This window comes from Hippopotamus amphibius, chromosome 3 (genome assembly GCF_030028045.1).
Source record: "Hippopotamus amphibius kiboko isolate mHipAmp2 chromosome 3, mHipAmp2.hap2, whole genome shotgun sequence".
NCBI classification, from domain to species: domain Eukaryota; kingdom Metazoa; phylum Chordata; class Mammalia; order Artiodactyla; family Hippopotamidae; genus Hippopotamus; species Hippopotamus amphibius.
In genome coordinates, this window is record NC_080188.1 from 131,789,163 (window position 1) to 131,857,735 (window position 68,573).

Below are 68,573 nucleotides of genomic sequence, written 5' to 3' on the forward strand. Positions count from 1 at the left end.
ATGTGGGGGAGCAGAGGGGAGCATTTTGAGACCATGTGCTGTGACCTCCCTGGGGCGGGCTGTTTGTATGCAGCCCCCAGCCCCACGCCCAGGCAGAAGTGCAGCCCAGGCAGGGACAGCCTGTCCAACAGGAGGGTCTCCTGCTGCACCAGGCGCACCTCTGCAGGCTTGGCTGTGGGGAAGCCCAGATCTGGGTGAACTGCGGGCACTTTCCTCCTTTCCTTGTGCTTTAAACAAGGGAGAGCTGGGCAGCCAGAGGGACTGGAAGACTGACAAGGTGACCTGCAGGCCTCTCCACCGGACAGCCAGGGGAGGGGCAGGGGACCAGTGCCCTGGCTTCGGGGTGGGGGCGTGGATTTGTTTTAAAAGCAGTCATCTTAGGAACACCCTCTGCTTTCCCCCAGGGGCCAAAGAGTCACCTCTGAGCTTGAGGAAGAGGAGGTGGATTCCGGCTTCCAGCCCCAGAGCCCCACATCTCCTGCGGGTCAGCTCCCTCTCCAGGCTGCCCCTCAGCCGGGGCTGCAGCAGGCCAGAGCCGCCCAAGACCACAGCCCGGAGGTCAGCTGCTGTGGCCCGTGGCCCAGGTGATCCCCACCTGCCCAGAACTGAGGCCAGCGGTCAGCTCCAGCCCCGCAGAGGTGAGTGATACCAGACGCCCAGGGCAGGACTGGGCGTCCCCTGGTACAGATCTCTGTGCCGCAGGTTCCGACAGGTGCTCAGAGCCCCTCAGGCAGTTTTAGTTCCCATCCCCCCTTTTACAAGGAGGGGCTGGAGGTGTCTTCAGAGTCACACAGCTGGCATCTGGGATTCCAGTGGTTGGCTCCAGGTGCCTCTCTCCCTGGGGGGCTCGCATATGGGCAGAGTGGGCTCCCTGCAGTTTGGGCGGTGGTGGCGTGGTCCTCAGAGGGGGGCTCCTGGTAGAAGAAGGATGCGGGGGGAGCAGCCTAGGGGAGAAGCCAGGGAGGCAGTCGAGGGGAGGACAGAATTGGAGGAAGGCACAGGGGGAAAACTCGTAAGTTGGGGAGGAATCAAGGACCCCGGGAAAGCTGGGCTCAGCTGGGGCATGTGAGAGCTGGTCCCGCCTGCTCTGGGCGGCTGCTGGCTGTGGGTCCTCACACCCATGCTCTGACCTCTCTGTGTCCACATCTGTCAAAATGGGCGACAGTGCAGCCCTCCTGGCTGAAGAGACTTGTGAGGCACTAGTGAGGAAGGACCAGGGGCCGGGAGAAGCACTCTGAGAGCTGCTGTCATGATTCCATTGTGTTCAGGCCGGCGGGGCTTCCTGTGTGTGAGTGGGGGGCGGGGGGGGGGGGACTAGAAAGGCCCAGGGGCCAGAGCCTCCTCGGACACTTCTGGAGCCAGCTCCGTGGTGGTGGCTGCAGGGTTCACGGATCAGGTACTGGGGTGGGGGCCCCGGCGGAGCTGCCCCAAGGCAGGCTTGCTCCAGGGTCTTGGAGAGCTTCGGAGGTGGAGGTGGGTGGGTCTGTGTTCCTGCTCCTGATCCCAAAGTGACCAAGGTCACTCTTCAGGACCTGCAGTGGGAGACCTAGCAGGTGCCCCCTTGCAGGCCAGCTTGCCCATCCGAGAGAGAGACCAAGCACGTTTTTGAAAGGTGTCTTTAGTTCAGACACTACACAAAGTAGTACAATAGTGGCAGCGCCTGGGTCCTTCCTGAGCACCTCTGCTCAGCCCCCTCCCCTGGTGCCCCCCACACCCATATGTACTTCTGACTTTTGGTTTATTGATCAGTGGCTTGTGGCGCCTTGTGCCTCGGGTGGTTTGGTGCCGTCGGGTCCGGCGTTCTGGTTGGGGCCTGGGTACCCTGCTGCCAGCCAGGCTGACCAGAGCTGTGTGTCCTTCCCAGATAGGGTATGGGGTCCTGGCCCCTGCGGTGGGTGCCCTGCTGGGGGTGCAGGAGGGGCGCTCAGGGGATTCCCGGAGCACGGAGCCGGGTTTGTAAAATGCTGGGCTTGGTCCCAGGGACGGGGGAGCGGCCAGCTCAGAGCCAGAGCTGGGGGAGGAAACCGGGGAGTGGGAAAGGCCGGCTGCAGGGCGGCGGGAGCCAGGGAACCGGCAAAGCAGGAGCATCCGAGCCGCGGGCCTGGGTGCAGGGGCCGGGCTTGCGGGGTGAGTCCGAATCTTCGGGGGTGATTATTCTCTTTGGATTGTGGTTTGCAGATGGAGAGGGGAGGCCAGGGCGGCTGCAGGGTTGGAACGTGGCGGGGGTGGGGGGCGCTTTTAGGGGCGGTGGGGGGAATGGGGCTGAAGTTCCTGCCAACCAAGCCCTGTGCTGGGGAGACCCCAGCCCCACAACATGCTGGGCTGATGGCAGGTCCCTTCCTACTGTGGAGGGCCAGAAGTCGGGGTGACCTGGGCAGCTGGTCCTGGCAGGGTGCAGCCAGCACCCTTTTTGAGCCCCACGGTGACCCAGATCTGCCCCCAACAACCCTGCCCCTTTAGCCGCGCTCCTGGCTAAATAAGGCAAGGGTTCAGGGAGCAGCCCCACACAGGGAGGAAGTGCATCTGCGCCCCCCTCCTCCTTGCCCAATGGCCCAGCCCGGCACCCCAAGGTGGCCTCAGCCATCCTACCTCCAAGGTTCAGGCACGTATCTCCAAGCAGCAGCTTCTCCAGGGCTGGCGCCTGCTCAGGGCAGAAAGCAGGGGAGGGGCTCCCCAAAGGGCCACTGGCACATAACGCCCTGAAGCCCCACTGACACACATCCCACCCCAGCCTCCCTCCACCCCCAGCCTGGGAAGCAGGCCTGGAAGAGAGGTGGGGAGCCCAGAGCAGCTGAGGCCCTCATCCAGGGCCTGGAATCTGCTCTGGGATCCCAGGGAGCCAGGGTCCGAAGACGGACCCTGTAAAGATCCTCCTACCCCCAGGTTTCCAAGTTGCCACAGAACAGGAGCGGCACAGCCAGGCTTCCCTGCTGCTGGCTCCCCCCTCGCCCTCCCTCCTATAGGCACAGGCCTGAAAGCCAGGGACAGGCTGGGGGGACTGCAAAAGGCTGGTGGGGAGGGGAGAGGGGCAGTGATGGGTGGGGGGAGACAGGCCAGATGTTCTTGGAATGGACACGGGGGTGATTGATGCGGACTGGAATTTGAAGGGGGAACATTCCCCACGTGCCTTGGGCTCTGGGTGGAAAATGGGCTGTTTTTTTTCATGGGGGGGGGTGTCCTCCCAGTCGTGCCAAGCTGCTGTGAAAGGGCTGCCTCAGCCCTGCCCAGTCCCCACACCTGTCCAATGGCATTAACCCCTGCCTTCCCAGAGGGTCAGGCTTAGAGGTGCCCCCCTTCTAGCTGGGGTGCCTCTGTGGGGTGACAGTGGGGACAAGTGATGGCCGGTGTACTGGTCCTGGGGCCGGTCATTCCGCTGCCCCCAGCAGCACCCCCTCTCTGGCAGCGCCTCCAAGCCACAGACACCCCTGGGTGGCTGCCTCCCACCCCCAACATTGCCCAGTTCCCAGGGGGTGATCCGGCTCCTGCCTGTGCCTTGGGGCTGGGTAGGGTTCAGTGTCCGTCTTTAAGGAACTAGGCTTTCACGGCCCAGAGAGGGAGGCTATTTGCGAAAATTCTCTTTCCGAAAACGAAAGGAGACCCCTGACCCCCAGCCACCGTGCAGTCCTGGCCTCCATCTCTTCCTCCCCCCTTTCCCCTCCTCTTCCCCGGTCCTTCTGCTCTCCCGCATCACCGAGACAAAATTGGGCTCGCCCTCGGCTGGGGGGGGGGCGGGAGCTGGGGAAGGCGCGGGCGGCGCTCGCGGAGCGCGGGGTCGCGCGGGGGCGGCCGCCGGGGGTGCTGCCGGGCCCCCACACCGAGCCGGGGACGAGCCTGCCCGCGGCGGCGGCCCGGCCGCGGCTTCGCCTAGGCTCGCAGCGCGGGAGCGCGTGGGGTGCGGCGGCGGGGAGCCCGCAGGCCTCCTCCGGGGCGACCAAGCGGGGAGCCCGGAGGGCCGGGAGCGCCCTGGGGAGCCGCGCCCCGTCGCTCCCCCGCCGCCCGCGTGGCTCCCCTCGCCTCCCCGACGACGCCCGCCCGGCCGGGCTCCCGCACGGAAAGCGCTCTCCGGGGCCAGGAGGCGGCCGCCGCGGGAGGAGCGGGGAGGCGGCTCGGTGGGTTGGGACCCCGAGAGCCCCGCGCCCCCGCCCCGGAGCCGCCGTCGCCATGCAGCCCGCGCGCCCCGGGGAGGGCGCCGCTGCTCCGCGCGAGGCCCCGGCGGAGGCTCCCCAGCGGCGCGGGCTCCCCCGGCCCGCAGCCCTCCGCGCCCAGGGTCCCAACCCACCCAGCCGCCTCCCCGCTCCTCCGGATCCATCGCAGACGGTACAGTTTCCGAGCGCTTCCGCATCTAAGCCTTGCTCCCAGGTCCCCCCCCACCCCACCCAATACATTCAACATTTTTCCAGCTCACAGTTTTTATTTTTTTGGACATTAATTTCCAGGGATCTGAAAACACAGAAGCCCCCCGCTGGCTTTCCCAGGTTTACACTAGTGGCCTGGGTCCCCAAATTCACGGGGTGTTTTCTCCCAGGCTCTTAACAATTTTAAATATTTCCTCCCCCCCCCCCCCCCAGCCAGGTTCTACAGAGTTACACAATGCCAAAGGCTATTTAGGAAAATTTAAACATTAACCCCGGGTCCTGTGGTCAGGCTAACCAATTTGCCTGACTCCCCAGAAGGCGCACAGTGTTTTCCTGGCATTTAGGCAGCCTTCCCAAACAAGTGGAGCTCTTTTCCTGTGTCCCCATGATTTCGGACGACATGGGCTCCCAAGCCTGCTGCCCCTGTTCTGCGTCCCCCACCCTGAAGCCCTCTTCCCCTGGTTCACCAGCGTTTGGGACATTATCTGCTGAGTTCCACAGATTCATTGGCCCCAATCTGGCTTCCCTAAAATTTACACAGAGTCCCAGGTTCCCCCCCACCCCTCCAACACACTAAGCTATTTCCCCAGGACCCTCAGAGTTTAAACGGGGCTTCCTATGCCTCCACCAGAATGTAGGCATTACACCCAAAGCACGCCGGTCCCCTTTCTGAATCATAAAGTCTGCGCTCTGACTTCCTGAATTCCACAAAATCGAGGGGATGATTTCTGGTCGCCAAAACTTACTTAGCAAATTTTTTTTTGGTGGGCCACGAAGATACGGGGGGGCATTCATTTCTGGGGCGCTCCAAGCTTCCGTGCCTCTAATCAGGTTCCTTAAAATTTAGACACTGTTACCCAGGCCCCGAAAGCACACAGAGGACTTATCCAAGGTGTGCTCAATTGTGACCCCGGATGGGGCAGGCTCCCCCAAATCCCAGATCTCCCAGGTCCCCCCTGGGTCAAACCAAGCACAAAACAACCTCTTGCACAGAGACTGTATCTTGCTATACCAGGCTCTTTTGAGTGTCCCAGTAACCAAATATTCTGAATATTTTCTCCGCCTCATAACATTCTGAATATTAAAAAATTCCCTGGGCCCCATGAGCTTACTGACAAGAATCCGAGTTTTCTAAAATTCAGAACTGATCCCAAATCCCAGGCCAACCAGCCCTGGACCCTTTCCTCTCTTTGGACACACTGGTCTCTTAATATTAGGCATTGCCTTCAAACGTTCAATGTTACACTTCGGTCACAGAGAGGCACTGATTTCTTGGGCTCCAAAGCATCCCAGGCACCCACTGTCACCCCAAATGTAGTCAACATTTCTTGGGTCTCTCAGACACGGCAAACTCCCTGTAGACCACCAGATTCCGACACTGATTCTTCAGGCCCCACCACCTAGGAACCCGAATCCTTTCTGCCTAAAACTTAGATATTGATCCTCAGTTCTCCTGAGGACTTCGCAGAACTTCTCTGGATTCTCAGTTTCAAAAATTATTTTTCTGGGGCCTCCAGATTGAGAGAGATACTGCCTGCCAGCCCTCCGAAATGAACTGAGATTTTTTTTTCCCCTCTACAAGAGAATTGAACCTTTTTTTGAACACTGATTTATCAGTCCCCTGACTTTATGATCCTTGCCCTGACTCCCCCTAAATGTAGGCAATTTTCCACAGGCCTCCAAAAATGAGATTGCCCAGATACCAAAAAATATCCCCGGGTCCTGGAAATCCCAGGTATCACAGGCCGCGTCCTATAGGCTTCCTAGCTACTAACCAGGTTCCCTGAAGTCTAGACCTTGATCCCTATGGAACAATTTCCATGGCTCCCACAAACTTGGGCCATGTCTTACTAGGGCTCCCCAAATGCACAGTGTCCAGGAAAATATATTTTTTCCTGTTTACCAAAAATAAACGAACTGAAACCAATTTTAAAAATAAACTATAAACAGACATTGGTTTTCTGCATTCTCCAAATGTCCTGATCACACCCCAGGTTGCCCCGAATTTAGATCCTGTTTCTTGAGTCTCTAAAGGACATTGAGAATTTTCCAGGAAGCCATGAGTATGGAAGTTGCTTTCCTTGGGTGCTGCAAGCGTCCAGGCCACTACCTGAAATTTCTAAACTGTGGAAATTAATCTCCACTTTTCTCCACCGCAGTGAGGATTTGCCTAGATCCCCAAAATGTGTCCACTGTTTTCCTTTCCCCCAATTTTAGACAGTACACCTCTTGGGTTCTCCCAAGTTCCACGCTGAGAATTTTCCTTGGGTCATCCCCAAACCTACTTCCCCACAAAGTGGGATCCCCCGCGAGTTTGCGGACCCAGATGCTGGGGTCCCCACACTTTAGACGCGGCTCCCTTTGCCCCCACAAATTGCACGGAGCAATCTCCCTGGTCCTCAGACTCGGACTCTTTTTCTGGAATCTCGAATTGAGCCATTCAGCACAGTTCCCCACACCGACACAGCCTCCCTTGGGTCCCCACTTTGGGACACTCGTTCTCTCGCCCCCAAATCAGGCGGCTCTGACTTGCGTTCCCGGCCTTTGGGCATCGTTCCGGCCCCGCCGCGGTCTCTGCAGCTTCCCCAATCCCGCGCACCACGAGCACTGGTTCTGGGCCACTCTGGGCCGTCTCCGACGAAGTCCCCGGAGCTCCTCGGATTGGGGAAATTTCTCCTGTGTTCCCCAAACACACTTGGCCCGGCAGTGCGTCCACCAGGACGCAGGCAGTGCTTCTCCCGCGTCCAGGAAAACGACTGGGCATTGCCCCCAGTTTCCCCCAAATTTGGGCATTGTCCCCGGGTCTTCCAGCGGACTGGGCGTTGCCCCCGGACACTGGGGACTGCCCCCGGGGTCTCGCTCACCTTCAGCGCGTCCACCGCCCGCCGCAGAGCGCTCGCTCGCCGCCTCGGCTCCCAGCGCGCCCGCGGACGCAGCCTGCAGCCTCCGGCCTCCGGCCTCGCGGTGAGCTCCCCGCCGCCTCGTGTCCCGGCCCGGCTCCCACACCCACCCGCCGCCATCCCGCCGTCCCAAGCGGCTGCCGGGGACACCGGCGCGGGGCGCGGGAGCCGGCGGCGGGCGAGTCCCTCGGCGGCCGCGCTGGGTGCGTCGGGAGCCCTGAGCCCAGCGCCGCTTCCGTCTGCGAAACTTCGCCAGGATCACGGCGGCGGGGAAGGCGCCTGGGCGGCCCCCCGGCGGGGCAGGCAGGGCGCAGGGCGGGAAGGACGCGGAGGAGAGGCGCACCCCGCTCGGGCGGCGCGGCGCTTCCAGCCGCCGGGCGGAGGAGTCCGGGAGGCGCGCGCCGGGAGCGGGCGACTTGATTGATGGCGGAGCGAGGGGGCGAGCCGGGAGCCGGCTTCCGCCTCTGGCGGCCCCTTCCCCTCGGAGGGGCGAGGGCGGCCGGGGCTCCGGGGAGCAGGCGGGACGCGGGGGCTCGTGCGTGCTTTTTGACTGGGGAAACATCACAACGACTTCTTACGTGGTCCCAACTCTCCAGGAGATGGTTTCCCCAGACCCCCACATTATCCTGGTGACCCCCAGGGCTGAACCCGAGTCTACGCGAGTCCAACGCACTGAGGATGGGGGAACCATTATCCGGATATTTTGGGTGGGCCCCAAAGGCGAGCTGGTTAGATGCACCCCGGTGAGCTCGGTCACGCAGGTAGGACTGGAGCGACGCTGCCCGCCCTGCTCGCCTCTCTGCCGGCAGGCAGACAGGCGCGGCCCGGGCCGGCCCCGTGCCTGGCCCGGATTCGGTCCCGGCCCGGCCGGCCCTCCCCGGGCACCGCACCTGGCGGCCGCCGGGGCTGCACCCCGCTACCCGCGCGGCACCGGGGGGCGCTCGGACTCCGGCTGCGGCTCCAGGCGCTGCGCCTGCTCGGGCAGGTGGCGGCGGCGCGCCCCACCCGCGCCCGGGGGACTCCCCGCATCGCCCGCAGGTCCCGGCGGGATTCGGGGGCCCCAGACGCGGCGTGGAGCCACCTGCTCCCGTGTGCGGGGCACCCCCGCCGCGTAGCCCCCTCCCTCACGGCGGGCCGCCGGACCCGGCCGTCGCTAGGGCCTGGGACGCCGCCCACCCGGGTTTCCCCGCGTCCCGCGTGCACTGGTGCAGGGATCAGGGCACCCCGGCACCTTAGACGGGGCCCCCCCCGGACACTTTAGGATGGCCACTAGCGATTTCTTTCCGACCCTGCTGCTCCCTGCCCCCACCCCCCTCTCGGCCCCGCGCACCCCACGGCCCCCCCCGCCCCCCGGGACCCCAAGCCCGCCCCCCCCCGCGGCTCGAGTTGCGGGGGCGGTCCGGGGGCGGGGCGAGGGCCCCGCGGGCGCCCATTGGCGCGGGCGCACGGCCAGCGGGGCCCGAGCGGGCGCCGCGGCGCAGGGCGGCGCGGCTATAAGAGCCGGGCGTCGGCGCCCGGAGTTCGCCTGCTCTCCGGCGGAGCTGCGTGAGGCCAGGCCGGCCCCCGGCCCCCCCCTTCCGGCCGCCCCCGCCTCCCGGCCCACGCCCGCCCGCGCTCGGCCCGCCAGCGCCTCCACCCGGCCGGCGGCCCCGCGTCGACGCCGTCCGCCGCCACGCTGCTGACTCCCACCTCGGGCGCCGTCGGCGGGGCCGCGCTCCGCCGGCCTGCGGATCCCCCGCCGCCTCCTCCTCATCTACCTCAACGCCCGTCCCGCTTCACCCGAGGAGGCGGTCCCCCCCGCAGGCAGTCCGGCTCGCAGGCCGCCGGCGTTGTCATCCCCCGCGCTCTCCCTCCCGGCCCTCCCCGGCGCGCAGCCCGGCCGCTCCCCCTCCGCGCTGCGTCCCGAGCGGCCCCGGCCCCGCCGCCGCCGTCCCCCCCGCGCCCCCCCCCGAGGCCCGGGCTCGCGACGGCCGAGGGCTCCGTCGGCCCAAACCGAGCTGGGCGCCCGCGGCCCAGGGGACGCCTCCGCTCCGCCCCCCTCCGCACCGTCCCCGGCCCCCGACGTTGCGCCCTGCCCCGGCTTCTCTGCGCCCCCCGTCCCCGCTCCGGCCTCTAGGCCCCGGCCCCCTCTCTTCTCCCGCAGCCTGCCCTCGGCTCCCTCCCGCCCCCCCCGGCGCCCGGCCTCCAGCTCCCTCCCCTTCCACGCCCGCCCTCTCGCCTTCGCCGTCCCAAAGTGGATTAATTATACGCTTTCTGTTTCTCTCCGCGCTGCTCTCTCCCGCTGTGAGCCTGCCCGCCTCTCGCTGTCCCCTCTCCCTCTCGCCCTTTCTTCGGCCCCCCCCGTTCACGTTCACTCTGTCCCTCTCGCTATCTCTGCCCCTCTCTGTCCTTGGTACAACAGCTGACCTCATTTCCCGATACCCTCTCCCCCCCTAAAAAAGTACAACATCTGGCCCGCCCCAGCCCGCAGACAGCCCGTCCTCCCCGAACAATCAGACGAGTTTCCCACCCCCCCCAAAAAAAAGCCATCCCCCCGTTCTGCCCCGTCGCACATTCGGCCCCCGCGACTGGGCCAGAGCGGCGCTGGCAGAGGAGTGCCCGGCAGGAGGGCCAACGCCCGCTGTTCGGTTCGCAATACGCAGCAGGGAGGTGGGCGGCCCCTGCGCCGGCTTCCAGGTAAGCGGCGTGCGGGCCGGGCCGGGGTGGGGGGGCGGGGGGCTGGGGGCCTGGCGGGCGCATCCCCCCGGGGCGAGCCCCGCGCTCTCTCCTGCGTCGCGGAGAAGGGGGCGAGCGGTGGGTGGCGGGGGGCGCAGGGCTGCGGACTCGGGGAGCGCCGGGGGAGGTGTGAGCGGTCCGCAGGGCGACTTCCTGGTCGCTTTGCGGGCGCAGGGGGGGTGTTGCCGAAAGTCGGGGATGTGTGCCGTGCGGGGGCGGGGACGGGGGGCTGTGTCATGAGGAGGGGCGCAGATCTCAGAAACCCACCCTGGTATGTTGACTCCGTGCCAGCAAGACCGAGAGAGGAAAACGGGGTGGGCGGGGCCAGGATGGAGCGAGGGGGGCCGAGTTGGCGAAAGAGTCCTGCCGGACGCCGCGGTTGCGGCGCACCCCCCACGGCCTCCTTTCCCCTGTCCCCCACATTGCCAGCCGGGGGTCTGGGGAGAGGGCCTGGTCCAGGGCTCAGAAGGGCAGGAGCGGACGACCTAGAGGGGGTGACTGCCCCTGCCCAAGTGGGCAGATGGAAGTTTCCATACAAGGAGGTGAAAAGCAGCCCCCCCTCCCTGCACCCCCCTCCCCATTTCCCTGTCCCGAGATGGGCTGGGGGTGCAGGAGGAGCCCCCCCGGCCCCCCGCCCCCCTGGTACTTTGCTGAGAGCTGGTCGGGGCTAGCGGTTGGGGGTGCAGGAGAGATGGGAATGGCTGGAAGGAGGGAGGGGGCGGGAGCAAAGGGGGCGGGGGGAGTGGTCAGCAGGGAGAGGGGTGGGGGTAGGGTGGAGCCGGAGCTGGGAGGAGCCGGCTCAGACATAAAAGCTGAGGCACTGACCAGCCTGCAAACTGGACATTAGCTTCTCCTCTGAGGCAGCCCTCCAGCTTCCTCCTCCTCCTCCTCCTCCTCTTCCTCCTCCTCCTCCTCCAGCCCCAGCGAGCCTCCTGTCCAGCTGCAGGTAACCAGGGCTGCCGGGAGCCAGCGTCCTGCTGCCCTCCTGCTCGGGCCTGCCGGCCTCTGAGCGCCTCTGGCCTCAGCCCCTTGGCCCCTGCCTGCTGCCTCTCACTCAGCCCCTCCATCCCTCCTCGCTGCCTCTGCCCTCGCACGCCTGCCCTCCCTCCTCTGCCCGCTTGCTCACCTGGCCTGCACGGCCGCATGCCTCTCGTCCAGTCCTCTGCTCTCTGCTGGTGCCCTGGACTGGACCCCGCACTAAGGGGCTGGGCTTGCAGAAGGATGGAACTGCTGCTTGAACGGCACCGAATCCCTAGCTGGCCAGATGTGTTCTTAGAATCTGGACGGGGGCGGCCCTGGGGTGGCGGGAGACAGGCTGGGGTCTGGTCCACCCAGAAGGAGGTGAGCGAGGTGGCAGCTGAAGTCTTCCATGGAGCTGGCCCTGCTCCTCAGGAGCTTAAGCGAGACGGTCCTTTCTCTTCAGCCCCCTCATTTCCTACACCATTTATTGCATCAAAATTCCCTGGGGCCCAGCGTGCAGCAGCCTGGCTCCAGGCTGGGAAGGGGCATGCTGCTTGGTGCCTCTGTGCTCACTGGGTGAGCCTAAGAGGGACACACGTGGGCAGGCCACCCAGGCCCTTATTCGAGTAGCCTCAGGGTGCCACCGGGCTCAGGGCCACCGGGCCGTGACTGTCCCCCAAGAAGGGGCTCCTACCTGGGCCTGCAGAGGGCAGGCTGGGGCTGCCTGCCTGGGGGGCTTCCACCTTTTGGAGGGGCAGTGGTGGCATGTTGTGTCTAATGAGAAGTCGAGGTCCCTTTCAAGACCCTTGGCCCCTTAGGGGACCTGGTTAGCCCTTGCCCCAGGTCTGTAGCCGCACAGCCTTGCAAGGGGGTGTGTCCTGAGATGTCCCTCTCCTTCTAGGTGGATCCCTGAGGGACCTGGTGTCGAGCCTCCAGGTGGCCTGACCTGTTCTCTCCAGACCCTGGGATGGGTTTGGTACCCCAGATGGGGAGGGGGTCTGGTGGTTGTGGAGGAGCTCTGAGGTCCCCGGCCCTGGGTAGGGTGATGTGAGGCCTGGAAAGGAGGTCTTTGGCTTCTGTGTGTGTTTGCGGGTGCCCAAGGCAGACTGGAATCCAGGGACTAAGTGATGCAGGAGAGTGGGGCTCGTGGGAGCGTGGCTGGCACCGCTGTGCTGACCACTGGACTCTTGACCCAGGCTTTGCTCAGCAGCAGACTGAGAGGATGGGAAAGGCAGTAGGGGAAGGAGAGGGGTGAGACTGGCTCAACAGGACCCCCGTGTTGCTTTGGGACAGAGGCTGGTTCTCCTGGCACCCTTGCTCAGCTGGTCCTCTGGGATGCACATGTTCTGTGCTGGGGTGGGGCCGTCTGCCATCTTGCTCGGTGCTGGGAGGCCCGAGGAGTGGCCGCTGCCCTGTGCTGGCCCCGCCCCCATGACATCATAGGATGGAGGCCAGGTCCAGTGTCCAGCCCTGGGCCCTGCAGCTCGGGGTGTGGCCGAGCCCCCGCGGTAATAATGATGGTGGGGCCGGTGATCCCCATGTGAAATTACCGCCCAGCACTTGGTACCTCTCAGAGACGTGCCCGGTGCACAGCCCTTCACTCGGGGCGACTCTGCATCCCACCTGCCTCAGCGGTGAAGACGCCTGTTATTCTGTAATTAAAACAATTAAGATTAAGGAGAAAGCCCTGCATTGAAACTGTAACTGGACTTTACGTTAGGAGATGGCTGGGCTGAGTGTCCCCAAAGGGAGCAGGCCCCGTCCCCTTGCTGGGCCAGCCTCTTGGGATGCCCTGGCTGGGTGGGCAGAAGCTGGGTGGGCAGCGGGAGGCGCCTGGACCTGGACGTGGCAGGGCGGCGGGCTCACACCTCCTGTCTTCACCCCCAGACACCAATGGGGATCCCAGCGGGAAAGTCGATGTTGGCGCTGCTCGCCTTCTTGGCCTTTGCCTCGTGCTGCTATGCTGCTTACCGCCCCAGTGAGACTCTGTGCGGCGGGGAGCTGGTGGACACCCTCCAGTTTGTCTGCGGGGACCGCGGCTTCTACTTCAGTAAGTAGTTCAGCAGGGCAGGGGGGCGGGGGTAACTGGCAGGTGCTTGGACGTACTGGCGCCCTCCTTACCAACCCTCGGACACCTCTGCAGGTCCTCCAGGATACCTGGCGTGGGGGTCGGGCCCCCAGAGGCCCCTCGGAGGTGAATGACCCCAGGTCCTTGCTCTGAGACTTTGAAAGCACAGCGGCGCCTTTTGCAGTCCACATGTATTAGGCACCTGCTGTGTGCCTGGGTGGTGCCCACAGTCCCTGATGTCTTGCCACACGACTCAGAGTGGGAGGGAGAATGGACGGTGGTATCTATGGGGGGACCGGACCTTAAGTGGCGGGTGCGGGTGTGGGGCGCAGAGTGGGCTGGAGGGGGGTGGTGACCCAGGCCCCCGCAGGGAGGCAGCCCTGCCCCTCCTGCTTCTCCCTGACCTGCCCGCGGGCAGGGCTGCGGGCACAGGTTTCCCCACACGTTTTGGCCACATCTTGGCCACAGGCACGTATCCGTGGACTGTCAGATTTAAAATGGAATCAGATGGGTTGAAAACCAGTAAAAGCACGTGTTGCTGGTGGCGTGAGTGTACACGCCCCATGTGCTGGGGGGCCCTTGGCTCCATCCACAAGAGGGGACCGCTGCCCTCACGGGGTGGGACGAGTTGGGGGCCCCAGGGCTGGATGGGATCCACGCCCGAGGGGCGGGCCACAGTGCAGGGTGCCTGCTTGCCAGCCTGAGTGCTCTGGTGGTTCCTTGCCCATCTCTCTGACTCCTGACCCGGGGCGGCTGGCTGGGCGCACGGAGATCTCTGTGCTCTATGTAGCAGGGTGGGTCCCCCATTGGAGGCGGCTTCTCCTTTGGGGTGTGGGCTTTTGCCCTCACCTCCCAGCAGCCTGGGCCTCAGTTTCTTTAACTGTAGGATGGGTCGGGGGTTCTGGACTACGGGAGAACCCGGGGAGCAGTTTCTTGACTCTCAAGGAGGGAGTGTGTGCTCCCCCTGGGCTCAGCCGGATGCCGCTCAGGGCTGGGTGGGGGTGGGGACGTGGCTGGAGCAAGCAGGTGAGGGCCATAAGGCTCTTACCCAGCCCATCCCCGCCATGAGGCATCTTCCTCTGCAGTCTTTACTTAACCCACCCTCTGAAATGGGCCGAAAATGCCCGCCTTGGCATGTCAAAGCTTCTCTTTAAAAAGCACTCCTGCTTCTTGACACTTCTGAGGCCTCTACCTGCCCTGGCTTCTCCTGTGGCCTCTCTCTCCTGCCACGTTTGGGGGCAGGAAGTGGCACTGTAGGGCCTGGTGCCGGCTGGCCCTTGCCCAGGGAGTGGCCTCCTGGCACCAGGCTTCCCTGAAAAGGAGGGCTGGGCCAAGCCCCCAGCCCTTTCAACTCTGCAACTGGACCCCTTACTGGGGGCTCCTCTCCCTCCCCCGACCATGGTGGAAGGCAGGCGGGGACTTTTCCTTGCAGCTGAGTTTGGAGCCTGTGCGTGGAGGAGAGGGGGAGGACGGGAAGAAAGGAGGGCGTGGTTTTTGCAGGTCCTCACTCCTCTCCTCCCGTCTTCTCCTTCTGCCTCCCATTCCTACCTGTCTCGGCGGCCTTCGTCTCTAGGGCCGCGGGCGCCCAGGCTCCTGGTTGGTTTGGGGATGGCACTTGGGTCCCAGCCGGCCTTCGGGTCAGGACCCTGGGATGTGGGGCTGGGCCCTGCGCATTTTCCAAACAGCCCCTGGTGGTGGACCAGGAGGCCGTGCCCACTTTACTACGAGGAGGGAGGCACCAAGAGGCCAGGGGCTGGTCCTGGAGGCGCTCACCCCGCTGTCCCTTCTCTCCTTTCTGGGGTGCCCCCATGCCCCGCCTCTCGCTTCCTTCCTCCACTCCAGCCATGGCTGGCCATCCCTGCAAGGTGACCAGGCGCCCTGTCCCGAGGGCAGGGGCAGGGGGCTGGCCGGAGGACCACTGGGGCGCCCCCTCGGAGGAGCACTGGTGCTGACGTACCCTGTCCTTCCTCCTGTGGGACTTCCAGGCAGGCCGGCCAGCCGCGTGAACCGCCGCAGCCGTGGCATCGTGGAAGAGTGTTGCTTCCGCAGCTGCGACCTGGCCCTGCTGGAGACCTACTGTGCCACCCCCGCCAAGTCCGAGAGGGACGTGTCGACCCCTCCGACCGTGCTTCCGGTAAGATGGCCTTGCATGCAGGGCGACCCCCAGCTCTGGGCCTATGGCTGTGAGTGGAACAGGGGGTCTCCGGGACGCTCCCCTCTCTCTGGAGCCCCTCGGGGCTGTCACCTCGGAGCCAGGGGACCGGGGCACGGTGAGCTCCTTTGCTGGAAGTGTGGCTAGGGGGTCCTTTACACCTTTGCCATGCCTTCCCCCCGCACTGGGGGTGTTGGCCAGCAGCCGGGGGAGCTTTTGACCCATCACACGAGCTGTCACACGTCAGGCGTGATGGAAGGTTTAGGGACACCCCACAGCAGGTTGCTCAGATGTCCCCCCAGGGCCTGGGCAGCTTGGGGGCAGGGGCTGGTGGCCAGGCACCCCTTGACCAGCCCTTCCCCTCTCAGGACAACTTCCCCAGATACCCCGTGGGCAAATTCTTCCAATATGACACCTGGAAGCAGTCCGCCCAACGTCTGCGCAGGGGCCTGCCTGCCCTCCTGCGAGCCCGCCGGGGTCGCACGCTCGCCAAGGAGCTCGAGGCGTTCAGAGAGGCCAAGCATCGCCGTCCCCTGATCGCCCTGCCCACCCAGGACCCCGTCACCCACGGGGGTGCCTCTCCTGAGGCGTCCAGCCATCGGAAGTGAGCCAAATTGTCGTAATTCTGCAAAGTAGCACCATCCACTCATGACCTCCTCTTGACCGGGACCTTTCCACCCGGTCCCACCTCTGAAACCTCTGTACCGTCCTGTCTGCGGGCTCCCCTGACCCGGCCCCTGTGCCCCAACCTCCCCACGTCAGGCTAGTCTGTCCTCGGCCCCCTCCATCAGGCTGAGGGAATCACAACAACATCTTTAAAAATGTACGAAACCAATTGGCTTTAAATCTCTCCCCAAATTATCACCCCCAAGTTACCCCCAAATTACGCAACCAAAATTACAATCATGAACCCCTCAATCACACACACATCGGCCCTCTTGAAACGAAATGGCTTTTTAGCAACACCAGAAAAGCTAAGTAGCTTTCCAAAAAAATCTAAAAACCTAAAAAAAAAATCAATCAGCTAAAAAAAAATACTAAAAATAAATTGGCTTCAAAACAATTGGCACGTTAAACGAATTCGGCCCCCCCACCCCCAACCCCTTCCTTCTCGTTCCCTTCGGACCTGGACTTTGATTGGCCGTGAGCTGAGCATCCGCGAGAAAGGAAGGGACCAAATTTGCAGGTAGGCTAGTCACTGCTTGCCGGCCATCTCCCTCCTTTGCCAAACCCTCGCTGGGCTCTGGCAGTGTGACACTGAAGACCCAAACCTGTTCCTCTTCCTAGTTTCCATCACCGAGACAGCTACGGAGCAGTGGGGGGACCCAGTAAGACCAGAGGAGGGGAGCACGGAACAGAAAACCTGAATTTGCGCAGATAAAATTTAATTGGCACAAACACCCACAAACTCCGAAATCTTACATCTGAATCCTCACGTTCAAAGGCACACACACCCACACGTGACCCTGCAGACATACACACACACCCCCTCACACACGCATCCACACAAGCTCACACACATCCGCAGCTCTTACATACATACACACACACACACACACACACACACACACCCCCAGATATGTGGGATACCTGAACCCAGTATTGTGTAGATGAGACCGTGTTCCATCCCAAATTCTCCTCTGAGCTGCCCTGCGATGAGGTTTTCATGTCCCGTGCTCCCCTCTGGTCCCCTGGGATGCGCCCTAGGGTGGGAGGGTGTGTGTCCCGGGCTCAGGCGGGTGGTTCCATCTTTCTGAGATGAGGAAGATCCCCCCTCCTTCTCGGCACCTGTCCTGACCCCACGGCCCCTGCAGCGAGAGTCCTGATGCCCCCAGACCCCACTGGCATCCACGCACCTACTATCGTGCGGAGCGAGGAACGGGTTTGGCCAGACTGGAGATGGCTGTAGCCAAGCACGACATGCCCAACCACATGGCCTGACCCCCTAGGTGTGCTCCTGCAAGATCTGGGGAACCCCCCCCAGCACACCTAGGGGTCATCTTTGCCAACCTCCTGGGGAAGCCTCTCAGAAATGAGGGGCCCTCTGGAGGCTGGCAAAGATGATGGGGAGTGTGGGAAGTCTGGAGGTTGGTGGGGTGGGTGGGGGGCAGTGGGGGCTGGGTGGGGGGATGCTCTGGGGTAGGAAGTGGTCCAGCAAGGTTTTGGACAAAAAAGTCAGGAGGAAGGATTGACGAGGAGACTTGCAGAATTACAGATCAAATCAGGAACCCAAATTGACACTAATTGATCTATTTCCCCCTCTTTAATTGGTTTCTCCTGGGGCTTTTTTCCTTTTTTTTTTTTTTTTATTTTTTGTTTTTTTATCCCTCCTTAGCTTTTTATGCGCTCATATACCAAATTAAACTTACTCCCCGCCCCACGTAACAGGGGGGCAGTGACCAAGGACAAGGAACACATGAAGCCACCATCTGTCACCTGTGCGGCACCCGCCGTTGTCCTGCCCTCCGCCATTTATCACCCTGGTTTGATTTTTTTTTGTCTGTCCCTGTCGCTTGGGTTGAGTGGAGAGTGGAGCCTCTGTGGGGGTGCCGGCCACTGTGCCCCCCGGAGAAGTCAGAGGGGAATGGAGACGGCCGCTGCCCGGCCTGGCTCCCGGGGATGGTGGCTGGTCCCCGGGGGTCCTGAGGGGCGGAGGAGGGGGCGGGGAGGCGTCTCTTCAGGTGTCAGGAAGGTGCTCGGAGGCCACCAAGATGGGGCCCCCGGCTGGCCCAGCTGGCTGGGGGGGAAGGGGCTACAGATGCGTGAGCGAGGGGCTCCATCGGGCGGGAGCAGGTGGCCGCCTTCCGCACACTTGGGGAGCCCTCCCTGCACCCCTCGGTGACAGCTTGCCCGCCCCCTCAGCACCCCGTCTTGCCCCCAGGAAGCTCAGAGCTCCGCGGGGCTTCCTGGTGGCCAGGTGAGGTGATGTCAGGCAGTAGGAGAGGTCCGGAGGGCATGAGCCCTGCAGAGCAGGAGAGCCGCAGTGTCACCTGACAGCTGGGGTCGCTTGGGCCCCGAGGCCCTCGGGTCTGGTGGTACCGACCCAGCCACCATCTCGGCGCCTAGGGCTGTGGCAGGGACCTGGGCGGCTGGGAGGTTTACCTCACCCCCACCTCTGCCCCCAGTGCAGCCCCCCTGCACGGCAGCCTGACTAGCAATCTAGAGACCCGAAGCTTCTGGGCCCCGGCGACGGGGCTGGCACGACCCAGGGGGCGGTCCGTGCCAGCCCGCCCAAAGCACAGAGGGTCCTCCGGCCAGCGCCTGGGGAGTGGGCTATTCGGACCATTGGACAGAAGCCCAAAGAGCCAAATTGTCCCAATTGGAGAAACCAGACAGATTGGCCTGATACCCAAATTGTCCTCGAGGCGCCCCAAATTACCTGCCCACTCAGCCGGATGCCCCCCACCCAGGGTTCTGTTTGCCTCTATCGGGCGGGGGCTCCGGGGGCGGCGGCCGAGGCGCCTCTGTGTCCCCCAGTGAGCTGCTCTCAGTGGGTCACCACCATCGCGACCCGGGCCCCTTCCAACCTCCGTGCCTGTTGTGGCCCTTCATCGTGTCTCTTCCCCGAGTCCCCCCAAGCTGTCTTCAGCGGGACCCCCTCTTGGGTCTCTGCACCATCATCTGAGGACCCCCACGCGCGGAACACCGAGTGTCACCTTGCCTGCCGCCAGTCCACCCCGCGGCTGTGTTCGCCTCCGTTCGCCCCTAACATGCTGTTTCTGGCAGAATCCACAGCTTGGGTTTTGTCTTTAACCTGTAACGCTCGCATTCCCAATAAAGCATTTAAATGTATTTTGTTCTGAGTCCTCTGCTCTTTCACTCGCGTACCTGGTGGAGGGAGGGAGGAAGGGTCTGAGCCCTGGGGAGGGGGCTGGGGAGGTGGGAAGGGGGAGGCGGGAAGACCCTGGAAGAGGGGACACCTCCTCTGGGCCCCTGCAGGATTCAGTAGAGCGGTTCAACAGCAGACTAGATAAAGCAGAAGAAAAAAAAATCTGTGAAGAAAAAAAATCTGTGAATTCAAAGACAGGGCAGCAGAATTCATTCCATCAGAGGAGCAAGAGGAAAAGAAAATAGAGGCGAAGCATAGAGATGGTGTAAAGGACCCGAGAACAGTGCCGGGAGGCAGGGAGAACAGCTTAAAGGCCTGAGCTCTCAGCAGCGGTGCTGGCAGCTCTTGGGGACCGGGAAGCTCTGGGACTATCTCAGGGGCCAGATCCTCAAAGACAGGGCTCCAGGGGACAGGAGGGGCCCCAGGGGTCCTCTCCAGGAGCCCACTGAGGAGTAAACTGCCTTGGCTGTCTGTCAAGCCCAGGGGATTCTCCCAGCCTCGGGACAGGGGGAGGGAGCTGGGCCAGGTTCTGAAAGGTTCTGGAAACTGTAGCTGTTTTACAGATGGGGACTCAGGGCTACCCACACCTGGGGACTCCTGTTACCTGCGTGCCCACCCTCACACACAAATGGGCTCCCCCTGCCCCCAATATTGGGGCTGCATCAGAAGGCACTGGAAACCCCCTCCCCCACTCAGCCCCGTGCCACTGCCTGGACCACTCCAACCACCTACCGACATTTAAGGTGCCCGTGCTCCTCAGAAAGCAGTGAGGGTGGCGTCCAAGGTGCTCCAGGCCTGCCCTGGCCCTCCCCTCACCCCACCTACCCCCCAGCCGTCCGTGAGCAGGTGTGCCCGGTGGGGACAGGGCAGTGGGCTATGTCGGGGTGCTGGGCAGCCCTCAGTGGGCGCCCAGAGCTCTCAGCCCCTTTCTGAGTTGGGGGAGTTCTTGCACCTGAATCCACTTACTCCATCTCTGGGCCTTATCACCGGCCTGGTGCTGGGCTGTGGCGTCTGGGGTCTGGAGTGGCATCCCCAGGGGTGGCCACGCTGCACACGCTCACTGAGAGCTCATTGGGGGGTGGGGAGGGGCTGCCTGGGGGAGGCGGATCAAGAATGAGGAGGGCTGGGAGGGTGGAAAAGAGGGAGCTGGATGGGGGGCACTGTGCCCCCCTGGGCAGCCTGGGCCCTTCAGGGGAGGCTGGGGGCCAGGGCGGGGCAGATGGCCCACCCCCAGGGAGGCACTGAGACACTCCTGGGGGGGTAGGGTGCAGACCCAGCTCGGGACCCTCTGCCCAGCCCCCAGACCAGGTTGGAGTCTGTCTCCCACCAGCCCCGTGTAGGACCCGCCCCCGAAGGTCCACTGCATCCCTGCCCGGGGCCCCCTCCCAGGCCCCTTGGGATGCTGTGCCCAGGGTCTCCCTTCCTCCCAGCTCTGGCAGCCCCTGCCCTCTCCGGCTGCCCCCTCGCCCAGCCTGCCCACCCTCACGGCAGCCCCTTCCCCTGTGCCTCTGCCTGCATCCTGCTCTCCCCAAGACCCCCACGACCAGGCCACAGCCAGCCCTCCCCCAGCTCTCCCAAGGTAGCCCCGACCCTCCCCGATGGCCACCCGCTCTGCTTGGCCCAGCTGCGTGCCAGGTGCCCTGGGTCTGCCCGGGCTCTCTTCCTGCTCCGCAGAGGCTCGGTGTAGCCCTCCTCCAGTCACTCATTCACTCACACACGACGGCACCCCCATGCAGGGCGCCCCAGGCTCGGTGTCAGGGAGGGAAATATTGGGGTGCTTTTTCAAGTGGATGGACCTCATGGGGAAAGTGACTCAGGAGGGGAGGGCAGGAGTGGGGCCTCCCAGGAGGAGGGGTAAAGCAGGACCTGGGGAGTCTGGGGTGGGGATGGGGCTGCAGGGGGAGGGGGCCCGTGTGGGAGATGAGGTCGGAGGCCATTGTCGTTCATTCAGGGAATATTTATGGACACCCACGGGGGGTGGGCTGAATGCTGTCCTCCCCAAAAAGATGTGTCCACGTTCTAACCCCTGCGAACGTGCCCTGATTTGGAACGAGGGTCTTTGCAGATGTGACAAAGTGAAGGAAGAGACGGGGAAAGGACACAGAAGAGGGGCCGTGTGAGGATGGAGCAGAGGCTGGGGGACGCGGCCACAAGCCAGGAGCCCCCAGAAGCTGGACGAGGCAGAAAGGACCCTCGCCTGGAGCCTCTGGAGGGAGCCTGGCCCTGGACACCTTGATGAGACCTCTGGCCTCCAGGGCTGGGAGAGGATGAATCTCTACAGTTTTAAGCCACCTAGTGTGTGGTCACCAAGGAAATGACTTCCGTGAGGGTCCCTCTCCTCTGCCCAGTCCCTGTTCCAGAGAATGAGGGCACTGCTGTGAGCGGAGTGGGTGGCCGTGCCCCACATGCCCTGTCAGGAAGGTCCCTGCCCATCTCCACTCCTGACCTCCATGTGGAGTCCAGGTGGTCTTTTAAAACATCAGACCAGGTGCCGCCCCTGTTCTTGGCTTCTCCGGAGACAAGCAGTCCTCAGGATGAGTTGCGAGGCCGCCCTGGCCCACGCATTCCTGGGCTGGTTGAACACACATACACGTTCCTGCCTCAGGGCCTCTGCACGGGCTGCCTCTGCCTGGACCCCTTTCCCTGCAGGCATCGGTCTGGGTCCTGCCCTCGTCACTCTGTCTGAGTGGCACCCCTCAGGGAGGCCTGCCCTGAGCACCCTCTCAGGAGCACCCTGCGTGCTCCTGTCTCCTGACAGGAGGTGACGCCAGGGCTTGCCCCTGAGCCGTGGGGGGAGGCAGCGTTTGCTAAGCCGGAGGCCCTGGACTTGCTTCCCAGCTGCTGACCCCACTTGCGTCTCCACCTGCTGTTTTCACCTGAGCTGCGGCACGGCACCTGCTGGGGCCTGTTCGGCTGCCTTGATGTGCTGCAGACCCCCGAGCCGGCGCGCTCACAGCCACCACCCCACACCTGCTCCAGGGTCCTCTGCCCCCTCCCTCCACATTCAGTTGGTCGACGAGGCCCAGGGCCCCACCAGCCACTGGACGCTGCTGCTGTCCAGCCTCCAGTCTCCGCTCCAACCACTCACCACGTGCGCCTGGACGAGCTTGCTCTGCAGGCCCGTAGCCTGCTGCTCTCCCCACAGGACCCTCCATGGCTCCTGTGGGCCACTGGGTAGAGTGCAAACCCTGGGGTCTTAAGCAGCTGGCTCCCTCTGGTTTCTTGGTGGGTCGTGTCTCGGTCCCCACGCTCACACTCCTCCTCACCCCCCCAGGCTTCGCACAGACTGGAAGCTCTCTCTCCCGGGCCTCCTGGCGCCTGCTCTACCCTGGTGACCCCCGCACCCTCGCCATCGTTCTGTGCCGCCCTAGCTCTCTTCCTCTCCACTCCTGGGTCTCTGGTGTCGGGAGCCGCCCCTCCCATGTAGACAGCGGTCTGGCATCCAGCCCCTGCCTCTGCCCCCCAGACATGCCGTAACCACGGGTGCATCGTCACGCCTGCCATCGGGTCCTCCCAAGCTCTCCGGAGCTCTCGGTGGAGCCCCAGTGCAGAGCCGGCTGGAGAGAAGGCCCTGGAGGGTGTGGGGATGGACCCCATCATACCAACCCCTGGGGACCCCTTGCCACCCAGCCCCATCTGTTCTCCGCCTCCCTGGAGGCAGGCCTCCTTGCCGGCCCGCCCACGTGGCCCTGGTCCCCGGCCTCATCCCTAACAGCCCGTGTCCACCTGCCTGGCTGGTCCTAGCTCCCAGGGTCCCTGCTCCTCCCAGCTGCCTGGGTCTGGCACCTCGCTGGCACTCCTGCACAGGTGTGGCCAGGCCGGTAGGGGGCCATGGGCCAACAGGCCACCCCCGGAGGCCTGGCCCCTACCTGCCCAGCCCCCTCTGGCCTCGCTCGCGCAGCCTCCAGCCTCTCCCGCCCCAGCCCCAGCCAGCCCAGGCCTCAGCGGCCAGAAACCACAGAGAAAATGCCTGTTTGTGCCAGTTATGCCGAAAGCAAAACAGTTTGTGGTTTGTGACCCAAATTTTTTGCCTTTTTTTTCAGAACATAACAAAGCTCAAGACAACTCCCCCCGCCCCCACCCCCCAGGCAGACAGAAACGATCTGTTTACACTGGCCCTCGCCCCAGGCTGGGCCCTCCACACTGGGCGGCCTCACAGAAGGGGTGCAGGGCCTGGCTGAGGGGGCGTCCGCAGGCTGGGATGGGGGGAAGCTGCCTCCTCTGGGGTGTTGGTTTTGGGAAATGTGCCGGGGCTTGGGGTGCCCCCCCATCTAGCTGGAGTGGGACCCCACGCAGCCCTGCACAGAGGAGGAGGTGGGGAGATGTCGTCCCCACTGCTCCCCTCCAAGGAAGCCCCGACCTGAGCCTGCTGTCAGCTCCCAGCTCCTACCACGTCACATAGACCACGGGGGAGAGCGGACTCGGGGCTGCCACCCGCCTGTCCGCCTTCCTGCCCTGCACGGCACCCCCTTCTCCCCACTGCTCCCTGTCCTAACACCGGGGCCGGTGTCCCCTCACACAGCTCAGCGTGGAGCCCACAGCGGGGAGCACATCCTCTGCCCTGGGGGCTGGTGCCCAGGGAGGCTAGTGTCCGTGGAGTGGCAGGTGTAGAGCTTGGCGGTCCCAGCCCAGATTGGGGGACAACAAGACAGGACTCCTCCCAAGACTTGGCGGGGCCAGGCACACGCTGGAGCCCAGAGGTGGGGGCCAGGCAGGACGCGAGGTGCCCTGGCCAGGAGGAGGGACTGGCCCGTGTAATTCCCCCATGCGGCCCTACAGGGACCCCTCCCCTCCCCTCCTCACAGCCTCCCTCTTCACGCCGTCCTCTGTTTCAGCCTCACCCATTCTCCTCCTCCTCTGCTATCTCCCCGCATGGACTCTCCCATCCTTCCATTATCCCATACTCCGCGCTGGGGGCCGAGGAGCCAGAACCTAAGAAGAAGGAATTCCTAGGCTGAGGGCTCAGGTGTCATGGGGCAGATCCACAAACTCACCAGTGGGGGTGAGGCAAAGTGGCCCTGGAAACCCCTGTACCCGAGGAGGACCACCCAGATGGGGAAACTTCGCTGCAGAAGGTGCAGAGGAGTTGGCTGGACGCCGAGATGGGAAGGGCATTCTGGGCAGAGGGAAAAGCATGGGCGGCTTTGGAATGACCTGCTGTCTCCACGAGCAAAGCTGCTCAGGTGCCGTTCTTGGGATGGTCTAAGCGCGGGACCAGCTGGAGCCTGAGGGTTGGGGGTCTGTTAGGGGGTGGAGGGGGCAGAGCTCCGCGGGGAGTCACGCCCACTGGGAAGAGCTCGGTGTGGCCCAGCATCCCTGCACTGGTGCACTGGGGGTGCTTCCCACCCCTCTCCTATCACCCCAGTGGGCAGGTCCTGGCTCCCCACTCTTGGCGGGTGGTGCAGGCGGGGCACTCGTCCTGCCCCAGCCCCGGAGACAGTTTGGTCTGCTTCTGCCAGGCTTGCAGCCCACACTGCCTCGTCTGGCCCGAGCATCCTTTGGGAAGGCCTGGCCTTCCGCCCCTCCTCCCCCTCCCTTCCTCGTCATCCCTGGCCTCCCCTGGATCAGGAACAGATGTGTCCCTGAGCAGGAATTCTAGCTATTTGGTTAACCAGTCACTCAAGGGAGTTTCTGATAAGGCGATTTGGTTCTCAGCGGAGCGGTGAGGGGGAGGAGTGAGAACAAGCGACTCCCACCCCCACCTTCCTCGAGCCCAGGGGCCTGGGATATTCCCTTGCCAGGGTCTCGCCCCAGCTGGGCAGCTCTGGGAAAGAAAGGTTCTCCAGGCCTCTTGTGTGCTGGGGTGTCCCGGCAGGTGGGGGCTGAGACTGAGGGAGCGTCTCTCACTCCCGGGGACCTGGGTGCAGAGCTTCAGTAGTCAGGGAAGAAACTCAGACCCATGCCTAGGCAGTGCCCTCCCCAGCTCTCTACAACATCCATGTGAGTGCTCACTGCCTCCCAGCCATTGGTCCTCCCTTCCCTCATCTTTTATCCAGTAAACATTGGTGCCAGGCTCTGAGTGAGGCCCTGGAGCCAGGAAGACAGATAAGGTTCCATTCCTGACCTCAAGACAATCATAGTGAAGGAGGAAGCTGGTGCGTCAACTCAAGGGTAACAGGGACAGCAGGGCTGAGGGGATGCCCAGGTCAGGGGAGCTACCCCTTTGGGGGTCTTCTCACCTGGGACTCTGGACCTCTCGTTCTCCAGGCTGCCCCCTCCAAGCAGCAGTGGAGCACTCACCCCCTGCTCAGCTGGGGTGGTACACCTGGAAATTGGTCACTCAGACCTGCTACTCTGGACCCCTGGTTCCCTGGATCCCAGCACAGCATCTTATCTTGTTCAGTTCTGTTCATGTTGTAGCCTCCTGGGGCCATTTTGATCCTTTGTTTTGTCTTCCAGCATTTAAGCACTTAGCTTATATCTCCACGGACCCCAATACTGCCAGTATCTGGTGCAGAGTAGAGACTCAGTGTGGGCACCCTGAACGGAGAGATGAGTGAGTGGGTGGATGGGTAGATGTGTGTATGGGTACACTTATGTACGAGTGACTGTACGTATGTGTGTGTGGGTAGACAGGTGGGTGAATGGATGGATGGATGGATGCATAGGTAGATATAGGGATGGATATATGTATGAATTGATGTGTGGGTGTATACTAGGCAACTGCAGGTCAACAGGTTTCTACTGTGTTGTCACTTGTGATATCCCCAGTGGGGGAGGAGGGAAGCAAGGAAAGAGACTGAAATTTACTGAATATCTGTCCTCACAGACATTCTCTGTGCTGATTCACATTGAAATATATCTGCCTTTAGAGTCTGGAACATACTGGGGATTGAAAGATATTTGTTGATTAAATGGAATTTAAAGGTTTTGTTTAAGTAAACATACATCTGGAAATTGTCTTAAGGACCTAGAAAATCTAAACCTGTCAATAAACAGGATGCCAACAGAAAGCTATAAAATCCTACCCTAGAAAAAGGCACAGGGCCCAGAGAGTTTTACGGGCAAGTTTTTTTTCCCCTGTGTTCAAGATCTTTCCTATACTATACAAAATGTTTCAAGCCTAGGAAACGAACAAAGTTCTGACTCATTTTCTGTGTTCACATAACCCTGATAGCAAAGACCAATCAGGAGAGTACGAAAAAAGGAAAAACCACAGAAAGAGTTCACATGTGAAGATAGACACAAAAATTATAAATAAAAGAATGAGCAAAAATTAAATCCAGCAGTGTATTGAATTAGAGTAATGATACACCATGACCAAGTAGAGTTTACTTCCAGGAATGCCATGGTGACTCAACATGAAGAAATCCGCTAATATCATCATGTTAATAGGCTGTATGACAGAAAAGAGAAGGAAAGCCATATAGTGATATAGGTAAGTGCCTAAACATGTTCCATAGAATTTAAAGTGCACTCCCAGTTATAAAACACGTTTAATAGGCTAGGAACAAAAAGAAATCTCCTTAACACAAGAGAGGATATTTACTGCTCACTCTGCCACATCTATCCCACCCTGCAATCCCATTACCCTTGGAACAACTCTCTTCATCAGCACCACCAAATTCTCTGCACCCAAATTCAAAGGACACTTTTTTATAAGATGTGGCCTCTCAGGAGCATTTGCTTCTGCTGCCCACTCCCCCCTCCCCCACCCCCATCCTGAAACTTCTCTTGGTTACACCTCCTGTATGGACTAGTAAGGTTCTAACAAGCCAGCCCTCCTGCAGATAACAGCTATAAACTCTGGACAACAATCAAACAAACAAGAAACTACCTGAGGGCTCCAGAGGGTTAGCAAAAGCAAGTCGTTTTGCAAGGGCAGTTACAGTACAGTTCAGGCATCTAAAACCCCAATCTTTCTGGCTGGAGGAACCAGGAGAAGGTGCCTGGGGCAATTGAGGCTGCTGGAGAGTGAAATGGGAATCCCAGAAAGAGCCAGAGAAGGTGACATTACAGATTTTATGTATAAACTCTGCTCACGTTCCTGGCGTGGGAGCCTCTACAATGTAACAGTCAAAGTCTATGATACAATCCAAAATTACACGACGACATGCCTGAGGGCTAGGAACACGTGTTTTCCTCTCAAGGGGAAAGGCAATTAACCAAGGCCAACTCTGAGGTCACTCAGATAGTGGAATGATCAGATATGGACTTTAAAAGAGCTCTGATAACTGTGCCCTGTGAAGATAAAGGGAAACACATTCACATGAAAGAAGAGATAGAAAATTTCAGCAAATAGAACATATTAAAAACATCTAAGTGAATGCTTAAGACAGAAAAATATAACCTCTGAGATAAAAAAAAAATTACCAGATGATATTAGTGGCAGAATGGAGATGACAAAAGAAAGAGTCTGTGAACTTGAAGACAGGTCAATAGACGTTATCCAATGTGAAGAAGAGAAAAAAAAATTTTAAACGAGAACAGAGACTCAAGGTCATATGAGTGGCATTAAAATGTCTAACATACAGGTAATTACAGTCCCAGAAGGGGAGAAGCAAGAGAATGAGGGAGAAAAAGTATTGAAGAAATAATGACTAAAACCTGCCCAAATGGACTAAAAATATAAACTTACAGATTCATGAAGTTCAGCAAAACCCAAACAGGATCAATTTGGAGAAAATCATTCCAGGCTCGTCAAAGTCAAACAGATGAAAACAAAAATTCAAAGAGACAGATTTGAAAGGAGGACATATTACATAACCAAGAACAATGTGCTGAAGGGGACAGACTTCTCAACAGAAACCATGGAGGCCAGAAGGCAATGGAACAATATTTTCACGGCTTCAGGCATGGTTTCCCCCTGGCAGCTGTGGCTGTGGGGTCATTTCCCTGTCCATCTTTTGAGGTTTTTTTGGTCCCCTTTTCCTTAAGTGTTGGTTGCCTTGTCCTGGCCTTAGCATCTTCTCTCGTCTCCTTCCTTGGACTTCTCCCCTTGGTGGAGGGCATCCATCACAGCCTCAGTGATCATGTACGATCTGCAGCGATCTGATCCTGCAGACCCCAAACATGGATCCCATTTCCACTCACCCAATGTCAGGGCCTTGGATCCAGTATCTGCTCAATTTAACCACCAGCACCTGAAACTCTTCACGCTCCACCCATGGCCTTCCTTCTGGGTTCCCATCTCAAGGAATGGCCATCCCAGCCACTCAGCTGCCCAAGCCAGAATACTGGGTGCTGGAAACTCCCATCTCTCTTACTGTGCATACCTGAGGTGCCTGTTGTCTGGCCAGGATTCCTACTTACAAGGCAGACTTCACCCAGAAGCTTCCACTGGCTGGGGGCAGCTCCCTGCACCTGCATACGTCTGAGCTATCATTTAATTCTCAGAGGTGGAGCCTGTCCCCCTCATTTTACAGATGGTCACCTGAGAAAGGCCGAGACTCATCCATGGTTGTCCATAGCTCCTGAGTGCCCCATGACAGGCCCTGGGTTGGTTGTTGCTGTGTGGACTGGCGGGCTGGCTGCCCCAGAAGCTCAGCATCTGGAGGGAGAGATTGACAGCTAACAAGGTGTTTAGGGAGCTGATTACATGATGACGGGCTGTGGAGAAGAACAGGGCTGATCTCACTGTCCCCAGGCTCCCTCCCGAAGCGGAGGCCCGGGTCCTCCACAAGACATGCTTGTGGGCTGGTCTCTCCCAGGGAGTCCCAGGCTCAGCTTCCTCCAGTGCTTTGGACCCCACTGCTGTCTCCCCACCTCCCCAGAGCAGACAGGGGGACAGTGTGGCTGGGGCGTGGGGTCGGATCTCCAGCCCCTGCTGGGCGCAGCCTCACTTTCAGTTCTGACTGTCTCTGCCACAGGTGCAGAGGTGAGCAGAACCAGCTACGGACTCCCCCAGACACTCCCAGACGCTCACATGAAGAGTGAGAAGCTCACAGGGGCCGGGGCTGCTCCTTGGGCCCTCTGCACACACCCTCCTGCATGCTCTCAACGTCCCAGGAGGCAGGCTCTGTGGTCACCAGGCCCGTTGTCCAGGTGAGAAGCTGGAGATGGTGAGGAAGGTCAAGGTCACTCAAGGTCGCCCCAGGAGGCCCCTCTGTGTCCCGGTACCCCTCAGGCACTCCCAGACCCAGGGCCCGGGAAACACTGCCAAAAGCTTGGAGGAGGGGCCCAGAGGGAAGGAGGCATGTGTCCCTGTGTCCAGGGTCCCCTCTGTGGTTCAGGGGATGGGCAGGACTCCTTCCCAGGCCTGGAAGGAGGAGTGGTGATGGAAAGAGATGATGCCTGCACCTATGGCAGGTGTGGGCCAGGTCAGCACCGAGTCTGTTCTCTCAGCTGGAGTGGGGTCTTCCCATCGGGGCCAGTGCCCCCACTCAGAGGCATTGTACAGTGGGGTCCCACAGGCTGGGGGTGTCTCAGAGATGCCCTGAGTTCAGTATTGAGGGCCAGGCACCCCGTCCTGTGGGTGACGGAGCCCTGCCGGCAAAGCCACTTCTAGACACAGCAGAAGAGAGGAGGCTGCTTTAGGGGGTGGGGGGCCCTGGACCCCTCAGCCCCCATTCTGCCTGACCTTGGGGGCTCCTGGGAGAGGAGGCCCAAGGGGGCTCAGGCCCCTTAATCCTGGTCATTCCTGTCCACCGTGAGTTCCATGGAAACCCCTCCCAGCGTGTGGGGATTTCAGGTCTAATTCCCTGTGACATTTGAGGAAGTTCATTCCTGAGGTTGCGCGGGCCGAGGGACAAGGGGCAGGGCCGTCCAGCCAGGGCCGCACGCTCCCTCCACACTCTGCTTGTAATTAGCAGGGAGGCCAGTGTTTGCTCTCAGCGGTTCACTGGGGGGTCAAAAGAATTCCCAGAACCAAAGAGACCGGCTGCTGCCAGGCCTGCAGTCGGGGGTTTACGGGGCAGTGACGGGAGTTGGTGGCGGGGGGGGCGTTGGATGTCAGAGCGGACAAGGGGGAGATAGATACGTGGGGGTGTGGGGGACTGTGCCCCCAAGAAGTCCACACCAGACTTGGGGGGAGCCAGGAATACATGGGGGAGAAGAATGGGCCATGGGAGCTCCAGGAAGTGTGTTCCTCTAGGTGGGGCTGGTCAGGGAGGGCTCCCTGGAAGAGGCGAGACTCAAAAAAGGCCTTGAAGGCCGAGGATAATTGAATCAGGAGGAAGGAGAGGCAGGGAGGGCGGGGAGGGTGGGGTGGGCGGGGGCTGGGGCTGCTCTCCCACCAGGTATCTTTACCAGAGGGAAGTTTGCCTGGGATTGGGGGCCAGGGTGGGGCTGGAGGGAGGGTCTCCCAGAACGCGGGGCTCCACTCCAAGAGGCAGGCACAGAGGAGGCTCCTAGGCTGGCGGCACTTGGTGACACAGTAAACTTGATGAAACCCACGAAGCTGGACCCTGGAGAGCGTCTCCGTATTTTGCGTGTGCAGTGGTGCTGCTTGCCTCAAGGAAAATAGCCCGTGGCGTTAGTTGTCCATGATCCCATCGGAGCTTTTAAGCAGAAAGCAGAACTTTGGGAAGCGTGCACCTGCCCCGTGAACTGCACAGCCTCCCAATCCGGGAAGACCCCCGCGGAGCCAGGCAGTGATAGTCACCGACGTGAGTTTCTGTTCACGGCTGGAGAGTGTACACCTTGGAGACTCGCCTACCCCAGGGATTGGCATTTCCCAGTGACCAAGCTCAGGAAAACGTCGCCTGAGCATGCAGGACGGACCAGCGGGTTTTTCCCTCCAATAAAATTTATTTTGGAAAAATTTTAGATTTACAGATGAATTGCAGAGGTGGTAGAGAGCTCCCGAATCCCCCTACGTTTGCATCAAGTAAGAAACGGCAAAGGTCCCTGATCCAGCTCCGGGCTTCACCTGGATCTCACCCAGGATCCTCCCCCCCCAACACCTGCCTCCTGTTCCCAGTCCAGGTGCCAAGGTGCGTCTGTTCTTCCTCGCCTCCCAGATGAATGGGTTTTCACCTAACAGTGTCTGGGAGGTTGTCAATGGGGCTTCAGACCGCACAGTGCACCTCACTTTTAAGAACCCACCACTTGTTGAGTTTGGGTGTCATATCAGAAAGGAAACCCACGTGCATCCGAGAAGCCTCCCTCTTTCCAAATGCCGCATTGCGATGGACCACATGAAGATGCTTGCGTGACAGCCCTCCTCTACCCTCAGCCGCAGAGATTTTCGAAACCTGAAGCAGTGCCACTCTTCCCACTAAATGTGTTTTGTTTAGAAAAGCTTAGTCACTTTTCTGTAAAAAATACTTTATGTTAATGTGGAGTATCTGGGACTTCCCTGGCGGTGCAGTGGTTAAGACTCCACGTTCCCAGTGCAGGGGGCCCGGGTTTGATCCCTGGTTGGGGAGCTAGATCCCACATGCCTGCCGCAACTAAGAGCTCACATGCCACAACTAAGACCCTGTGCAACCAACCACCCAAATAAATAAATATTTTTAAAAACATGGAGAATCTTGTTGTGACTTTATTTTTTTTGGCTGAGCCCTGTGGCATATGGGATCTTAGTTCCCCAACCAGGGATTGAACCCATGTCCCCTGCATTGGGAGTACAGAGTCTTAATCACTGGACCACCAAGGAAGTCCCTCTTGTTGTGACTTTTTAAAAATATTAATTAGTTGGGGTTTCCTCGGTGGCGCAGTGGTTAAGAATCTGCCTGCCAATGCAGAGGTCACGGGTTCAATCCCAGCTCCTGGAAGTTCCCACATGCCGCGGAGCAACTAAGCCCGGGTGCCAAAAAAAAAAAAAAAATTAATTAGTTAATTTTATTTTTATTTATTGGCTGCCTTGGGTCTTCATTGTTGCACACAGGCTTTCTGTATTTGTGGAGAGCAGGGGCTACTCTTCATTGCAGTGTGCAGGCTTCTTATTGCGGTGGCTTCTCTTGTTGCGGAGCACAGACTTTAGGCACGTGGGTTTCAGTATTTGCAGCACGTGGGCTCAGTAGCTGTGGCTCTTGGGCTCTAGAGCACAGGCTTAGTAGTTGTGGTGCATGGGCTTAGTTGCTCCGCGGCATGTGGGATCTTCCCAGACCAGGGCTTGAACTCACGTCCCCTGCACTGGCAGGTGGATTCTTAACCACTGGAACACCAGGGAAGTCCCTCTTGTTGTGACTTTTAATTCACTTAGAATTTTTGAAAATTTTCTAAAAATTTAAACCTTTCAGAAGATTTTCATGTGTTAGTTTTAACTTCTAATACAGCAAATCTCAGCAGGTGCACCCCTCCATCAACTAAAGCTCTCTAGGGTCCTCGATAGCGTTTAGGACGTAAAGGGGTCCCAAGGAGAGAATAATGGGGGATGGAGGTCACAGGGCCTGGGCAGGGGAGCGGCTCTGGGTTCACACCTGCCATGTCTCAGTTTCCCACACATGAGACAGAGACCACAGGAGCAAGGGGCTCACACAGGTGGGCTGAGTGAACAGCCTGTGTTCCGCGAAGGCGGCAGCGTCTGAGGTCGGCGACAGAAAGCCCTCAGACAAGGAAAGAACCAGTTTAGGGTTACGGGAAACCTACAGAGAGTTCCCTTACACCCCCTCGCCCCACCACACACAACGGGGCCCCATTGTTCACACTGTGTTCTAGGGTGGGACATTGGTCAAAATTAATGAACTGACATTGAGACATTATTGGGAACGAAGTCCACACTTCACATCAGGGTAAAGTCTTGGGGTCCTGCGCTCTATGGGTTTAGACAGCTGTACAGGGGCATGTACCCAATACGACAGTATCATGGTATCACACAGAGTAGTTTCACTGCCCTAAAAATCCTCTGTGCTCTGCCTGTTCATCCCTCACTCCCCTTCAACTCTAGCAACCGCTGGTCCTTGCTCTGCCTCTTCCAGAATGCCATACAGTACGGGATCACATGTTGGAATCATGTGGCTGGAATCACGCAGTATGTGGCCTTTTCTGACTGGCCTCCTCTCCTCCGCATCTCTTCATGGCCTGGTAGCTGCTTTCTCTCCATCACTGAATAGCATCCCATCGTCCGGATGGCCCACAGTTTATTCAACTATGCACCTACAGATGGGCATCTTGTTGGCTTCCAAGTTTTGGTGAGTCTGCCTAAAGATGCTGTAAACATCCACGTGCAGGTTTTTGTGTAAACATAGGTTTCCTCTTTAGTCAGTTTCACTGCAGATTACTTGGGAATTACCTCAAGACAATTTTGAAGGTAATTCCTCTGTGGTCCCTTGTCGGAGGGGCTTGGTGGGCTGGGTGCTGCTGTGACTTCGCTATGTTCTTTTTCTCTGTGGTTTTAACGTTCTCTGTAGGAACACTTGGGTCTGTCACCAGATGCCATCTGTCCCCACCAGGTGACAGCTCCATCGTGGTGTCAGTGGAGCACAGTCCCATCTATGGTTTCCCTGGGACGTGTACTCACGTCTTGCTGGGCTAAACTCCGCCCTGCCCTGCTGTCTGAGAACATTCCTGGAAAACTCGCCTCTTCTTTAACCCTGGTTCTAAAGACACTGTCTCCCGCACCTGGCTCAGAGAGACCTCCTTTACCCCGCAGTAGCACCGGGTGGGGTCAGGGTCTCCAGCCCAGGGAGGGTGTGCAGGCTCCACCCAGCTCTGACCCTGAGATTCAGAGTCGGGCTGGGGTGCAGCCAGGACCTCTGCTCACAGCCGGGCATGGACAGGGGGCCGTTGTGCCCTTTCACCAGCTAGGAAAATCAGGGAGCCCGCTCCACAGCTCAGGGCTTCCTGGCCGCCCCAGGATCTCGGTCTGTCCGGGGAGGGGCCGCTGGATGAGATGCTGGCTCTCAGGCCCTGGCAGGACTGGCCGGAGCCTTCAGGCCCCTGAGCCTTGATGCTGGGTCTCTTGTCAGAGCAGCCTTTTCTGTTGGAAGTTTTGGGTGAAGTGTAACAGACACGCGGATGTGCACTTGACTGCACACACTCCCGCAGCACCAGCCCCTGATTCACATTCAGAGCCTGTCCCCACGTGGGGCTGGATTAGAACCGCCTCGGCCTCTGCCCCGAGCGCCGGCTGCGTGCTGCGCGGTGAGCAAGGTGTCCCAGCCATGCTGTCTCCACCAAGGGCGACCCCAGCCCCTGTCTCCATGGGGCTTCTCGAGGGGGCCCATGCAGAGCCCAGACTGCCCTGTCCACTCTGCCCGGGGCTTCTCGGTGTGAGCGTCTCTTTACATGTTCCCGTGACAGGGAATTCACTACTGCCAGAGGCTGACAGCTGCCTGCCAGCCCCTGACCCTGGCTCTCCTCCTGGGACCCCTAGTGTCCCCTTCAAATCGGGTGGGCGCTTACTGTGGGGGTGCTCCCTGCACAGCTGGGCTGAGCCCACGTGCTCCCAGCTGCACACATGTCCACTCGGGAGGCTGCTCCCAGCTTCTCATCTCAGCAGAACTCCACAGAGAGGCCCTGGGAGGACCCCAGGGTGGGGGGGGAGGAGGGGGATCTCCCTCTTCCTGGCCCAGAATCGAATCCAACCACGGAGCAGCAGGCAGGAGGGGGGTCTTGCAGGATTCCTGCCCTCAATCTGCCCAGTGTCCCTGCCCCCTAGCCCCCACGGAGCCTCCGCTTAAATGCATGTGTCCTCGGGCGGGACACGCAGCCCACATAGGGGAACTGAGCCCCACAGCGATGCGGCCCGTGTGCGGGAGCCCCCTCCTCCTCAGACACGCCGTCCCTCTGGCCCAGGACTGAGCCCAGGGGGTCCCTCCTGAGGGTTTCCTCGAGGACCCGGGCAGCCCACCCAGCTGCGCTCCTGGCTCCGGCCCCCCATCTCCGCAGCCCGCGCCCTGGGGATCCCAGCCCGGCCCTCACGTTTGGGGAAAGCCAGCTGCTTCCTGTTTGTGTGCAGAACCGGGCTGCTTCCCGCAGCGGCCGCGAAGGCTCGGAGCGCCAGGGAGCTGGGCGGCCCCATCCTCGCGGGGCCTGCTGCTCCAAGGAGAAACTTAATCACTTTGTTTTCTTGGTTTAGGTTTTGCTTTTTAATAAAAAAATGACCCCGCTCGGCTCTGGCCCCGGGGCCCTATGACGTTCCCTGCATAACAGGCATCACTTTTAAATGCTCTGCTTTTAAATGCTCAGGCAGCGCTGGGCCAGGGGCTCCCGGGGAGAGCGGTGGAACCCAGGACTGGCTCTGTGCTGGGAAAGCTGGAGGGCAAGGCCGGGGGAGCCACCCCCTCTGTCCGGCTGCCTGGGCAGCAGGACCTAGCAAGGCTCTGACCTTCCCCAAGCTGCAGTCAGTGTGGGGAGAAGGGCTCCCAAATGGCAGGTGGGCCCTGGGAGGGAAAGGCCTCAATGGCCCTCAGTAGGGGCAGCACCCAATGGGGACCTCTCCGCCAAGACAGCACGGGTGGGGTGCAGGGGCAGGGAGCACCCCAGAGCCCTTGCAGCCTCCCTCACTGAGCTCCCAGAACGCTCTGCTCCCAGCACCGGGGTGTGCAGGCACCCCAAGTAGGGGAGAGCTGAGTCCACCTCTGGACAGAGGCAGAGGGGGAAGGGACGTCCGTGGAGGGGGTCAGCAATGGGTGACAGAGGGGATGCAGTGGCCTTGGGAAGGGGAGTGAGGGCTCAGCCTGGGGGCGGGAAGGGTCAGGGAGGGAGAGAGGAGGCCAGGACCTGGGGAGAGGTGGGGCTGCAGGGGCAGAAGGGTGGGGGGAGTGAAGGCTTTGAGATGCTCCTCAAGGAGGAAGGAAGGAAGGGGCTGTGGGGTCACAGAGCCCGAGCCTCGCGGGGTGGTGAGCTCCCCAGGTGTCAGGAGACCTGGCTGCATCACCCACTGCTTGTCTCATCCACACTGTCTCATCTGGCGTGCACCCCACACCGGCCTCACTCCCTCCTGAAGCTGGACACTCAGTCCGGGCTGAGACCAGCAGGACCCTCTGCTCACGCCGCTTGCAGTATAATGGGGTGAGGGGTTAGGGAGTGATACTGAGAGACAGGAGAGCAGGTGCCCGGGACTTGGCCCTGCGGCAGGCCAGGCCACTGCTGGCCATTTCCCTGAGCTGGCAAGGAGATGCGGTGTTGCCCAGGGCAAACAGGACCTGTCCGGGCAGAGGGAAGAGCACGTGTGGAGCCCTGCAGCGGCGCTTGGGGGGTGAAGGGGCTCCAGGAGCATGCAGCTGGGCAGGCCCCGTCTCCATGAGGGTCTGGGTCTTTATTTCAGGGGCAGAGCACAGGGGGCAGGTAGAGGAGAACTGGAGGGTTTGAGAAATGGCAGGACAGGATGGGTCTGCACCTTTTGAAAGGTTGGGTCTTTGCATGCGGGTGAGGGTGAAGGGGTTAAAGAGAACATTCCAAGTACCCAATCTGCAGGCAACTTCTGGAGGTTAAGAAGCTGGGGTGGAGTGGGGGCTTGAGTGCAGCCAAAGAGCAGGAAGCTGGAGCTAATAGACGTGGGAGGTCAGGGCCAAGAGGCTGGGACAGGATGCACCCATGCCTCCACCCGTGCATCCAGCCCCATCCACCCACCCCTCCATCCATCCCTCCATCTCTCCATGCATCCAGCTGCATCCATCCCCCATCCATCCATCCTCCATCAATTCATCCCTCCATCCCTCCCTTCATCCATCCATGTCTCCTCTTTTTCCATCCATCCATCCATCCATCCATCCGTCCGTCCATCCATCCACAACCAAATACCCAGGTGGGCTTCTGCAGAGAGCCTGAGCAGTGGCAGGAGAGCAGGTACAAGGCCCCACATGGCAGTGGTGTGGTATCTCTGTGGGTGGTGAAGGGGGAGTGTGGCAAGGCCATATTGGCAGGGAGGGGTGGCCTGGAGGACTGTCTGAGGCCTTAGGAAACTGGCCCAGTGAGGGCCCTGGAAGCTCGGAGAAGGACGTGGCTTTTTCTCTGCAGCAGGGGCTAGAGGAGGGTCTGCTTTCAGTGTCAAAGTATCCCCTAGATGTTGAGTCAACAGACCAAAGGGGCCGGGGCCAAAGCCAGGAGCAGCGGGGGCACTGAGGACAAGGCCGTCGTGGTTGGTCTCAAATGGGGGGTGGAGGTGGAGCGGAGGACACTTGCTGAGGGGCTGGAGGTGCCTGGGATGGATGGACCCAAGGTCTGTCTTCAGCCCCTGGAGGGATGCTATTGCCCTGGGGCGGGGTGGGGGCGCAGTGCAGCAGGCTGTGCGAGGCTCAGGGCGGGCTCGGCCTGGACCTGGCCCGTCTGTGATGCCTGGGACGTCTGTGAAAGGGGGCTGTAGGTACACGGTGCCGCTGGGCCGGCCCCGAACAGGTGGCCTGGGGAAGGGGCTGGGCCCTGGCTGGTGGTTCTGCCCCCTAGCTGTGGGCATCCTCCTCAGGCGGGCCTCACGGTGTTTGCAGAAACCCTCAGAGCCTCCCCCCTAGATGGCCCCACATCCTGGCCGCCTCACCAGCGAGGGCTGGCCCCAGGCCCCAGACTCCTGGCCGGCCGGGCTGGCCCACGCACTGCCCAGAGCAGAGGCAGGCGGGGAGGGGCTGCGGGAAGAGGGGCTCTGAGGGGGCGGCCCCTGGGCTGGGCCTGGGGAGTGAGGTCCCGAGCTGTGCTTTGGTCCACGGGGTAAATCGGCTCAGATATTTTCTGCATTCAGGAGTTGGGAGGGGGGCGTGGAGGGGGAGAAAAGTGCTCTGCCTTTCCACTGCAGGCGCAGAACGATTCGGTCATTCGTTTTCATTCCAGTATCTGGAAAACAGCTGATTCTGGAAATATAAACCTTCCCTGGGCAAGAAGCGCTGAGGAGGAGGGCTCCCTGCAGGGCTGGGGGTGGGAGCTCAGGCCCAGGGCGGCCTTGTCCCTGCGCCGGGCCCTTCCCTTCCCGGAGCGGGGCTGTGGCTGGGCCTGGAGGGGAGACCCCCCCGGGAGCCGGTCCCACAGCCAGGTTTCTATAGCACCGGTGAATCTGACACACAGGGTTCTGGAAACTTGGTGGGCTAATCCGGGCACTAATCCTAGCAACAGGCTGGGCCTGCAGCCGCATGTCAGCCGGGGGCCACGAGCAGCCTCCGAGCCCTCCTGCGTGGGGCCTGGTCGCCGCAGAGCCCGGGCTCTCTGGGTCCCAGCACTGGGTGGAGTCGCCCCAGGAGCGAGGCCTGCTGGGGTCCCCATGGCCGCCCTCACCTCGAGGTTGCCAGGCTCAGAGGAGATTAGCAGGTGCGGTAGGCCATGGGCACAGGCCGTGCGGCTCCCGCTCCAAGCAGGAGAGGCCGTTGGGCGCTCAGGGACCCTGGCCCTCGGTCTGCCCGGTCACTGAAGCCCTGAGGAAGGAGAGCTCTGGAGGCCTTGACCAGGGAGGTCCACTGCAGGTGCGCGCGCACACAAGTGTGGGAGATAAAGCGGGGGGTGGTGCTGCTCCTCTGTGCCTCTGTTTTTCTGCCCCACTGTCCAATTGTACACATTTATCCACCATCAACCCACCCATCCCTCCCTCCATCCATCCATCTGTCATCCATGTATCCATCCATTCATTCACTCACTCACTGATTTGACAACTGTCTGGAAGCACTGTCTGTGCCTGTGGGCCTGCTGTGTTGGACCAGCAGCAGCGGGTTGAAAGGATACCTCCGCTGTGACCACCCCTCTCCCTCGAGGCTGGGAGGGTAGTGAGGCGGCTGGAGTTCTTGGGCTCCTCACTCGGCCTCTCCTGGACCCTCCTAGACCAGCTGACCTGGTCCACACCTGGATCCCACCCTGCCGGAGGCTTGGCCTCTGCCTGGATTGGGATGGGGCCCTGGGTCCTGGATTCCCTGGGTCAGGGTTCTCCCTGCTGGGGGTCGTGGGCACAGACCGGAGACACAGTGGCCTGAGCAGCCAGGTGGGGCCTGACTTGCCGGCCCCGGCTCAGGTCCAAGAAATTCTCAGCTGAGTAATTTGACCCTTCAGACAGATGCTGTGGACAAGGGGCAGACTTGGTTTCCCCCTCCCCAACCTCTGCCTTCTCCTGGCATCTGGGAGGGCCTAAACTCTACTCAACTGTCCAGTCTCCTCTTCTGCCAACCGGTGGTCTGACGGGGGAAGGCACAGCCCAGACTGGCCGTGGTGGGGGAGGGGTGGGGGTGCAGGTGCGGGGGCGGCCACAGGAAGAGGTTGAGGGAGAGAAGGGGGCTGTTGGGGCTTCAAACGAGTGACTTGAAGAAAAAAGACACAAATAAGGAACTAGTATTCTGGACAATGTGGGGGAGGCAGCCCTGCACCCCCTCCCAAACCCCTGCAGAAAGGCGGTCTCTTCACGGAGCCTGGGGGCAGCCTGGGGGCAGCCAGGGTGCCGGAGCCAGGCCAGGAGCCTTGGGCCAGAGGGACAGCACCTTTTCCATGGCTGGGCACTTTTTCTGTTCCCCTGCCCCCCACCCGCAGCTCCCTGGCATCCGACTCTGAGGGCCCCAGCACCGCATCGGAGGTGGAGGCAGCCTGGGTGGAGCCGGGCGGCCGAGGGCAAGGATCAGGCCAGGCCCATTGTTTAGAAAAGAAGGAACTGACTTCAGCCCCGGGAGCTGGGCTGCACACCCCACCCGGGCTTCCTGCTCCCTGGGCGGCCAGAGTGCACTTTGTCCACCTTATTTGGGGATGGAGAAGCCGCGTGAAGTGTGCGGCCTGGGAGTCACGGCGTGGAGCCGCAGCCTCACAGGGTGGAGGGTGCCTTTCCAGCCGCTCTCTGGGACTCAGCTTACAGCCCTTTAGGCAAAGAAAGTGCTAATCAGGGATACGTTTGATCCCCCATCCAGCTGTCCATCTACCCTTCCAGGTACCCACCAACCCCTCATCCACCCACCTGGCCATTCATATGTCTACACCAGTCTTCACATCTACACTCACCAGGCACCCATCTATCCCTCTCTCCACCCACCCATTAATTCGTCCACCCATGCCTCTACCTACAACATTATCCATCCACCCATTCATCTTTCTATCCATCCATCCATCCACCATCCATCATCAGCCATTCACCATCTATCCATCCCCCATCTGTCCATCCTTCCATCTACTCATTCTTCTACTATACCCTTATCCATCCTCCCATTTATCCCTCTAGCCATACATCCACCCACCCATCCGTCCATCTACCACTCAGCCACCATCCATTAACCATCCATCCATCCATCAATTTATCCACCCATCCAATTTGTAGCATCACAATTTTGTAGCATCTTGGTTTGATCATTGGAAGCTCATTGCCAAGAAAACATCTTGAGTAAATCCTTTGGCCAGGAAGCAAAATGCTGCCTCACTTTGTCCCTTGCACCTGTGGCTTGTAGATGTTGAACTGTCGTGAGTCACGTCTGGGACCAGGGCTAGGACTTGGCACTGTGCCATCTAGACCTTCCATTTTCCGTGATGCAAATGACAGGAACATCTGTGGGGCGCCAAGGGGGCCAGAATCCCAGTGGGGAAGGGTCTCTCCTGGCTCTGCAGGACCTTGAACAAGCACCTCATTTCTCTGGTCTTCAGCATGGTGAGTTGCCGAGACTTCTGGGAGCGTCAGCAGGGAGCAGGGATCTTCCTAATTCAGGAGTTTCAGGGCATCCCAAGCAGAAGCTTGGATGCAACACCAAGGCTGTCCGTGGAGGTGCCTGAGCGGTGGTCCCTGTTTCCTGGGAGTCCATTCCAGGAAAGGAAACTTGTACTCCCAGGCTCCAGCAGCCAGTGCCCCAGCTCCTGAAACTACTGGACAGATTAGATGTAGAAACAGAGCTTTGGGTGGTAGTAGGTGGCCGCAACTCCAATTTATGTCTGTTGTCCCAACATAAGTACTCATGGGCCCCATCTTAACTCTAAAGAATCTTGGTTGGGGACAGTTAATTACATGGTTGTCGTACTGAGTGCTCATTCCATTTGAATAGGGTTTTGAAGGATGAATAGGAGTTTGCTACATGGAGGCGGGAAGGACATTCCAGGCAGAAGGAACAGAGGTGAGAAAGAGGCCCTGTCTGACATTTTGGGTTTGCAGGGAGCCTGACGCAGCTGGAGCTGGCAGGCAGTTTATGTCCTGGCCCGGACCGGTTGTAATGGTGGCTGGAGAAGGAGGGCATGGTGAGTGGAGCCCGAGGGTCTCTCAGGCCAGGCCAAGAGATCGAACGTGACTGGGAGCCTGCGAAGGCCAGGGTGCGGGCCAAGACGGGGTTCCTGGAAGGGGGGTGTGAGGGCCAGCTGGTCAGAAGCAACTCTGTGAGGTGGGGAATGGGGAGGGGCATGGCAGTCAGAGGGGAAGATTCCCAGAGAGGAGGTGTTGAACCCAGGAGCCCTGCTCTAAGCTCCATGCATCCCCTGACGGGACGTTTTCCTGAGAAGAATCCCCTCTGGTGCATGGCATCTGGAAGGCTCTTATTCTGCTCCCTGAGCCTTCAGGGTGGGGCGCCCTTTGCTCTGAGTCTGGCCTGAGCCCATCTCTCAGACCCTAGGCACCCCCGCCAGCCTCTCGTGTCATCCTGACCCTCCTGCCTGTGACCCCGCCCCCTGGGAGGTGGAATTCTGGACGCCCTTTGTCCACAGCCCCCAACCCCTGACCTCCCAGTCCCCATTCAGCGGCCACAGGCCATCCAAGGGGACCCTGACCTGAGGCCTAACACCCACTGCCCCTCAAATCCTGGACTCAGGGGCCTCAACAGAGCGTGTGGGGCCAGCAGCTGTCCTCAGGGCTATGACTTGCGGACAGGCTACCCGGGGCTGGCCCACAGACCGGGAGGGAGCAGGTGAGGCCTGGCTGAGGTTCCGGGGACGGAGCCAGCTGGGAGATGGGCCTGGCTGCGCCCCCCTCCCTGCGCTGGGCGGGCTTTCTGGCCCCGGGAAGGGACCCCCCGCCGCCCCCAGCACCGGTAACATCAGCGTCTGAGGTGACAAGACCCAGGGCTGGCACCTGCCCCGTACATTTGCACTGTTAAGGGGTCTGGGCTGTGTGGGGTAAAGGTCACCGAGGGCTCGGGGAAGGCAGCCCTTGGCACGGGTAGAGGAAAACACGTCTGCAGGTGCCTGGGTGGGCTGGACTCTGCCCTCGGGACCCTTTGCTCCATGCCAGGACGGAGCCGTCATCAGCCACGGGCACACGGTCCCGTGTGCACACAGTAGGTGCCGAGTAAATGTGCAGGGGAATAAATGAAGACCAGCTGAATTTAGTGAGCCCTAATTGATGGGAAAGTGGGACATTTCAGAGGTGGGAGGAGTGAGAGGGGCATCTGGGGCCTGGGTCTCTCCCCAGAGGGCAGGCTGGTGACAGCCCAGGGCCCTGGGCTTAATGCACAGAGGGGAGGACAGGGCTCTGCCCCCCCAGCCCCCGCCCAGGCCAGCCTCAGGCAGGTGGCCAGTGCTGTGCACCGCCTCACTGCCTGGACGCACCTGACCTGGGGCCCAGGCAGCCTTCCCATCCCCCCCCACCCCCGCCCTGCGCTCCTGCACAGGCTGGAGGAAGCACGGTAGCCAAGCAGGCTGCCTGGTACTGGCCTCGGGCAAGATCGGCGCGTGGCTGCCAGGCTGGCGTTCTCCACAGGTGCTGCGGTGAGGGGCGGGGCAAGGAGGTGAGTGGGCAGAGGAGCGTGCCGGAGGTGCGCCCAGCCCAGCGGCCTGGCAGCAGAGGCCTCGCCCCGTGAAGGTGCCCTGTGCCAGCTGGCAGGGTGGCCGGGGATGTTTCATTCACTTTGCAGTGGAAGCCACAGGTACGGGAGACTTTCCTGGAGCATCGAGGCTCAGGGATGGCCACAGGCACCCCCTGGTGTGGCCAGGATCCAAGTGGGAGGTCCCAGGTAACGGCTGGCCAGTCGGGGGTGGATTCAGCTCTCAGGAGAGTGCACTGGACTCAGCCGAGCTGTTTCCTGGGGTCTGGGGCACTCACCAAGAGCGGGGCTCAACTGGCTCGCTGGGCACTGACTCAGCAAGGACAGGGTGGCCGCAGGTGGCAGGCACAGCAAGTGACTGCCCAGGCTTCTGGGGTGGGAACTCTGGGTGCAGGTGAAGCTCACCGGCTCAAGGAGGGAGGGAGGGGGCAGGTCCTGCTGAGACTGGCTGCCTGGCTGCTAGCATCCAGGTGCCCTGTGGTCCACCACCCTCCAGTGCTGTCTGGGCAGGAGGCTCTGATGCCTGTCATCGGCATCGACCGTTTCCCTTGGTCCCTGCCCCAAAGATGCTCAGTCTGGAGAGAAGAAGATGCAGAAGTGGACAAGGGCTGGACAAATGGATTCGACAGAGGAGCGTGCAGCTGGGGGCACAGAGGCTACACCCCCACCTGGGAGGGAGGGGCTTCCTGGGGTACCGTGCTGGCTTGTGGGGCCCACCCACTGTGGGGGGTGGCGGGAGGCCTGGAGGAGGCCGCCATGACGATGGGCCAAACCTTCCCCAACTCTGCTGCTCAGCCTGGCAGCCCCCCTGCACACCCCCCTTGGCAGAGGATCTCTTAACCTCCACCTGGTATCAGTACAAAGTTGAGTTTTCCATTTTGAGTCTGTCAAGGTCCTAAAGACCATCGTGGGCGCCTCTCTGTGCTCCTGTCCTGCCAAGGGTCTGGGGTCCTGCCCACCGAGAGCCAGTGAGGAAGCCTGGGCTACTGGGCCTGCTGGACTCAGGCTAACCCCCATGTGGAGGAGAGACCCCCTGGGGCTCTGGTAGCACATCTGGGGTTCTGCATGGGAGTGTGCATGGGAGGGAGGACTTCACCAGTCCTTTCTTGGGCAGTGTCTCGGCCACTTGGACCTGCCTGCCCGGGGCACCCCTTGGATTTCAGAGACAAGGGCTGGTCCCCAGCCTTGGGCACCTGCCCCACCCCCCAGCTGCCTTTTGCCCCGTGTCCACAGGGAGGTGTGCCAGTCTCATCCTGATGCCTCCACCCAGGGACGGGCCCTGGCACCTAACATCTGACGGGCACGCGAATATCTGCCCCCACCCCCGCCACTGCACGCCTGGAGAGGCCAACCGCTCTTCTAAGCATCTTGTCTGTTAACTCATTTACTCCCCTACCCAACCCTTCCAGAGAGTGCTGGGGACGTCCTCACTTTACAAGCAAGGAAAATGAGGCCGAGTGGACGGCCCAGAGCTGTACTGGCAGTGGGGCTGGGAGCCTGCTTCCTGACCCTCTGCACCGAGGCTGTGTAGGCAGAATGGCAGGTGCATGCCGCCCCCCCACCCCCACCCCTGCGAGAAGGCAAAGTTAAGCTGAGAAGTGGGGGGAGGCGGTGCTGTCCCTGGGAGGAATGGGGAAGGGGCTTCTTAGGTGGGAGGGCTCCGTGTGGTGGAAGACCGGTGGGGGGGGAGGACGTGGCCAGGGCCCCAAGTGAGTGGGCACTGGGTGGGAGGCCCAGCAAAGTGGTCTGATTTGACTCTGGTGGCGTTGGGGGCATGGGAGGGTTCTGGGCAGGGGAGGCCTGAGTGCATGCTTAGGGACCGTCGTGGCTGCCAAGTAGAGGGGGTTGTCCATGTAAGGGTCAGAGCCGTCTCCAGGAGGGAGAGGAGCATCCTGAGGTCTGGGGACCCTGGCCAGGGCAGAGGGACCAGTCATGAGCCCTGACATAGAGCTTGGCACGGGCAGGACTCATGAGGGGTTGGTGGCTGGAGGAAGGCAGCAGGATGGGGAGGGTGGCAGAGGCAAGGCCAGGCAGGGAGGAAGGGCTCTGTGCGGGGAGGGGGCGGGCCCGGGGTGACACCCCCTTTGGCCGAGTCCACGTGTGGCCCTGCGGGGCGCGTGACGTGGGCTGTGCTCTCCGTGCACATGCCCCCTCTTTCACTTGTCAATGGCTCTCCAAGATCCAGATGTTTCGTGGGTCTCCCCAGGCCAGCCTGCACTACATCTGGGCCCCTGGGCTCAGGGAGGCAGCAGACGGGGCCATGGCCAGGGTCCAGGCTTTGGAACGTCCCCAGACACTGTGGTTTCTGAGCTGCCGGGGCTGAGCGGGAGCCTCGGGCTGCCCAGAGGGCTGGGTGGACCCAGCTGCAGGGCGAGGAGGAACAGGAAGCCGCAGGGTTGAGGAGAAGAAAGGGGTGTCTGGCGGGGGCGTGTGCCAAGGGTGCTGCTGGGCTGTGGCCCGGCGCCAGCCTCGAGTGGCAGCTCCTGCTCCTCCGCCCATGCCTGGCTGCTTGCACTGGCTCACTGGGCTGGGCTCCTCTTGGCTGGGTTACAGCTGGGTGCAGCCGCACGCCCTTGTGGGTGCTGCCTGGTTCACCAGCAAAGCCTGGCCCAGCAAGTCTTGCTGGTCTGGCCCGGGCAGCGCTCCTGCAATCAAGCTGACCCAGTGGCTGATTCTTCCACAGCATCAAACGCAAACCAGCCCCACGTTCCTGGAGCCACCAGCCCGGCCCCATCACAGAGCATCCTGGTGGATGCCGGAGGGAAGCAGACCAGGTTTGTCAGGACTGGTCACCCGTGCAGGGAGGGACGCAGGAGGGTGCAGGGAGGCTCTAGAGCGGAGGCCCCTGGCTCTCACCAGGCTGGTCTCCAATGCTAGGTGAGCTGGGGCCCAAGGCAGGGCAGGTGTCCACCACTCGCTGAGGGAGGCCACTCCCTGAAGGGTGTTGAACCCCAGGTACCGTCCCACATCTGGCTGGCAAGATGGAGAAAGTAGGGGTGGGGAAACTGGCTCCTCTGCTCTATTCTGGGCCCCCCAGGGACCCCCGAGGTCCCCAAGCATCCCTGGGCCTCACAGGACCTGGACCAGATGCCCGCCTTTCCCTTCCTGGTCTTGACACCTTTGCCACGTGGCTCTTCCTTCCCCAGCTGCAGGTGGGGGGACCCGAGTCAGCTGGATGGCCTTCCCTATCCACTGGCAGCTCCTCCCAGCATCTGCATCCTCCACCCTGGATTCCTGCAGCCACAGGACAAAGCCACGGAGACCACGGAGTGCGGGGGTGGGTCCCCATCAGGCCTTGGGCTCCTCGGTAGCCCCTCACCTCCCTGGAGTCTACAGCACTGGCTGGCCACATCGGGAATGGGAGCCATCTCTGCCCTGGGGGCTCACAGCTTAGAGGAGAAGGGGCTGTGACCAGGTGTGGTGATGCATTGCTGTACGTGGGATGGACAGACACCTGGGACCCCGAGATGGTGAGAGTGGAGTGGGCATGGCGGCACTGGGAGAGGGGGTAGACATGGAAGCTCGGGTCCGGGGTGCAGACCTGGCTGCCTGCCCCGTCAACCCAGAACCCCGGGGAGCTGGTAGACAAGGATGCGGCAGGGAAGGGATGCATTCAGCTCAGTTCTTCAGAACTCGGACTTGGAGGAATGGGCTTGGCGAGCATGGTGGGGGTCGGGGGGGTGGACAGGCAGAGCCAGACTGTCAGGAGGCTGAGGGACTCCAGCCGTGGGAACTTGGCCGGTCAGCTGTCCCTCTGAGCCTCAGTTTCCCCATCTGCACAGCGGGCATCTCCCCATCTGTCCTCTCAGGCCTACTGTAAACGTGTGGGGAGTGGACCCCCAAGTCCTAGGAACGCCGGCTGCCTGTGGAGGCAGCCGGGAGGCAGGGGTGGGAGCTGTCACCAGGGAAGGGCGTTCTGAAGGCTGGAACAGCAGGCACGCAGGCACTAGGCGGCGGGCAGATGCCCAGAGGGCCTGTGCATCAGAAAGGCAGAGAGCAGGCAGGGGCCGAGGGCTTGCCCTGAGTCCTCCGAGCAGCCCTGACAGGTGGAGTGGGATTGTCCCACTTTTCAGAGGAGCAGCTGATGCTTCTCTGAAACCATCAGAGGCCAGCCCCGCCACCGAGGCAGGAAGCTGTGCTCTCTGAGCCCTGGGGTGTAGCAGCCTCTGGGGGCAAAAGGGGGGCAGTGCTGCCCTTGGCCCGTCTCCCCTTGGGCTGTGCTGTCCTCTGGCTCAGCTGCTCCCTCGGGGAACCCCGTCCCCATCAGCACCCACGCCCCAGCTCCTGGCCTAGAGCCCGACCAGACCCCTGCAAGAGCACAGCCGGCCTCCCTCCGCCCTGGACCGGCCCAGGCAAGTGTTGGGGTGCTACGGACCCCCTTTGCAATTTGCTTGCCCGGCAGGCGCGAGTGCCTCCGTCAGGGCAGCGGCCACACGGAGTCCCCTCCCCTGGGCTCAGTGAAGGCACATTCCTGAGGCTGCGGGTCAGTGGCCCCCCTCGGCGGGGCCTTAATGAGGAAACAGAGTCTGGAGTTGTGTAACGGTGACAGCTTGGAGCAGCCCAGCCGGCTTGGGTGGGGGCCGGGCCTGCGTGGGGTGGGGTGGGGTGGGGCGGGACGCGGTCCTGCCCTTGGCCCCCCGCCTGACCCCCAAGCTCATGGTCTGTGACCGCGGCGGCCCCGAGGCTCCCCGCCTTCCCCGGCGGGGCAGAGGCTGACAGGGCCTGGACTCAATTTATCCTGTGTGCGCGTGTGTGTGTGTTTTTATACTTCATCACTGAATCCCGTGCGTAGTGAATTAATTTCCTGATGTAGTAAACATTTCGGAAGGCCAAGATCCTCTCCCTTCTGTCCCTGTGCCAGCAAAATTCCCCGAGCCCGTCCTCCCTCACCGAGCGAGGTTGCCCTTCATCCTGGAACTGTGAGTTCTGGCCCTCCAAGTCCCCCTATCACCCCAAACCTCCTCACCAGTCCTGTTCCCTCTAGGGGGAGTGTTGTCATCTTGGGGGCAGCAGGGATCCCAGGCCACCCTCGGAGCAGGAGCGGTCAGAGCTGGTTCCCAGGCCCGCAAATCAGTGATGGAGGGGTTTCGGGTGTGGGAAGGCCTGAGTTTGAATCCCAACTCAGTTTCTTAAAGCTGTGTCTCTGTGCCCAGGGAGCAGGGCCTCTGTGGGAGAGGCCCCGGGGGTGAAGTTGGTGGGCCCAGCCAGCCCCTAGACGCCATCTGACCAGAGCAGCTTCTCCAGGTCACAGCGGTTCACGGCAGGATGGAGAAGGCTGCTCGTCGGAGCTGGGATCTCCCCGGGGGTGCAGCCTGGGGGGCTCTGAAGGCTGTGGCTGGGCCTCTGGAGTTCCAGTGGCCTCTGAGAAGGGGTCCTCCGTGGTCTGATGGTCGAGTCTTTGTCCAGGGCAGGATTGCTAAGGCCCACGGGTGCCCACCTTGGAGTGGCCCCGGGGCTCCCAGCTCTGAGGACCTCTGTGGGACTCAGAGCTGGGGTCCCCTATCACATCACGTGGCTGTACGTGCTGACCTGCAGAGCCTGACACCCCCATCCCACTGACTTCTCCAAAGGACTTGGGGGACATGGGGGGAGGTGATGGGGAAACTGAGGCAGAGAGGGGGCAAACGACTGCGGGCAGGGACCATGGGCAGCGGGGGGGTGGCAGACCCAGCACACTGACCCCAACCCAGAGCTATTTCTACTTCGCAGCCTGGACTGGGGAAAGTGTTACCTTGCAGCAGCATGCGTGTGTGTGCGTGCATGGCTATGCGTTTGTGTATGTGTATTTATGTGCATGTATGTGCTGTGTGTACTGTACATGTCTGCATGTGGACCTGTGTGTTTGCACGTGCATGCATGGGTATCTGTGTGCATGCCTGCATGTTCGTATGTGGGTTTCATGTACACGTATGTGTGCGTACGTACTTTTTAATGTGTACACGTGTGTAGGTGCATGTGCATCTCTGTGCCCCTGGCCCAGCTCTGTTCGCACTGCTGTTTCTTATACATGTTTGTCATATTTTGGCAGCTGAGTTGGGGGGCAGCGGTTTGGGGGGAGGCTGAGCAGTGGGGGAGGGGTTGTTTATGCCAGTCGTCCACCCAGGCTACACATACTTGTGGTTGTGTCTTTAACTTGGTAAAAATTTGGGAAATTTCTAAATAAAACAAAACAAAGGAAAAACATTTTCAAAAGGATTTCAAAATCAGTGCTGCTGCTTCTCTCAGTAACCAGACCCGTGGGGCCTGGAAGACGCCCCTGAGTGGGGAGAGAGGGGATGGAGAACTTCCTAATAATTGAAGAGTCACACCGAGAAGCGATGAGCTCCCCGTAAGGAGACGTATACAAGCCGCTCTGAGACCCCCACCTTCTCTGTGGCAGAAGTCCAAAATGTCAGGATTGGCGGAGAGGTTTGAAGTCTTCCTGTATGTTTGTGAGGCTGGGGGTCCTGGACAGTCTCTCTGAGGCCAGTGGGGGTGACGGGGTGACCAGACGTGGGAGGGGGCCCTGCAGGGACCTTGGTCAGAGTAGCTGAGAGGGGACATTGGGAGACAAGAGAGGGAGGATGTTGGTGGGGTGCGGACCCTGGGGTGGATGTGTGCTCAGCCAGGGCAGTGGCCGGGTTTGGCCACTAACTGGGGAAGTGCAGGGGGGTGCTGGGTCCAGCCACGAGCTGCAGGCAGGGGCCCAGGTGAGGACGGCCACTGCCTCTCTTAAGGTTGAGCCACGGCTGGGAGCGGAGGCCACTGGAGAGGGTTGGTGAGGGCTGCTACACGGCTGTAAGCGGGAGGCAGGTGTATGGGGGAGGCTGGAGGGCTGGACCCCGTCGACTGGAGGTGGGGGCAGCCCGGGGGCTGACAGAGGTGGGGATCAGTCTGGCTGGGGAGCAGAGGCAGAGTTTGGGGGCTGCAGAGGGGGCCTGGCCTGAGGGCAGCAGGAAGGCAGGAACTTGCAGGAAGCGGGGTGAGGCCACTGAGGTCCAGGGCGGTCTGGGGGACAGGGCCAGGGTATAGTGAATGTGGGGCCTGGGTGAGGGGCTCCCATAGGACAGGGAAGCCTGGGCTGTGGGGAACAAGGAGGTTGAGGGGGGCTGGGCCTCCCATGGTGATATGATATCTACTCTGGGGCACAGTGGGGTCCCAGCCCCTCAGAACTCTACTCAATGATGGGCTCTGGTCAGGCCCCACAGTCCCGACCACAGCCAGGGTAGGCTGACCTGTCCTAGTGAGAGAACACGCCCCTTTGGGCACCTTGAGTGACATGCACACGGTGCCCCTGTCCTGTGGCCCGCCTGTTTGCAGCGTTGGCCTCAGTGATCGGGGCTGGCGTGTGCACTCGAGGGTCTGGTCCCTGCCTTCCGCATCCAGGGCCTTGCGCCGGTCTCCCCCACTGCCTGAGTCAGTCCTGCTGCTCCCCGGAGACTCAGGGAAACCCATGGAGGCGACTTGCGGATTTCGGCTTTCCGTTTCCCCATCAGACCTCCGAATTTGTTTACCAGTGAGTTTTTAGCTTGTGACTTCTCCCAGTTTCCCTCCGGGATGGATGGGCAGTGCTTGGTGAGGAGGCGGTAGCCCCGAGGCCCCTGGGCAGGGCTGACCTGTCCCCTCTGTGCCACCCAACTCAGGTCCAGGTTGGCAGCGCAGAGGCCAGGCTCTGAGGGCCCGCAGGACGCCCCCCGGGCCGCATGTCTGCGAGCTGTCTGGGCTGGGAGCCACGAGGACTCCACGGGCCTGCGGCCAGCGGCGGCGGGCTGCTCCCACTGTTCCGGACGTCCAGGGCCCGGCCAAGTCTGGCGGCTCCTCCCTGGGCACACGCCCTGCACATTCCTGTCTCTGCCCTTTGCCCAGGCAGTGCCCCCTCTCCTCGCCGTTGCCCGCTTGACTTCCGGCCCACTCCTACCTCCCATGTCTGGCCACGGGCCAGCCTTCAGGGCTCTGTTGCTTTAAGAGGGCGATACCAATTGCTATGGTCGGCTGGGCGCTCCTAAGAAGAGGTGCCACGTCTCACCCGTGGGTGGGACCACAGAGACCGCTTGCGGGTCGCTGATTTGTGGCCAGGCAGGCTCTGCCCTCCCGCTGCTCTGTCTCCTGAGCCCTCTGTGGCTCCCCAGCACCCTTGGTTCCAGCCCAGGCCCCCTGGCCCAGTGCTCTGGGCACTCACCCTTCCCTCCTGACATCCCTGAGTCCCCGTCTCCTGCCACCCTGGGCCTGTGCCCCTCTGCCAGGAGCTACGGCTCCCTTACTTCCTGCTGCCCATCCCGCACACCTTCCATACCCAGCTCAAATGTCAGCCTCGTGCCACCCTCCCGCCTTCTCAGGGCCATCTCGTCCTCCTCGGTGGCATCGGCTACCTCGCTGACCTCCTGTCTCTGGGACCTGCTTTAGCAGCCACTGCGAGAGGCCCCTCCCACGAGGCCCCTCGCTGACCGGCGCTGGAGGTGGGGCTGTCACGGGTAAGGGGACCCAGGAAGGAGCTGGGGATGGGACCCAGGAAGGAGCTGGGGGTGCGGCCCACTCCGGAGGGGGCCAGGTAGGACTGACTGTGATCCAATACCCCTGACACCCACTCAGGAGGATGCCAGCCTGGACGCTGGGAACGTCCAAACTGCTGGCGCTGGAGGGTGGCGGCTCACATGGGGAGGCTGGCAGCCACCGGCCACTCGGTGGGGCAGAGGGCTGCTCCCAGAACTCCCCTGTTCAGTGTCTCTAGGCGGCCTCCTCCCCGGGGACCCAGGTGGGGAGACTCAGCTGGCCCAGAAGGGCCCGCTCTTGGGGCGGGGTCCCGACCCGCACCCACAGCCCTGCCTCCCTCCAGACTCACCGGAAGAGTCCGTCTTTGTGCACCAGTGACTGTCCTCTGCGCTTGCTTGGTGCTGGGCGCCTGCAGGAGGATGTCCAAGGGCAGGGCAGGCCTGGCCCCGCCCCCAGGAGCTCCGTGTGGGTGGTGAGGGCTGGTCTGGTGGGGAGGACATGGGAGGTGAGGGGAGAGGGCACATGGATAAGCTGAAGAGCGCATGAGGGCCTGAGGAGGCTGAGGGGACAGGGAGGAGGGATGAGCCGGCCCCCAGGTGGGTGGCAGCCCTGGGCAGGGCTGGGGCGTCTAGAAGACCACCGTGGGGGGGACGTCCAAGCCGGCCTGGGCAGCTGCCTTCCCACCTCCAGGGGCTCCCCAGGGAGGCTGCAGCCTCACCCCTGCCAGCTGTTCTTCAGGACCCGCATGTGGCCCAGGCCCTGGGCTCTGCTCTTCCTATGCGCCTGGGAGCCGAGGGGGCTCTGGCCCCGTTTTACCAAGGCTCCCTTGGCGGCTGCCCAAGGATGCACTTGAAGGGCGGGCAGGGGGAGCCTTGGGAGGTGGGAGGTGTCTGATGCTGGACACGTCTTGCGGGCAGAGAGACGGGCATGCGGGTGTGCAGGACCCAGGCTGGCACTTGGGGACCTGGCCTGAAAAAGCAGTCGGCTAGAAACCGGCCCCAGGGGCTGCGGCAGAAGAAGGGTGGAGGGAGAGGGAGCCAGGTGTTTGGCTTTGGACGTGATGGGCTGGTGCCCCGCAGTGGGGCTGAGTGGGGAAGTGGGTGTTGGGGTCTGGAGGTGGGGAGAGATCCAGGGTGTGGCCTCATGTTGGGGGTCGTGAGCTTGGGACGGTGCTGAGACCCCCAGGTGGTTATGGCTGCAGAGAAAGCAAGGGGACCAGGTCCCGGCTACCTTGTCAAGAGCTCTGGGGGTCAGGAGAGATGGGCAGAGCTCCCCCCCACCGGCATCTCATTGACCGATACCTTGGCTACATAGTAGTGTGTCCCTCACCCTGAATCCTGAGGACGAGGTAGGATGCTGGTGTCGCAGCAGGAGAGGGGCGGGACCAGCCTGCTGTGGGACTTGCCTGAGGTCTTGGGTAGGGCCATCGAGCAGACCCGCAGGGCCCCAGGTGGGAGGTCTCTGCCCAGGGACCCCCATGCCCCAAGGCCTTCCTTCTGCACTGGAGGGGGGCCATGCTAGTGGGTGGGTGGCTCTGTGAATTGAGGTGCACAGGCCCGGGCGGGAGTGCCCCAGATTCTACCCTGGCCCCTCCACCCCTGCCCCCAGCCCTGACCTCTGCCCCACCCTGACAGCAGAGGCTCACCCTGGGGGGTCTGGTGGGTGTCTGCCCGAGATATGCAGTCAGGTCTCTTCCATACTGTTTGGGCATCCCCTGAGGGTGCCCCTGAAGGCGGGACTGCTGGGCCCTAGGTCTTTGCCTCGATGTCCACACAGAACCCTGGAAGGCAGGGCTGAGCGGGCGCCTTGGCGGCCTTGAGTCCCCATCCGGCTCCGGGATGGCCAGGACTCCATGGAGGGGCTGGGGGGCCCTGCCTGCCCCAGGGGCCTGGCTGGGCACAGGGCTCTGGAGCTGACAACAGCCTGGCCCTCTTTTCCTGGTGGGGCCACACCAGGCCGCAGTGCCCCGTGGTTTGGGTCTGAGGCCGGTACACCCCACTTCAGCCTGGCGGTCGGCTCCCCCGTCCCGCATCCCCAGCGGGCTCCCATCAGGCTGCACTGCGGAGACCTGGCATCAGGCACCCAAAGCAGGTCACGGGCACCTGGTTTTGATATTTTAAAAACTGAGATAGGGACTTCCCTGGTGGTCCCTATCCCTGCCGAGGGTGTGGGTTCAATCCCTGGTTGGGGAACTAAGATCCCGTAGGCCATGCAGTGTGGCCAAAAAAGTAAAATTAAATTTAAATAATGGAGATAAATTGACACACAGCAGTGTATTAGTTTTAGGTGTACATCATAATGATTTGACATATGTATGTATTGAAAAATGGTCACAATGTTTAGTTACCTTCCATCACTCTACAAAGTAATTTTTTTCTCAAAGGAGAACCCCTGATTTTGATCTCCACCTCCATGCAAGGCCTGTGGGAGTCTGAGGCAGGGGGAGCATGTGCCCCTGCCACCAGCTGGGAGCAGGGACTGGAGGGGCCGAGCATCCTCGGGACAGGGCCCTCCGGCCTGGCTGGGGCCTTGGGCTTCTCAGCAAAGCTAGAAGGCAGGCAGACAAGATGTGGGCAGAGGGTGGTTGCTTACAATTTATACCGTAACACCCCGTGCTCTCCTCCGTTAACTGAACTATTTTTGGCTGACTTGGTGGCCTCAGGGACTTTGCACCGACTTTAAGAGCCAGACGGGGCTCCGTTTACAGGTGGCTCCGAGCAGCAGCATCTGGGGAGGCCGGGGCACGTGGTGGGGGCAGGGGCTCGGGTGCAGGGGGTATTGCCCCGTTGCTGGGACCCTGAGGCTCTGCACGCACACACGCTCTCACACAGGTGGCCGCATCCCTTAGGACATTGTAGCCAGGATGTCTGCTAGGCTGCGAGTCCCAGATCTGGGGCACCTGAACTGTCAGCTGAGCAAAGGGCATCACAGTAGTGCCTGGCTCTGCAGGTGCAGAGAATCCGGTAAAGAAATCTGGGGTGGGTGGGCAGGGCTGGCCAGTGGGAGCTGGGGGTGTCAGTGACTCTTCTCCCTCCCCTTCTCTCGCCCAGTCGCCTCTTTCCTCCGGATAGCCTCGTAGCCCTGGGTCCCCCACCAACCCGGGCGTCTGGGGCCTGTTGTCAGCTTGGACGCTGGTTTGTCCAACTGCATTAGCAACCGTAGCTGCCCTCTCTTGCCTTGGCCCGTTGTCCTCCAGCCGTCCACTCCTTGGGTTCCTGGCCTGGGCTGTGGCTGGGATGTGGATGGCCGCTGTCTAGGTTTGTGCCTGGGCTGACGGTTCTGGTGATGCCCGGTGGCAGGAAGCAGAGGTTGGGGGGCAGCTGTCCTGCACGGGCAGGAGACGGGAGAGCCCAGGGAACGGCCATGCGGTCCTCTGGCCCTGGTGCGTACAGCCTTCCCTGGCCCTGGAGCTGAGAAGCCCAGGCTGGTACCCAGTGGAGCTCACCAGGCAGGTAAGGACGCTGCAGGGGCTGTGGCCCAGACCCCCGTCTACTTCCAGATGGCCAGCTGGGGAGGGTTCTGGGGACACTGCCCCTAAGAGGCAGCTCCAGCAGGCTGTCCCTGTCCCCAAGCAACAGGGCTGCAGGTGGGTGAGCTGCCCTGGAAAGCTCCAGGGGAGGGTCCTTCCTGCCTCTTCCAGCTTCTGGGGGTCCAGGCATCCCTGGGCTTGTGGCCGTGTCACCCCAATCTCTGCCTCCTTTGTCACGGGGTCTTCCCTGTAGTCAAAGCTTTGCCACGTGTGATGGCATTTATGGCCACCAGATAATCCTTTCTGCACCCCCACCCCTGCCCTCTGTCCCTGGGCAATCCCTCCCATGGTGGGGGTGACTCCCAGACTTCCCTTCCTGCCCAGCGCTCCCTTGACCGCCGGGCTTGGCTCCCTGCCTCCCCTCCTCCCCACTTGTCTTCTCAGCCCTCTGAGGGATGTGGAAGCATCTCAGACCCGACCCACCGTGAGCCAGGCTGCCGCTTGCCCACTGTGAGGACCACCGGGATTTCAGTTGCTCAGGCCCAAATCCTGGGGCTACTGTTTTGTAGATAAAGCATTTGGATTTCTCATTAATTTTGTCTCACTTTATTACAGCTGGTTTAGTTGTGACCCAGAGGAAGGGAGAACTGTAAAACTCCAAGGGGATGTTTGGCAATAGAGCATTCTGTGTATCTGATCAGGCGTCAGCAAATTTTTTCTTTTTATTTATTTATTTATTTATTTATTTATTTATTTGGCCTCGTTGGGTCCTAGCTGCAGCACTCGGGATGTTGGTTGAGGCGTGTGGGCTTCTCTCCAGTTGTGGCTGGTAGGCTCCAGGGTGCGTGGGCTCCGTAGTTTGTGGCTCATGGGCATAGTTGCCCCGCAGCATGTAGGATCTTCCCGGACCAGGGATCGAACCCGCATCCCCTGCGTTAGAAGGTGGATTCCTTACCACTGGACCACCAGGGACATCCCTGAACTTTTTCTATAAAAGGTCGGAGGGCAAATATTTTAGGCTTCGTGGTCCCCACAGTCTCTGCATCTGTGTCGCAAAGCCTCCTTTTTCCCGCTGAAAGCAGCCAGAGGCAACTCGTGCAGAACGAGGGGTCGCGTGCCGGGAAAGGGTGTTTACAGAAACGCGTGCTGGCCACTCAGCCCACTGGCCGCCATTCGCTGACCCTGGTCTGCTGCAGGCGATCAAAGCAGCTGAACCAGACATTTACAACCAAACGAAATCTCAAAGAGGCCCTTGGTCCCGGCAGTTATGGTGGCCTAATCGCCACTTCTAAACACAACACAACAGAGTTTCAAGAGACTAAAGGATTTCCCCACAGTTTACACAGAGTAAAGAGCTTTCCTACTTGCTTAAACAATAATGAGCTTTCTAACTGCACCAGAGCCAGCTCATGGCCAAATCTCCACATAAAAATCTAAAAATAGATTAAGACAAAGTGGATTTCATCTTCTTTTGACTGTGCTAAAATATACACAACAGGAAGTTTACCGTTTTAACCGTTTCTAAGTGGCATTAATCACACAGTGTGGAGGGACTGAGGCCACCGTCCGTCTCCTGAAATTCTTCACCCTCCCAGAGGGACACTCTGCCCCCATTAAACACTCACCTCCCTCCCCCCCAAGCCCCTGGCCCCCACCCTCCTCCTTTCTGTCTCTGAGTTTGATGACCACAGCCCCTGCATGTCACCCCCAGAAGGTGACAGCTGACCTCCTGGCGGCCACATCCTGCGGCCCCACCTGGCCTCTCCTTGGTGCAGGGATAGTGGCCACTCTTCCCCGTCTTGACCCTCTAACCCTCAGCCCTCTTCTCTTCTCCCTAGCAGCCTCTGAGCCGTTCTACCCCCCGCCCCCAGCCCACATGCACACCCCAGACTCACGGCTGCGGCGGCAGCCCCAGGCCAGCCCTCCGAATCAGCACCCCGTCGGCTGTGCTGAGACTCCGCACAGATACCCTTGGCTTTCCTGCGGGGCCCTCCGGCCATTCCCGCTCACCTGGCCCTGAGTGCCAGCCAAGCCCACAGGGGCTCCTGCTGCCCTCTCCCCAGCCCCCGCCGTGGCCAGATCTGACCATCCCTGGGGTTCTTGGCCACTTCACCCCACCTGCCATCCACGGTCCACTCTGGGTGGTCCTGTTGCCGCTGCAGACATTTTGCAAGCTTTTCAGAGCCCCCAGGATGCAATTCAAACCTAAGTTCCCCACCTTTGTTAAACCTGAGCTAGAGGGTGGACAGAGCCACGCGCTTCATCCACAGAGCTCGGCCACCTCGGTGGACCTCTCTCCGTTTTGTTTCTGGTCGTCCTGAGTCTGTTTTCTGGTCCCCACTCCCCATGTGCACCCCTTCCCCCCTCCCCGGAGGCTTCCTCTCCTTTGATTTGTTTCAGAATAACACAGGGGTTGGGGGAGGAAAGCTGTGGTCTCATCCACGTCTGGTGAAGCTGGGGTGAAGCCAGCGTCCATTGTCTACCATTGGGTGATGGGTCCAGGGGAGTTCATTATCCTAGCCTCTGTGAGTGTTTGAAATTTTCCATCAAAAACTGGGGGGAAAGCCCCATAGTCAAATATCTTTCTAGGGACTGAAAAATGCAAGTTTGGGTACCAGCAAGTTGGGGGAGTGAGGAGGCTGCCAAGACCCTGAAGCTGTGACAGCATCTGCCTGGTGACAGGGACAAGGGGGCATCTGACCTGAGCAAGGTGTGGGTGCTGCTCTGGGGCCCAGCTCGACCCACGTTGGGGCCGTGTGATGCTTGAACCTGGGGGTGCCCTCTGAGGTCCTGCCCTGGAGGAAGGCGCCAAGGCAGCCTGCCCTGACCACCTGATGGACCTCAGCCAGGGGGCATCTCCCCAGTGGGCTGGGCACCTGATTAGATTTTATCTGGACTGAAATTAGCCCTAATTCAACTTCTCCCCCAAATCAGTGAACTGTTTGTCCCTGGAGCATCCGGACGGGAAGGCGGCCAGTGGGGGGGCACGCCAGCTCTGAAGCATCAGTGTTTGCTCTCAGGACAGATCCAGACCCACTTTTCTGAACTCAAAGCCCATTTCCAGCAACAAACCCTCCTATCTCAGTGGTGGGAGCCATCCATCAGGTCCCAAGCCCACGGGTTCTGAGGGGCAGGGGGCCGAGCCGGGAGCAGGTGGACCTCAGGGGAGGGAAGGGGGTGCCCCACGTGTGGGAGGCCTGTCCTCTCCCCCCTGCCACCGCCCCACACTCCCCATGCCCAGGCCACCCTGCGGGCATGGCCTCTGAACTCTGCTGCAGTCCCAGTTCTTGTGGTGAGGGGCTGGGGCACAAGTGCAGGCAGGCCAAGGGCCTGACCCTCCTGCCTGAGCCTGGTGGGAGCCTGCAGGGGCCCCCATTGAGGGAAGGACCTCGCCTGGAGGAGGTGAGGTTGAGAAGGTTTTCCTGCCTCCACCGGGGTGGTACCTGAGCCGCCAGAGGAGGGGTTCTCTAATCCTGGGCCTTTGGGCTGCAGCAGAAAGGAGGCCAAGAGGCCCCCAGGGGCCACCTGTGTGTGGGGGGCATCTGGAACCTCCAGCACTGGGCCTCCAGCAGGGGGCTGCCTGGGAGCCCAGTTGCAGGTGGTGGGCGAGGGTGTCTCTGTGGGTGGGTGGGTCCCTGCAAGGGAGACTGTGCCGAGGGGCGAGGGGGCAGCTGGAGGGTCCCACAGCCACAGGGCCAACAGCTCCCAGCTCCTTCCACCCACTGCCCACCAGAGAAGGACGTCCCCACCGCGCCCGCCACAGTGACCAGCGCACCTCTGGCCTGGGTCGGAGCCCCGGGAGGGACCATCCCTCTAGACGACCAGCGGTGGCTGGGTGTGCAGGCAGCATGGGGTCCCGGCCTGCAGTGAATCCCCCCACCCCAGGACAGGCAGGGCCTCCAGTGTCTTCCACAGTCCCCAGGGTGGGGGCCCTGGAGCCTTCCGAGGGAGGGAATGGACACAGCCCTGGACACCCCCAAGAGAGTCCCACAAAGCCAGTGGCAGCTGGGGCTGTCCCCAGTTCCCATCACGTCCAGCTGTGGACACGTGCGTTACTGCCATGGCCCTTAGCCATGGGAGGGGCCCTTCTCCGGGGGCTGCCAGCCCAGCCCTTCCTTCTGGATGCCCTGGGGCCACGTAGGGGCTGGGTCCCGAGGCCCCTCCTGCGGCATGTTCGGTCTAGTCCTACCCTCCCCAAACCTCCCGCTCCCTCGACACTCTCCTCCAATCCGGACCGAGCCCACAGATGGGGGTCTGGCCTGAGACGGGGAGGGGCTGCTGCAGGGCCAGGGCGCCCAGGCAAGACCCCTGCCCCTCCTTCCTGTGGTGTCCTGAGCAGCAGGCCCTCCCCCGGCCCCTGCCCTCCCAGCTCCAGCTCCTGGACCATGGGGCCAGAGGTCAAAGCCTAAGTGTGGTGGCCTCTGGGGGCGGAGGAGCCCTGGAAGGCATGCAGCAGCCGGGCCCAGGACTCGGGGCACCTGCAGCCGGGGGGCCTGGGGCTGCAGGGGGAGAGGGTACAAGGAGGGTGCAGATGGGTGTGTGGGAAGATTAGGGGGCTGAGCTCCTGGGCCCAGGGCCGTCACAGGCTCTCTCAGGAGCCCAGGACTCCAGCCCCAACTGCAGCCTCCCCTGCCCACCTGCCCACCCGGCCGGCAGCCAGTGAGGACTGGAGTGAAGGCATTACCTACAGGCACACTGACACCTCAGGGAGAGAGATTTAGGAAGAAAACCCGAACCTTCTGAGGGCTTCTGCTGGGATGGCCATGGAGCCGAGTAACATTTGATGGTCAATCAACAAACACCATCTGAGCAATGTCGGTGATCAGGGCAACACTTTGGGGGCCGAGGGTGGGGTGGAGCTGAGCAAAGGCACACAGAGCAGCTCGTCCACGTGTGGCTGGATCTCAAGATCCCCAGCTCTCTGAGGACAGCCATGCAGGTCCCAGGCTCTCAGGGTTGAGACCTTCCTGGTCCCAGCACTGCAGCTGGGGTTTGTTCTGCTCCCCAGCGACCCCTGAGGGTGCCCCCATGGCACTCCTGCCTCGTCTCTGCTTGATTACTCCCAGCCACGGGGAGCTCACTATCTTTGCTTGCAGCACTTTCCTGCTTTGAGGGGCCATGGCTCTTGGCTGGTCCTTTTGTCTATGGAGCTGAAATCTGTTGCCCATGGTGCCTGCCCCATCCTTCCTATCATGTGTCCTACATCCAGATGGGTCTGCTGTGTCACCTTTACCTGGGCCACGCTCTAATGGCTGGGTGTGCCATCCCTGCCTCAGACTCCAGGTGTACAAGGCCAGTGGAGATGCAGTCCTGGACCCCCTGCTCACCCCCTCCTCCCTGTGCTTCTCCGAATGGCACGAGTCCCCGTCACATGTTCCTAGTGTTGACCACCCTCCCTCCGCCCCCCCCCCCCCCGCCACCCAGAGAATCCCAACCTCTCTCCCACCCCTGTCCTCAGGGGCCACTCTTGTCTCCAGCCTGGAGTTGGTGGTGGGGACCAGCTTGGCTCGGTTAGTGGAACCTGGGAGGCCTGATGGAAGGGGCTAGCCCCTCTGCTCCTCCCCCAGGTCGCCCCTTTCCCAGGGCCTTCCCTTGGGGAGCCAGGCAGGTGGCTGCCCCATGCAATGGCCAAGGACACAGAGGACACCAAGCCACAGAGCAAGGACACATGGTGGACCAGAGGCCTGGCTGTGGCCACCTGGGACTTAGCACCCTGCCAAGCCCCCAGGCAGCACCGGGGGTGACTGCAGTGGCCGGTCCCGGGGTTCTCAGGACCAGGGTCTCCATCTGGACCTGCTAAGACTGGGCTCCCAGTTACAGGGTGGCCCTTCCTGATGGGGCTCGCGGACACTGGGTTGTGGGAGACCATCCCCTACTCTTTCCAATCTGGCTGCCAGGGGAAACAGGAAGAAAGGGGGAGGCCGAGCCAGGCATCCTGGCAGAAGAACTCACTCACTCACTCCCTCACTCCCTCACCGCATACTTGTCCTCAGTGGACACCAGACACCAGTGTAGATGCTGAGATAGAGCCATGATCAGAGCAGAGCCCACCTGTGAGGAGCTACCGCCCCAAGAGCAGAACCTTGGCACCCCCACCCACACTCACAAGGCCTGGAGTGCACCCGGCGCAGCTTTGGGGGTGGGGCTTCCCCACCATCCTGTGATGGCAGCCCTGCCCCCAGCTGCACCCAAGGAGCACAGGGAGGTGGTCCTCACCAGCTCCATGCTCTGCTCAGGGCCTCACTGACCTGCCCTATGGCCCCCAGGCTGTGTGTCATGAAGCGCTGAGCTGCCCCCAGTCTCTGCCTCCCCCCCTCCCCCCCCGTTCCCAACCAAGTGGCCCAGCCCCGCCTGGGCAAAGGGGGTGAGGGCATGGGTGAGACAGGCAGCAAAGCCAGGCCCTCAGCCCCAGCCCTGCAGCTCTGCCCTGTCTGTAGGCAGGGGAGGGTTGGGGTTGACCTCTGGGAGCCCGGCCGCAGGCTCTGGCCCCCCAAGGGCAGGCGTGCACAGGAAGGGGAGACAGGCCCAGGATGAATGAGGTGGATCAAAGGAGCAGATAAGGCCATGCAGAGCAGGGTCTGGAAGCATTTAGGGCCTGGGGAGTGGGGGCCAAGGCTCTGGGGCTGTGTTACCGGGCCAGCCGTCCACTGACTGCTCCAGGCGCCCATCACTGGGCCACAGAGGCCACACTAGGGTCTAGGCAGCTGTCAGCAGGGTGAGGGGTCCAAAGCCTGACGTCCAGCTCTGTAGCCAAACCAGATTCCCCCAAGCCCTGAGGGAGGCTTTTCTGCCTCAGTTTCCCCATCTGTCAATGGGTACAGTGACCCCGCCTAACCCCCACCAAATTAGGGTTGGGGTTGGGGTTAGGGGCTCCCGCAGGAGCCGTGAAGGGGAGTAAGAGGCCAGGTGGGGAGGCCTGGATGAGGGTGTGGGTGTGTTTGGAAGTGTGAGGGTGTCGGGGGCTCTGGGGCACAGGCCCAACCTCCCTGGCTCAGTCCCTTGGGCACCTCTGTCCCACACATCCTCGGGGCACTGCTGGGGTCCCCACCTCCTGCAGGCATCCCCCCCAGTCACATCTCCTCAGGCCTCTCCTGCACTGCAGACTCACTGTGCTTGGGCTTTCGGTGTCCTGGGGCCAGAAACACTGCCTCCCCTGCTCCCCCCGGGGCAGTTCCATCTGGTCACCCCAACTGGAACCTGGGGTCACCCTTCACGTCCTCTCTCCCGGGGCTCACGTCAAATCGGTCTTGGATCTTCCCGAGCCCCTCTCACATGTGGCTCCTCTTCACTGGAAGTCCCTGCCCCACTGAGTCGCTGGCCACTCTCCCCCAGGCACCATCACTTGCAGGGTCTGCTGTCACAGCATCTCCTGGCCGCATCCTCTCGCCAAGGTTCTGTCTAGCCTCGTCTCTCGCACCTGGCTCCTGGCAGCCTTGGCACCATCCCTGCCGTCACCCACCACCCATCCTCTCCCAGCTCTGCCACCGGGATGCTTCCAGAACACCAGGGGGTCCCTTCCAACCTGGAACCCAGGCCGCGGCAGCACCCCTCACAGCTCGTGGCTCTCACAGACTGTCCTCTCTTCCAGAATCCCAGCTCCCTGTGTCCTTCACACATGGTGAGCTCCTGCTGGTCATTCAGCCACACCCGGCCCCCTCGGGGCTCCCTCTGGGGCTCCTCCCAGCCCTCTTTTTCAAATGCTGGGGGTTATGTGGGGCTTCACCCCAGGCCATCTTCCCTCCTCGCAGACTTCCCTGAACTATCACATCCAACACCCTCACGTCAATTGTGATCTAAACAGTGGGGACCTCAGATGGAGGTGTGCAGACCTGCTCCGAGCCCAGGGCCTCTGGTCCCAGTGCCTCCTGACAGCTCTCCTTGGACATCTCTAAGACACCATTAAGAGGCAAAGTTGTCATGGCACAGCACAGCTGCCCCAGCTCTGTGAATTCACACCACCTGTGCCCGGCACAGCACGGGGGCTGGGCATTGCCCTCCAGGGCCCGTGGGTGGCCCAGCTGACTGGTCTCGCCCTGTGGCTGGCACCTACTCCAGGTGTCATCATCTTTCTCTCAAATGCGACCAGCCCCCTCCCGCCAGCCTCCACTCCTCCCCTTCTGGTCTGGTCTTCCTAGACCCGCACCCTCGATGTGGCCTCCACGTTCCTGCCCAGATGGGGCCCTGCCAGCACCTCCAGCGTGAAGACACTGACACCCACGGCAACGGAAGCCACGGAGAGGTTTCAGGCCGTGGCTGAAATGCCATCACATCCTCCCGGGGGCAGGGGCTGTGCGTGTGTTGGGGGGTGAGGGGGTGGAAGGCTGGCGGTCTGAGCTGCTGGGGCCTCCACTGTCCTCGATGTGCTGACTGCCAGGTCTTGGGCAATCCCTCCAGGTGGGTTTGAGCCAAAGATTGCTCTTCCCCTCCCCATACCTGTCCCCCCACCTACCCAGCTGCCTCATCCTCTTCCTCTTCTTTCTGGGACCCTCTTCTAAGTACCCTTCCTGGTTCTCCACGGACCTGCTGGCCAAAGCTGGTGGTGGTGTCTTCCTACGCTACCCCTCACCGCCTTCTTCTCACCGGTGCCTTTCCCCGACTCCCACACGTGTCGTGTCTTCTGCACTTGGACCTGGTCCTCTTCTTGTCCTCACTGGTGGACGTCGCCCACCCTCAGAGCTCCGGGTCTCTCCAATGGGTCAGCTCTCCCATCCAGTCTCCAGCTCTGAACGTGGCCCAGCCCATGGCCAAAGGATGTCCTGGGAGCAGGCCATGAGCACCTCGGTTTCTACCCACCAGTACGAGATGCTCCCTCTTGTCCACAGGATGATGGAGGGGATGGAGTGACCCGCCTGGAGGAGACTGGGTCCCAGAATCCCCACCTGGAGGTCCAGCTGAACACTCACCTGATCTGGGTGTGAGCTGGAAGAAAAATGTAGATTGTGTGATACGGCAGCCAACTCTTCTAACAGATTCCCCCACCTCCAGGGCCACCCCGACGGCTTGGTGGGGGTCCGAAAGAGCATCGAGGGCCCCTGAAGTCCAGGGCTGGGTGACCCACGGGCACTGTGACCAGTGCGGGCACTGCTGTGGCCCTCGGGGCCGGGAGGCCATCAATATTGTCACCAGGACACAGAATTAATATTTTTTCTTGCTAAGGCTACTTTTTCTTGTGTTTTATAAAGAGAGTGTTTTTTTTTCAGATTATGAAAGTAACGCACCTTTGTGGATGAAACTCAGACGATGAGGAAGGGAATTAGGGGAAAAGAAACTTTGCTCAGAGCACAGGACCAGGAGAGGCCTCTGGGACCAGTGCCACCTCTCTCTGTCACCTGAGTGGTGGTTCTGGCATTTGAAATGCTGGGGTGAGGAAGCAGGGTGATGACATGAGGGTAACGGAATTCGTGGTTGTGACCAAGTTACTTGATGGAAGGACCATGAAAATGCGAGGGCAACTCACACGCGACTGAGACCCAAGCATGAGAGGTCCCTTGCTGCCCACAGACCAGCCTCTACAGCAGGAGATAAGCCCCGATGTGACAACCGGGGGTCTGAGCCTCGGCTGTTAGGGAGATAGGTGCTGTATGTTATTACTTATATGTGAAATCTTAAAAACAAACAAACAACCCCCCCCCACCCCCAAAAAAACCCAGAACTCATAGACACGAAGAGATGAGATTGGTAGTTGCCAGAGGCAGGGGATGAGGGAGTGGGAGAAATGGGTGAAGGGCGTTAAAAGGTATGAACTTCCAGCCATAAAATGATTAAGTCCTGGGGATGCGATGCACGGCAGGGGGACTGTGGTTGATGAGACTGTGTTGCATATTTGCAAGTTGTTAAGAAAGTAGGTCCTACGAGTTCCCATCTTACGGAAAAAAAGTTGTAAGTACGTGTGGTGACGAATGTTGACTAGACTTACTGTGTGATCATTTTGCAATAAATATAGATATTGAATCATTACGTTGTACACCAGATGCTGATTGTGTTCTATGTCAACCAGACCTCAGTTTAAAAAAAAGAGACTGAAAAATCAGGTCACAGCCTGGAAAGAAATGTTTGCAAACCCTACGTCTGATAGAGCACTTGCATCCAGAAGATGGAAAGAACTCCTAAAATTCAACAATGAGAAAATGAACAGCTCGACCTAAAAATGGGTCCAGGATTTGACCAGCCACTTTACCAAAAAGATATACAGCTGGCAGGTGAGTACACACAAAGATGTGTCACGTGATTCGTCTTCAGAGAACTGGAACAGGTAAGGTGAGGGAGACCCTTCATCACCACGGGTGAAGGTGTGGACGGGCAGGAGCACCCGCTCACAGAGCCGGGGATGCGAACCGGACGAGCACGTCCCACCGCAGGGTGGTGGCTTCTTTTCTAAGAATCTGTCCACTTCTTCCAGGTTGTCCATCTTATTGGCATATATTTGCCTGTAGTAGTCTCTTATGGTGCATTTTATTTCTGCGGTGTCCGTTGTAACTTCTCCTGTTTCATTTTGAATTTTATTGGTTTGAGTCCTCTCCCTCTTTTTCTCCATGAGTCTGGCTAAAGGTTAATCAATTTTGTTTCTCTTCTCAAAGGACCAGCTTTTAGTTGTATTGATTTTTGCTATTGTTTTCTTTGTTTCTATTTCATTTATTTCTGCTCTACTAACTTAGGGTTTTGTTTGCTCTTCTTTCTCTAGTTTCTTTAGGTGTAAGGTTAGATTGTTTATTTGGGATTTTTCTTGTTTCTTGAGGTAGGATTGTATTGCTATAAACTTCTCTCTTAGAACTGCTTTTGCTGCAGTGGCAGTTTCATTTCTTTCCTTTCCTTTTCTTTTTTTTTAATTGGAGTATAGTTGGTTTACAATGTCGTGTTAGCTTCAGGTGTGCAGCAAAGTGACTTGGTTATACATACATATAGACATATACATACATACATACATATATATTCTTTTCAGATTCTTTTCCCTTCTAGGTTATTACCAAGATATTGAGTAGAGTTCCCTGTGCTGTACAGTAGGTCTTTGTTGATTACCTATTTTGTATATAGTAGTGTGTATATGTTAATCCCAAATTCCCAATTTCTCCCTACCCCCCAACCTTTCCCCTTTTGTAACCATAAGTTTTTTTCTATGTCTGTGAGTCTGTTTCTGTTTCACAGATAAGTTCATTTGTATCATTTTTTAGATTCCACATATAAGTGATATCACATGATGTTTGTCTTTCTTTGTCTGACTTAGGTCACTTAGTATGATCATCTCCAGGTCCATCCATGTTGCTGCAAATGGCATTATTTCGTTCTTTTTTATGGCTGAGTAATTTTCCATTGTGTATATGCACCACAGCTTCTTTATCCATTCGTCTGTCGATGGACACTTAGGTTGCTTCCGTGTCTTGGCTATTGTAAGTAGTGCTGTAGTGAACACTGGGGCGCATGTGTCTTTTCGAATTATGGTTTCCTCCAGATATATGCCCGGGACTGGGATTGCTGGATCATATAGTCACTCTATTTTTAGTTTTATAAGGAACCTCCATAGGGGTGGCATCAATTTGCATTTCAATGTGGCGGTTTCTTAAAAAGTCAAACATACATCTACCATACGACCCAGCCATTCCCCGTCTCAGTATTTATCCAAGAGGAAAAAAACGGTCCCCGTAAAGACTTGTACGAGGTTGTTCATAGTACCTTTATTTGTAAAAACCCCAAACTGGAAACAACCTAAATGTCCATCAGCAGACAAACAGATAAAACCAAACAGGGGTAAATCCACATAACAGGACCCACTCAGCAATGAAAAGGAATGAATTATTGGCACACACGACGGCATGGACGGATCTCAAAGTGGCGGTGCTGAGTGAAAGAAGCCAAAGGAAAAGGGGTCCTCATTGCATGGTTACATGGATAGAGAACTCTGGACAGTGAGCAGGGCCTTGGTGGGGGCACGTGGGAGGGGCACAGAGACACCTGGGGACCGATGGGTGTGCTCACCACCTGGCTGCAGTTTCCATGACATACGTGCAGGTAAGTTTGACACGTCTCCAAACCTACCAGGCCGTGAACTTTAAACATACGAAGGTTGCCTGTATCTCAAGAGAGCTGCTCTTGAAAGGGACCAGTGATGGAGGTGAAAGAGACTGCAGATGGCTATCGCCTCAAGGAAAAGCCCGGCCCTGGCCCTGCAGCTGGATTTGGGTTTGTTTTCAGACCCAGAACCTGTCGCTTGGAGCAGGGAGGGTCCCGCACATGACAGCTGGTACCACTGTCGGGGCCCCTCTGTTGTTCCACAGACGTAACCATGGCCATTCACTCGGGTGGCTGTGTGCTCGGGGAGGGGGGCTCCACGCTTCATGGGCTGGAGGATACAGGGCACCGATACCCAAACCCTGAACGGTTGCCATGGGTCCCTGCTAGGGAGGAGGCCGACTGAGTTAAGAAAGAAATGGGGTCCGGGTCGATGCCCAGTTGTCCTGGGTCCACTGAGTTCATGGACCGAGCCAGTGGTCCTTTTTGTGGTCTCTGAGTTTGTAATCAGCATTGAGATACTTGACAGTTAGTAATCCCAACAGCTGGGTGCTGTGAGGACACTCTCAAAGGTCCCATGAGGAAGGTCAAGTGTAAGACCCCAGAACTGCCCTTGGTCAAGATGGTGAATCAGAAGAATTTCGAGTGCTGGTGGGAGTAGCAGAGATCCATGTCGCCAACCAAGATGTATGGCAATATGGACCATGTTTCCGTGTTATTCACTGATCTGGTCGTGTGGAAACTGATGAGCCCTGCAGAATGGCCGTCACCCACTGCAGGCTCCACCCTGCATTGTCCCCGGTCACAGTCATGTGTCAGGCGTGTGTCTTTGCTAAAGTCTCTGCTGTGTGATACATGACTATTGATTTAGTGAGTCTGAGGCAGGCTGGGACCTGCAACACTTTGCTGCAGTGCTTGCACCTGGACAAATGTCTCCTCGAGCTACAAAATATACAGAAACTATAAGGGACTAAAAATAACCGTGTGTCTGTTCAAGTGGGGCAAATTGTGGACAAAAAGATACAAAAGACCAAAAACCCAACCACCACTTCTGAAGAGCTGGGAGCAGAAGCAGGGTCCTGTGCACGCCCCCTGCACACAGCACCACCTGAGATGGGCAGACCACCTAAGCCCCCCTCCAGCCCGACCCCTGGATGCACCCTACCCTCACCCCATGTAAGGAACCAGCGTGCCCCCACTTGGCTAGTGAGCAAGGGAACATGTTTCTTCTTTTTGCTCCCCCTGCAGCCTCAGGAGCCCTGATAAAGCCTGGCCTGGATTTCTCGTCTAGCCTCTGATCAATTTCTATTGACTGGGGAAGGCCAAGAATCCTGGTTGGTATCAGGTACAGTCATGTCAAAACTGGTTAGGGAAGAGGCTCAGTTGCAGTTCTCACCCCCGGGGAGTAGATGACGATGGTTACGGCTCTGCCCCAGTGCTTCTGGGCATCTCCCAGCTTCTAGTTAAAGACAGTCAGGGGGCTTCCCTGGTGATGCAGTGGTTAAGAATCCGCCAGCCAATGCAGGGGATGCGGGTGTGAGCCCTGGTTCAGGAAGATCCCCCCACATGCTGCAGAGTAACTAAGCCCGTGCGCCACAACTACTCAGCCTGCGCTCTAGAGCCTGAGAGCCACAAAGACTAGCCCGTGTGCTGCAGCTCCTGAAGCCCATGCACCTAGAGCCCGTGCTCCACAATTAGAGAAGTCACCAAAGTGAGAAGCCTGCTCACTGCAACAAAGTGTAGCCCCCACTCTCCACAGCTAGAGAAAGCTGGCACGCAGCAACAAAGACCCAATGTAGCCAAAAAATAATAAATAAATAAAGCTCTTTTAAAAAAAAAAAGATAGAAGTGAAGAAGCAACCTATGGAGTGGGAGAAAATATTTGCCAACCATCTATCTGATAAGGGGCTAATATCCAAAATATATAAAGAACTCATACAACTCAATAGCAAAAAACCGAATAGCTCAGTTTTAAAATGGACCTGAACAGACACTTCCCCAAAAAAGACAATGGCCAGCAGATACACGAAAAGAGGCTCAACTTCATACTCACGATGGAAATGCAAATCAAAACCAGGACGAGATATCACCTCACACCCATCAGGGTGGCTGCTGTGGAAAAAGAAAGAAAGAAAAGAAAAACGAAAAGAAAACAAGTGGTGGCACGGGTGTGGAGAAGTCAGAACCCTGTGCCCTGTAGATG

At 60.2% G+C, this 68,573-nt stretch overlaps 2 protein-coding genes across 3 annotated transcripts; both read left to right on the forward strand.

Annotated features, from left to right (window-relative positions):
* Positions 1-7,156: 7,156 nt before the first annotated feature.
* IGF2 (insulin like growth factor 2) lies at positions 7,157-16,243 on the forward strand. Of its 2 annotated transcripts, XM_057728980.1 has the most exons (5): positions 7,157-7,319; positions 7,852-8,016; positions 12,818-12,980; positions 14,984-15,132; positions 15,519-16,243. In XM_057728980.1, the coding sequence occupies exons 2-5, from the start codon at positions 7,855-7,857 to the stop codon at positions 15,756-15,758; spliced, it is 714 nt and encodes a 237-aa protein (XP_057584963.1). In that variant the 5' UTR covers positions 7,157-7,319; positions 7,852-7,854; the 3' UTR covers positions 15,759-16,243. The 2 variants fall into 2 exon arrangements, with proteins under 2 accessions (XP_057584963.1, XP_057584964.1); XM_057728981.1 differs by lacking the exons at positions 7,157-7,319; positions 7,852-8,016 and adding an exon at positions 9,330-9,931.
* A 732-nt stretch (positions 16,244-16,975) lies between these two features.
* On the forward strand, positions 16,976-22,691 carry LOC130848795 (uncharacterized). Its single transcript, XM_057727187.1, has 6 exons — positions 16,976-17,032; positions 18,032-18,067; positions 18,306-18,939; positions 21,988-22,101; positions 22,254-22,333; positions 22,446-22,691. Exons 1-6 carry the CDS (start codon positions 16,976-16,978, stop codon positions 22,689-22,691), a joined length of 1,167 nt encoding a protein of 388 aa, XP_057583170.1.
* Positions 22,692-68,573: the final 45,882 nt, after the last annotated feature.

Excerpts from the sequence above, each read along its gene's own strand:
- IGF2 (XM_057728980.1), top strand. The coding sequence starts at position 7,855 with ATGGTTTCCCCAGACCCCCACATTATCCTGGTGACCCCCAGGGCTGAA. Across the intron at positions 8,017-12,817 it reads CGGTGAGCTCGGTCACGCAG|ACACCAATGGGGATCCCAGC; the intron begins GTAGGACTGGAG and ends CTTCACCCCCAG. Across the intron at positions 12,981-14,983 it reads GGACCGCGGCTTCTACTTCA|GCAGGCCGGCCAGCCGCGTG; the intron begins GTAAGTAGTTCA and ends TGGGACTTCCAG.
- LOC130848795 (XM_057727187.1), top strand. The coding sequence starts at position 16,976 with ATGCCCCCAGACCCCACTGGCATCCACGCACCTACTATCGTGCGGAGC. Across the intron at positions 17,033-18,031 it reads TCGTGCGGAGCGAGGAACGG|GAAGCTCAGAGCTCCGCGGG; the intron begins GTTTGGCCAGAC and ends TCTTGCCCCCAG. Across the intron at positions 18,940-21,987 it reads TCCCAATAAAGCATTTAAAT|TTGGTCGACGAGGCCCAGGG; the intron begins GTATTTTGTTCT and ends CTCCACATTCAG.